Source organism: Phasianus colchicus, chromosome 33 (genome assembly GCF_987193195.1).
Source record: "Phasianus colchicus chromosome 33, bPhaCol1.hap1.1, whole genome shotgun sequence".
NCBI lineage: Eukaryota > Metazoa > Chordata > Aves > Galliformes > Phasianidae > Phasianus > Phasianus colchicus.
In genome coordinates this window covers 474012-534959 of record NC_143468.1, presented here as the reverse complement: position 1 = coordinate 534959, position 60948 = coordinate 474012, and the positions used below count along the sequence as shown (strand labels likewise).

Sequence of the window (60948 nt, the reverse complement as noted above, 5' to 3'; positions counted from 1 at the left end):
TCTGGCCAACCTGAAGAGGTGTCTGTTAATACCAGCATATACCTATACCCCCCTTTTCTTGGGAGTTCAGGGAAATCAATTCACCATTGTTGCCCAGGATAAATTCCCTTCCCTGTTTGTCCCAGGGCACCCTGGGGCCTGTTCTAGGATTACTCTGTAAACAGATCTCACATTGCTGTGTTACCTGCTTAGTGGTGGTGTATAAATTCCAAGCCACAACCCGTTGGCTCAAGTATTTATACAGGGTCTCGGTTCCCCAGTGAGTTTTCCTGTGCTCAGCCATGATTATGGCCCGTAATAGTGAGGTGGGAACTATTATCTTGTTTTGAAGCCTGCACCTCTGTGTCCTCTGTTTCTGAATGCTCTCCAAGCCCCCTCGATTAGTTTATCCAGGTCCTGTATTTTGCTTCCTTTACTCTGTGTATTGCCGGGAGAAAAGAAGGACATTCTTGCTCTGATTAGCAAAAGACCTTGGGAGATGTAAACAAGTTCAGCAGAATGAAGGGAGAAAGCCGAAAGATTGTAACTATCTGTGCCAGACCGAGCCTCTCGATGTGATCACGAGGCGTCCAGGAGTGAGCAGATGCTATCAAGGTCAAGCTGACCAGTGGCAAACCTGAGGTGGCTGACAGAGGTGAGTGGCCTGTGTGCCACGGGATGGCACAAGAGGGACGAGCCCAGCTCTAGTGCCATCTCCTTCAGGGCAGGATGGAAGATCCAGCACTGCCGCATGCAGCAAAAGGGTCACAATTCATAAGACACTTGACCAAGAGCATATTGTTCAAGTTCACTGTACACAATAAAAGTTTTTGTTCTGCACGAACAACAGAGTCTGTGTCTAATTGCCACAGGTAAACCTTAGTCTGCTTTGCCCTCCTCAACCTGAATGAGGACCTCTGGATAGGATTTAAAAAGGGCATAGAGAGTTTTTACCAGTATTCCATAGTTGTATATCCATATGCAACACCACCTCGTCATCCCTAGGAAAGTCCGGAGCGCCTTTGCTGCTTGAGGTTCCACAGTCTGGCAAATCGCTTCCTTCCTTGTAGTTCTCTAGGGTTTGGAATCCAGCAGCAATTTCGTAACCCAAATAGGTTACTTGTGGCCACACCATCTGGGCTTTCTGTGGAGAAACTCAATAGCCATCAAGTCCGAGAAAGCTATGCATACCTCCTTTGTTGTGGTAGCTATCAGAAGGTCATCCATGTGCTGTGACAGGGTTCCTTGTCCTGGGGCCGTACCCATTGCTCCAGTCTTTGGCAAGTTGGTTCCTGAAAAGAGTGGGACTTTGTTTGTTTGTTTGTTTGTTTTAACCTCTGGAAAAGTGCTGTGCATGTAAGTTGTGTTGTTCTTCCTGAATCAGGATTCTCCCACTCAAAGGTAAACATGAGCTGATTCTCTGGACTCAATGGTGGACAAAAAATGGCATCTTCTAGGTCCAGAACGGCAAACCATGCCAATTCACCTGATAATTTTGGAAGCAGCGTGTATGGGTATGCTACCAATGGGTATAAATCCTACACTATTCTATTGATGGCCCTTAAATCTTGTGCTCACACTCCAGTAACAACCCGAATTTCTGAAAACTGTCAATTATTGGCTGGATTCCTTTCCCATCTCCGAATTTGAGGGGGTACAGTTTAATCCGAACCGGCCGAGCTCCCTGCTTTATTCCGATTGCTAGTGGTGCTGCATTCTTAGCTCTTCCTGGGGTCTCTACTACCCACACCCCAGGATAGACTTGATCACTTCCTTTGTCTGGGATCCTGGTCCCAGCAGGGGTAGTGATCAATGCTAAACTAAGCACCTCCATTAACTGTTCTTCTTGTACCTTACATTCCAATTTTCCTTTCAACTTGATTTCAAGATTCCAGTTGTTCTAATAAATCTCGCCCTAGTAAAGGCTTTGGTGAATTTGGCACCTACAAACATTTGTGTATCCCTACCTGTTTACCTACACTAAGTTGTCAAGGCTTAAGAAAGTAAACCTCCTCACTTTTGCCAGTGTCTTCCCTTACGGTTACAAATTCACCACTCACTGGAGTATTTAACACCCAATTAGATGCTCCAGTTACTACAAATTCCACACTTTGCTGCAATTCCTTCCTCAGCTTAATCTTCTCTACCCTTGACTGTTACTGCATCTGTTACCAAATCCAGCACCTCTTTTTGCACTAACTGCTTTCCCGTTCAACGGGGGCAGAACCCTCCTGGGCTCTTCCAGCTCTCCCCCTTCAGCTCTTCCTGAAGAGATCTCTGGGTCCTAGAGCCCTGCTCTCAGCTCCTCCCTTCCTAAGGCTTCCCGTGCTAACACTGGGATATCAAGTTTCCCAGGTCTCTGCAGATGAAGGCTATTCGCTCCCAGCATCTCATCTCCTGCCTTCGCAAAAACAATATTAACTGCTAAATGGTCATCGCCTTCCAACCACCACTGATTACAATTTTTAATTAAAGTTTTCTTGCTCACGGGGCCCCCAGGCTCTCCAGCAATATCTCAGGTGGAATTTGCCTGGGAACTTCCTTTCCCTGTGTTCCTCCATACTAAATTTCATTGATTCTTTATTGTTCCCCAAAGTCCACACCTTATAGCTAGTAAGTTACTGTGACCAAATACATACTCCTCTTTAAACCCCAGTCCACAACGCCAACCAAAATGCCAGTTTCCTCTATTCCACTGTAATTCCTGGGCAGTACTACAGGTCAAGGCTCTGATAACAAATACAGGGTTAAACAAATATCCAACTAAACTCGATTCCCACGTTCACACCACTCACACCTGGGATCCAAAGGTTAGCATTCACACTAGATAGCAGCCGCTTATAAAGTCTCGTTGCTGGGTAATGGAGTCTGCCTACTTCCCCAGGGCACAAGAACACCAAATTCCCTGGGCACGAGCTATAACCAATGTCTCCCAGCAACAAGAGCACTTGTATTGTAAATGGAATTCCACAAGCAATAATTTTATAACAGAAACACTTAACAATCACAAAGATAACAACAATGAAAAACCAGTTTGGACATTTACTCGTTACATGATCCTACCAGGCCCCTTCCTGGCAGCTAACTGCAAATGCCCCCCAGCGCATTTTTGTTGCGATGATTTCTCCAAAGTATTACAAAGCTTACATTCCCGAGTGCATTATAGCCTCAATCTCAGGGTGCCTTGCAAGATTTCACCTCAGAGATACCTCCCCAAGTGGGACCCTGCTCTCAAGGGTTGTGCTCCCACACCGATCTGCATCACACAGCCTATAGCTGTGGATCCACCCTCTGGGGGAGCACCCTCGCTCCTTCACCCAAATGGAGGACATCTCCTTAAGACATACGGGTCCCTGTACCTGTAACGTACCTGGTGCATACCAGGGCTCTTTCTCTGCCCCACAGTGGATGATGTGTGGGCCTCTCTCCTCCTCAAAATTAAGACACTTGCACTTAAGCCTTTGCAGGACAGATCTTTCCAGGTACAATCCCTTCCTGGTTTTGTGCAATTATCACCAGCCTCTGTTTTCAAAAGACAGGTGCCTGTGACAGATAGGTGAATATCTCCAAGAACCAAACTGAAACAATAGAAGCTAGGCACTTAATAAAAAATAATCCCTCACAAAGCCCACCTAAATTGTTCAGTATCTAAATATTTTACAAATCTGGGTCATGGATCCCTAAGTTCATTTGGGGAGATGCCTATGTGGTCATCCTCACAGCGGTATGTGTCCCTTTTTAAAGCCGGCGGGGCAGGAAGCCTCCTCTGCATCTCCCAGCATCTCTGGCCTTTGGTTACTACTAAAAGGTTTCTCTTTAGCTCCTGTTTCATCTTCCATCATCACAAGACAGCTGCTGTAAGGTCTTCTTCCCATTTGGCCTCTGACTAATCACATCTATCCTGATGTCTGATAGAGAGAATGCCTCTTTGCGGTCTAATGGGAGCAGTGAGGGATTCAACAAAGGACCTTCCTTCCACTTTTAGAAAGAACTTTCATCAAAACGTAACTAAGCTAAGAAAACAGCTAGAGAACTGCTTACCATCTCCTTCAATCACATGACTGCAGGGGGAACAAAACAGCTGAAGAGGAAGGAGAAACAACAAAGTTTTCAAGCAATGATTTTATTGACGGTAATTTCTCAAATGTATCTCAATAGCTTTCCTGTTTTATTTAAAATGAAATAAAAGGAGAAGGATGGCAAGTCTGATTTGGGTTTCCAATTGAATCTTGCGTCATCTAATTACAAATGTCTTCATGATATTAAAAATGAAAATATTTCTTTACATCTGCTCCACCCTCTACAAATATGGTTTTATTTTGCTGCTTCCCTAATCCTGAACATCTGAGCATTTGAAATCCAGCAACGAAGAGTCACATACACATTTTTAGTAAACATCCAGCTGAACATCTGTACATCCACTCAACACACAACTCTTCCCTGGTGTATGTTCTTGCTCTATCCTGACTGCAATACTGTTGCTAATCATGTCATGGCATTTATTGTCTGCAGGGATGCCAGCATATTTCAATCACCTGCCCTTCATCGCTGACAAATTTAGGATCCACCTGCAAATTTGCAGAATTCCCAAATGTAATCCTCCTTTATTTATCCAAGCAGAGATGTGTACACAACACCTTGCACCTGGCTTCCAAAGAATAAAGGTCTATCCATTATGGTGCTGGACTGCACAGTCAAGGGAGTCTGGAGGGAAACGGTACAACTACATATACCTCTTCTTTAAATGCTAGGTGCTGTCCTCTGACAAATTTAGTCTTTGTTAGTCTTCAGCAACCGGATGAAAGAGCTGCTTGATGCAGCTGATCTTAACACACGGTCATCTTAGAACTGCAGCTGTAAGGAAGACCACGCCATTCAAAAGCTTTGTGTTAAACCACTACTCCTGAGTGGCAAGTCGTCTTTATGTTCTTGGGGAAAACTGGGTGTCATTAGCTGCTCTCATTTAAACATCTGTAAAAGCTTGAAACAGCTCAACATAAGCAACACTAAGCTTGAAGAGCAACTAGATTCTGATTAGCCCAGCTATCGTGAAAATAAGAATTACAACTATTGTTTTGTACTTTTAGATCACTAAAATAACATTCCTTTTACTGTCTTTAACATTTCAACCCAAAAGTTACAAAAAAAAATGCACTGAAGTGATTCTGATACGTTATTAATGACAAAGATTACATTTTCAGCACCACTGCATCTTGTGAAGAAAGTACATGCTACAGGATATTTTCACAACAAAAGGACTAGACTGCTTATCTTTATAACTTAAATGGAAGATAAAGAAGTAAATCTTGTACAGAGACTTGAAATATGAACTGTCACCTAAACTGCTTTAGAGATACTTACGTGGCAAGTAACTGGAAGCCACAGAAATGTTATAATGCCCACTAGCACTACGTTTGTCACAGAACTTTACTGCCTTTCCATATATCCTGCTTCTCACTTGGTGACATTTTCTTCTGCAAGGACCTCGCAATGCTTCCTGGGACATCTCCTGATTTTAGCTCCGCAGGCAGAGGTCTCTTCTCAGTGGAAGATCAGGCACATCAAGGTTGAAAATGGGATTAGGAGATGCATTTGCTGATCACTGCTGCACACTTTTCTAACCCTTTCATGGAAGCTGATCAGCGATATTCCAGGTAAGTACGTTAACCTTTACACTTGTGAAAGACAACGTGTCAGCTGATGCTTACCTCCACGTGCCACTGTTTGCCCATAGCGTTCACCACACGTCCTTCAACTGGTCTTCTATGTGCTCCACAGATGGGGACGCCCATTTTGTCACGGCAGGTAAACCATGTAATTATTCTCTCTTTGGTTTGTGAGCATCAGCAGTGAGTTCCTTCCTGTTCAAAAATTCATTAATTGAGAGCATGAATAGAACAATTTCAACTTCAGAGCTTCTGTAGAGATCATTTAATTTTTAGCACTTGTTTCAGTAACAGGATTTATACTATGTCTTTAGCAGCATCAAATACGACAGTTCAATATGATTATTTTTTTTAAACAAGCTTGATTGATTCTGAGAAAAGCCTGCTAAGTAGGATGCATCAAATCTGTATGAAAATAGCTACGGAGCTTGTCTCAAACAGGTTAGAAAGCTGTAGTCATGCCTGGCTTACATTCTGGCTCTCTTAGCACAGGCTTCTTTTAGATTTACTTAAATGTAATTGAAGGAAAGAAAAATGCACTCCTCTGCATTTTCCCCGTGATATCAAACATCAGAGAAAGAAAAATATAAGCTGACAATACCGCTGACAACACTACAGGTTGTTCTTCAAATCAGCCTCTGCCATGATAATGAAATGATAGCTTCCTTTGTACTAAAAAGCAAACAACTAGTAACGTGTGTTGTATCCTACAATGCCCCCTCATCCATGCATCACTGGGGGATGTAAAAACATGCAGCTATGTATTCTGCAGCTGCAGAAGCTGATGAAACGAGATGAAGGAAATCTGAAAAGAAAAACACACTTTGTGCAACTCAACAGCAAAGAACATAGGCAAGATAATGACTGAAGCAGCCAAAGACAACCAATTTTCTGCCCTTTGTATTAGAAAAATAATGTCAATCATTTTGCTGCTATAAGCAAGTTTGCACCCAGATTTCCTATTTCCTATGGTACCACCCTGTGCTGCAAATTGCAGTCTTTCATCCCGCCCCACTCCCATGCTTTACCCTCAGACTCTTCAGAAATTTAGATTGGAAGCTGGATGGCAAAACGGGCCCTAACTCTCTACATAACCACGTCTATTGCATTAAAAGCATGAAATCAATGGCTACACAGTTTACCTAAAAAAAAAAAAAAAACGTGAAGGATCCCACTGAAATGAGCGCATTTATTAGTGAAAAAGGTGATAAACTGGACTCAAATTGGGGAACCCCTGTTGGGAAAATAAAAATCTATTTAAAAATGACAAAACTTCTGCATCTGATTTGTTTTTAAGTGTCTACCACAGTGTATCCTACTGATCTTGAAACATCACTAGGTACAAAACACACTTGACAGGAAATCCGGTGTCGAAGTAGACAAGTAGTTAATATTTTATGCACACATTTTAAGATATCCACTCTCAGTTTTGTGATGCATTCTTAGACCTTTTTCTCATAAAAGACACTTTGGTTACTCCATCTCAGCAGGAAAGCCTTAGGAACCATAACCTCTACATCCCTCCCAACTTTCATTCCATTTTCATCATTATCAGTGATAGAAGGAAGGGTGAAGACCCACCTGCCGTCATTCTTGACGAATCCAACTCCTGCCAATACTTGTTGGCAGATATCACAGCAGAAGCACTTCCAGTGGTTGTTCATAGCTTTAGTAACGCAACCAATAACGAACTCACCTGTAGGAAACATAGTAACAGGATGTAAAATGCAATGCTACACAAAGTTAAAAGAAGCCTGCAACTGAATCGCTAGAATTACATCACCTTGCTCCTCTTCTAGAAAAGGACACTTTTCAACTGTTGTTCACACAGTGTTGGCTTCTACTCCACTAGGCCTAGAATCAAGGCTTGAAAGAGCTCCATACTCAAAGCACAACAGAACTGAGTTTGGATGGCCCTGACCCTCCTGCGAGAAAACTCCTGCAGTCAAAGTACAGTAGAATACAAAGACACACAGAGATACAGCAGGAGAATGCACTTGCTAAACAGCAAATCCAACACGCACACCGATTTCTGATCTACCACAGAGTCCTGTGCTGGGAGGCACTGAGGAAGTGAGAAAACTACCGTTTCATATTCTCTGCTGCACAGCCATGCCAAACACTCACGCTGTTCTCTGCACGCACGCTGCAGCCAAGGCCCTGAGCAGCGCAAACGCTGCCTGCAATACGTCGGGAGCTCCGCCTCCTGCTGCTGCCAAAGGCTGACACCCGGCTCTGAAGAGCCTACAGATCAAACAGCTGCCAAAGAGAAGTGATCAGGCAGATAACAGGTATGAACGAAACGAAGTCTAACATGCAAGTCTGTGGCATTCCCATGAAGTCATAGCTTTCCAAGAATAAAATGCGATGGTCTCTAGAAGTGTCGGGAAAGCTTGAGGCATCGCTGCTGACTGCAGCCCTGCTGATTTCGGCTACTCTAACCACATTCAAGAACTGGAAAAGCCCACTTTCAGGCAGGATTCATGGAGTGCTGCAGCCCAGATGGGTTTTTTCTCTCAATGAAAAGCCTTCACATTAAGCTTACCTGACATCGAAGTCACTAACTATTCTGTGAAATGTGGTATTCTTGAACCCACAAGCCTTTCTCCCTTGTGCACAAGGCCCTGAAATTTTCAGCTGTTCGAGGGACAATATTTGAAAGCAGCTCCGTGGTTGTGTGTCCTACAGGTTCGTCACTGGCAGAAACAAAATACACAACAACAGGGTTGGTGTCCTTTGACAGCTCCGCTGCCAGAGAGAGGTGGCCCTTCTGCAGCTCTGACAAGCTTTGCTGGCATTCTCCAAATCTCCTCTCAAAAGAATTAGCCAGTTCTTGAACTTTAGCTCTAACCCCAAATTGCTCTACTTTCACTTCACCATCTAAAAACAAATCCAAGATTTCCTTAGCTGTAGTCACTGCAGCCAGAGATCAGCAGCTTTTGTTCTGTATAATCTCCAGGGTAAAACAAAGCCAAACAAACTACAGAAGATACTGAAAAGAACTGTAAAAACCACTCAACCGACTAACCAGCATCACCTGTAGCTGTCCAAATTAAAACACTGTTTGATGTTTCAGAGGGCACTAAGTTCATTTCTTTAGCGATGACATGCTTTGCACACACCTCAAGAACTTGGTCCCTTCTCATAAGGATCCTGTAACACTTCTTCTGTGTATGGAAGAGGACCCTGAGCTCTCCAACACCGCGCTCCTTCCACTGAGCAGCATCTCTGGCCCAACTGTAAAATTTCGCCCTCTCTTTGAAGGGAATTCCTTCATCTTCTTCTCCAGACTACCTCCACCTAAAACACAGCACAGTAATGCGTGATTTCCCCAGAAGTTGTTGTCACCAACAACACTGTTACAATTCTGACATCATAATCCAAAATCATTCGATGTTTTCCTTTCTTCAGTGGCTTTGTACCCACAGCTCTATACTCATCATGCACTGAAGTGACCGAACAGCCCTGCCTTCTCAAAAGGAGAGAGCCCAACAGATTTCAGCCTTTGAAATTCATTTTTAAGCTATCAAGCGTGCCGGCATATTTCCCAGTGAAATTTCAGGTCTGCTGAATGATGTGCTGAGTGATAACCCAGCACTGTTAGCATTCCAGGTGTTCCCCTTATGAAGGCTGCTAAGTAACTTAATACTGGCATTTGATCAGAATAAGAATCAACTGAAAATAATAAATGGAGGCCTCACAGCTGCGTATCCTCCTCACTTTATATGTGCACATTACTGCCTTTTAACATCCTTCAATTAACACATCTTCCACAGTTAAAGAAAAGCTTGAAAGAACTGGAGAAACATGTGACAGACAAGCATTTCTGAAGGAGAAAAAGAGCAGGCAAGGCAAGACAAGAAAGAAAACAACAGACGTCATAATATGATTAACGGATGAGGAAAGGCAGACAAGATATTGCAGAAAGAGGAAGACAACATTTTGCAGACTTCATCAGATTAACTGTTCCAATTAAAGGACACTACATACTGTTTTTTTGTGCTCTATCAGTCTTGCTTAGTCATTATACTAACCTGCAATTAAGTTCTATTCTTTACAGGAAGCCAAACTAGAAGACTACAGTCATTGCAAGCTTCTCCTCTTATTAGGCATACTAAGGTTAAACACGAAATCCAGACATGAACAACTGAGTTAAGCCTTACAAAGCTACATCAGGCTTCTTCAAGCAAGTTGTTCTACTTCCTAAAAAGCTGTGTCACCACCTCCTGGTAAATTCTCTGACACGCGAGCAGTTTCTGTGGATTCTGCTTCTCCGCTGCTGGCAGCTGACTGCACAAATACTGTTGCTGTTGCTTCACTGGTTGATGGAGTATGTAATTCTTCCTTACTTGTAGAGACTGAGTCGGTACGATTAATAAAACAGTAAGCAAATAAGCCATAAGAGCCTAAGATACAAACTTCAAACTACATTAAGTCTGGACACTAAGAATAACGACTCCCTCCAAAAAAGCCACATTTTCTCTCTCCCCTCCCTCCCTCCCAGAAATTGATAAATTTCTTCATTTATTTACAACAGCAGTACAGTAAAAACATGATAGTAAGTTCTCAGTCTCCAACTTTCCTATAGTGCTACTAATGTTTCAGAACAGCTAACTAACAGGGATTAAGGGAAGTGAACAACTGGGGAAAAACAAAAAAACAAACAAGAATTGTTGTTGGAAGGTTTCAGACATTCTTCATCACTCTTAAAACACACACAGCTTTGACTCAACAAGAGACTGAAGTACCTTTGAAGCAGTACGATTCCAAAACAAGCACCATTTCCCTTGGAAACTGCTCTGAAATCACTTAACTCTTACATACCTGCTAGGAGGAATTCTACTAGCCAAAGCTGTTTCTACTTTAGGAGGCAAAGCTGTTTCCTTTCTCTCCCGGAGAAAGTTAAGTTCTTAGTAGTACCATAGTTCCAGTGCCAGAACAGACTTGAGACACAGTCAAACAAGCCAAGTAGTTTTTAATCTGCCGGACGCTTTATTTCTCACTAAGTGAAAATAGTCTAAGAATAATACTGCAAATTTATTGCCTAAACTTTCGTAAAGACTTGACTCGTACTTTGAGTTTTTACTTCTTTCTGAGAGCCTTCTGGACTGGCATCCTCCGCACTGCTACTAAAGCCACAGACAGACGTAGAAGGGACCTGTGGAGTTTCTCCTTTAGCCTTCTGCTCAGAAGATTTAGTTTCCCAAGCAGTAACACATTCACGTTTGACTGGGGGGCCTGCTGCAAAGCACAAAAATTAGTGGAAAACAGCTGTTAAGACAGCTAAATACCGTGATCATTTTTGGCACATACATTATAAAGTAACCTAACGATACTCAGAACATCTTAAATGTAGAGCTATTGAAATAACATCATTATGTAAAAAGACACTCATTCAGGATAACCAAGGAACTGTAAATCCGTCATACTTGGGTTTTCTGCTGCTATCAAAGAACCTCCATGCAATAATGAAGACTTCAATCTTGCAACTGCCACTACAAATACTAGCTTCCTTTGACATTTACTTATATTTCTGGAAGCTCAATACATGCCACCTTTTATTAGTACACAGACACTCACAGCCTCAGAAAGAGTGACTGGCCAAATGGAAGATGACAGTTTTTCTCAATTTAAATATTGTAAACATATTGTAAATGTTGTCTGTTGGTTCTAGTAGCACTATACACTTTCCTTTTGAAATTCAAGTCACAGACCAAGAACAGGTCAGCATTTTCATATTGTTACAAGAATTATTGATGGCCATACACCAAACAAAATACAACCACAGAGAAGAGCCATATGGGTATCATCTACAGAGGAAAAGCAAAACCAAGGACTGAAAAAGAAAGTAAGAAACGGAAAGCAGTCAGCAGCAGCGCGTGCTACCGATGAACTTTGAGCATTTGGAACTCCAGATGATATTAACCAGAGACTGAATAGAGCTTATTTCACAACACTTCTGGGAAGTACAAGAAGAAAAACCACGACAAACAAAGGCTCAAGCGACAGATATGAAGTTACTGGAAAGGAATGGAAGCAGACAAGGAGGATGCCTCCTAGTTGAAGGGATAATTCGAGTTGAAGCTTAAGCACAACTGCTGTTCTTGTAGGTTACCAGTCAGAGCGAGGCCTTGAACACAATAACTGCCAGCTCAACACAAAAAATGCACTGTCAGCACTTCACCCTGACATTTTAAACAACGCCTCGTTGTTTAAACAATATTAGCATCTCCTGGTTCTAGCAGTACCAAACTCCTTCCCTACAAAAAAAGCAACACTAAGATCAACTCTGACGCCTCGGACAGATTCCAAAATCCTACCCGCAACTCCCTTTCTCACTACAGACTTGCACTGAGTCCTGCATAAGGCATGCTTCTGTTCTTACGTGCGAAGAACTACAATTTCATATTTACTCAAGTTGAAAGTCTAGGATTTGAAGATTCACAGACGTGCATTAGAACTGAAAGAAACGACATACTATTAAGACAGAAGAAGTAATACACAATGACCAGCATTAACAAGTGATTGACTAATGAGCTGCACACTTGAATAAATTACTGGTTCAATTAACACTCACCTTTCTCCAAGATTTTGAACGAGAAGTTGGAGGGCCCACCCTGTGCCGAAGGAGCCGGCTGGGATGCCTCGCTCTCCCAAGGTTTCTGAGCAGCACTACAGCTTTTGGGTGGTTCAGCTACTCCCGCTTTTTCCTGCTCTGCTTTCCGAGATGCTGAAGTTCCTTCATCTCTCTTTCTTGGACGATTCAAGCTGAATCCAAAGAGGGAGCCGGGGGCTGAAGTATTCCCAAACGGGAATGTCTCTTTGTTACTGAAAACGCTCCTGACAGATTCAGATCTAAATACAAACTTTGGAGCAGAAACCTCCGTTTTTGCTGGCGTTTCAGAGGTGCTTGATACCTCTAAAGCTTCTACGGTGGCATCAGAAGCATCACCACCATGGCCGAGGTCGCTTCTCTCCCTGGTAGCTTCCTCCAGCACAGCTACAGCGTTGTTACCACAAGGAGATGCTTTGGCTGCATTCGTATGAGAAACATGAGATGTTACCAACGTGCCTTTCTCACGGGTGTGCTCACTCTTGTCCCTGTCTGCTGTTTCTTCAGACTGGAATGTAACTCCACTACTTGAAGGCAGTTCGTTTTTGTCTTTTTCATCCATGTTTGTCAAGTCAGTTGTACACTCTTTGGATGGATCATCTTTCTTAGCGGTATTTTTACTGGACTCCTGTATACCAAATTTAAATCCACCTAGAGGCATCCACATTGAAAAATTACATCCTTCCTCTGCAGGCTTTGCTTCACCATCTGCAAGATTCTGAGAGGTACATGCTGGTGTTTTCCCTTCAAATTTCAAGGAAAATTCTTGTAGAGATATTTCTGAATTAGTTTTGCTTGTATTCTGGCAAGTAACACATTTTGGGGCAGTGAGTTCATTTCTTACTAAACAGATGTCACAGTTCCACTGGCCTCCCTTTTTAGCAAAGGCAGATCCTAATTTGTCCTGTGCGGCACTAACACTGGATTCTAGAGGTTTTAAAACCACACGTTTTGTGAAATAGCCTGGTTCAGGCAGTGGTGGATTTGTGCTTGCCTGTGGAAGGCTGTAGTTGTAGCGATCATCACCACCACGAGGCGAAATGATTCCAGCAGATGGAGCATCAAAATGCAAAGGTGCACCATACGTGTCTTGAGGAAACACAGCAGCACAAGTGTTTCGCAGAGGTGGTGTGCGGATTGCTTGTTGATGAGCGTATCTACGCTGCTGAGGTGCAAGTCCATCCATGCCACAGACAGGTGCCTGTCATGGTTTTGGTTTTTGCTTATTTGATTTTCAATATTCCACATCAAAACATCATGTACTGGAAGTGTTAATGCTCTAATTCTACGTACCTATCCCTATACATTACGGAAGTCATGGGATCTGACCCTTCCGGGGGGGGGGCTGTCTCTTACTGCCTGGCAGTGGGTGCTGGAGGTGCTTTCCTATCCGTTCCAAGCTTTTTCAGGTTTGACTCGGTCTTGGGAACTCTCTCTCATATCTTATTTGATTTATTAGTCTCAATTTCAACTAGATTGTATTATATTGTATTATTTTGTATTCCGATATCATAGTTAGTAAAATAAGTTTACCTCCATAGATCGTTGCCGCTGTTTTTTTTTTCCTTTTCCCCCTTCCTTCCCATTTTGTGGGCCCAGGTGGGGGGTGGGGGGGGGCAGGGGCCTACTGCCCCCTGTCACGGGCATAAACTGATCTAGTTAATTCCGTGACAGTGCCTAAAGAAAAAGCACCGTTACTTCCTTGTGGAAAAGGAGGAAAAGGGATTAGGGTGCTAAAGCCCATGCAACATGTACTCTTAATAGCAAGGCGTACCGTAAAATTACATTTCAACTCTAATCAGTTTAAACTAAAATCATACGTTCAAAACTTGAGTGGTATCTGAAAACACAGACTGGGGAGAAGCATAAGCTGAATAGACTCATTTTTCTTTAGTATTTAAAAAAAAAAAAAAAAAAAAAATCAAGCCCCCATACTATTTTGGAGAAAAGAACATTGCAGACAATGAGCAGAGGACATATGTTAGCAGGCTAAAAACATGCTTTGCTGGCTGTTTCTCCCAAACCCAATATCCCAAAGCTTAGCTGATTACGGAACTTTCTGCCTGTCTCCAGCAGACCTCAAGTTTAGTAAACGCTCTCTAGGGAATCGCAGTTATATCCTGCTACACACAGAATCAAAACCAGTTCAACACATCAGTAGAAATGGCTTGAGCGGATTCGTACGTCCTCACCTTTGTTGGTGTTACACTGGTTGCAGCAGTTCTTTGAAGATACTGCGAGTTACAAGCAGGTGACTGGCTACAGTGAACAGATGGGCCAGAGGTAGCAACTGAAAAGGAACACCAAGAAAGGAGCTTATATCCAGTTTTTGTGATTACTGACTTGAGTGAACTTTCCCAGGGGACCAGTTTTACTCATTCATCTCAGAACACTGCAGAAACATTTTCAGAAATCTTACTCCGTTTAGCTAAGTGTTCAATTAAAAATTCAGCATCAACTTACCCCTTAAAGGAGCTTCATGAAGATTTTGTGCTCTCCGATAACCATCTGACACTGTATCTGTTTCATAGCTTCCAGCAGGCCAGCAGTGAGATGATACATTTACACTGGAACTATTACGTTTCATTTCCCGTATTTCATTCTATTAAAGACAGTGTTTCAATTAAGAGCATGTAAACGTATTACATCGGTATTTGGAGAAAACCTAAGGAACGATCCCTACGCTCCTCTGCTATTTAAAAGCATGTTCAAGGTCTGAGACACACACACAAAAAAGATGAGTTAAGTGCTGCAATAATCTATGATCTTCCCATGCTTTATGAAACTGAGACTGTTCCCTGAAGCTAGAAATAAACCCAGAACAAAGATGACAGTAGCTAAGCTGAAGAAAGCACAACTTTCTGCATGCACAATCCTCAGGATTACTTCCCATATCTGAGTACCAAATCAGAGTTTGTAGGCAACAAAGTTTTACTCTTGAACTCACTTTAAGCAGATGTTTATAGCAGTTCTCTTCACTGAGTTTTAAGAGGTAGCCTGGTAAGGGAAGTTCAATGCTTGGGTCACAAAGTACTTACCAGAACAAAAAGATCAACCATTCTGCATCGAATATAGTGACTCAAGTTGCTTACCGTTAAAGCTTCCACGTGCTGACACAGCTTTTGAAGTAAGGACTTGTGATCTTCTGCCCACTGAGAGAGAGTCTTAGGAGAAAACTGGAAAGAAAAGAAAAAAACTAATTGAACTTGGATTTTTTTATACAAATGTAACACTTCCCTAGAAGAGTAACCGGCTAATATACCTGGTAGGTATTTGTTGGCAAGAAAGAGAACTTCTTAGGTGATGGAATTGAATATTTTACTTCCACGTGTGCAGCTGGTGAGATATTTCTGGAGGCAAGACTTCCCTCTTCACCATTCTCTCCAAGCTCCTGGATCACTGCATTCAGCATTTCCGTTACAGCTTTAACAGATACCAGCAGCTAGAAATGTATTTGAAATGCAAGTCATGATCGCAATTCTTCCTCAGAGCAAGAGGCTGTGCTCTGATCTACGGCTGAACAGTTTGCAAGGCTTTCTGCACAGAAATTCTGGGTGTTTTTTGTTGTTTTTGTTCCCCCAGGAAAGCCCTATATCTGTTAACATTAACGTAAGACGACAACTCACACAAGCATTAATTCTTTTACTTACTTTGTCAGCTACTGACGGGTCAGAGGAGCTTTCGTCAATGATCTTCATCAGGTAATGCTTTCTTTTAACAAGATAGGCTTTGCGTTCTTCTGGTAACGTATCATCACTCTCAACCTCTTCTGCCTTTCTTTGGTAAAGCTAAGTAACAGCATATGGATTAGGAATAATCGGTCGGAACGTAAGTAATAGAAAAGGTAATGCAATTTACAAACTTACAGTGGCAAGATTCCAGTACGAAACCACATTCTTAATAGCTTCAAACGCTAATAAAGCATCATCAGTTTTGCCTTCAGCTGCATCCAGCATTGCAAAAACTACACGTGCCTCTTCTTCATAGGCTGCAACCTGGAAGACCTACAACCAAAGCAAAAGACAAGTCACATGACACAGTGAGGACACTTGGAACAGCCAGTGACTGTAAGCATCTAGTAAGTAGTTGTAGTGACTCAGCAGTTCCCATACAGTAGTCAAATAGGAGGTGGTATTAAGGCAGTTCAGTATCTTCCAATCAGAGTGTTTTAAAACTCAGAAGTTCAACAGAAAGATACTACCAAATCTGAGTATTAGCAGTACAGCGACAAAAAAAACCAAAAAAAACAAAACCAACCACCACCCATCAACACACAAAGCCAACCGAAACAAAAAACAAACCAACCAGCTAACAATTCATATGTAAGCCTGTGACATACAACCCCTCTTACTCTCATCTTTGAATAATCCCTCAGTACCTGGATGTCCACACTATGGAAATGTCTGAAGAGAGGATATGCAGGTTCAGGAATACTTCTGTGCTTTTTGATAGTTCTCAAGCTAAGCAAAGTTTTCTTCCAGTAGTAGACGCTTCTTCCAATATATTCTTTCTGGTCGTGGGAGTTAAGGCTAACGCCCTGTTGAAGAAGAGAAATTCAAACTATCACAGAAAATTTAAGTAGAGTGTTATTCATACTTATTCTTCCCTGATGCAGTTGTTTTCTTGACAAGTTCCAAGAATTTTTCTCTCTCTCTCTCTCTCTCTCTCTCTCTCCCCGGAAGATCCACTCCACTGGAGTTTCCTGAGCAAGCCCATGACCCAGGTAAGCCTCCTATTTATTCTCTTTGTCTCGCTGTGCCTAACTCTCTTGCTTATTTCATTATTATAACATCTTAATATTATTAAATTATATAATATTCCTTTATATAATTTTCATTGATTATACAATGTCAAACAAAAGGAACTAGTTTTACACAACCTATGGGAATCAATCCAGAAGCCATCTAGAAGGTTGGTTCCAATATTTCCAAACTGAAGCAGCCTTACGTTGTTTTTTTCTGCATAAGAGCACAAACAGCATCCCACCAGGATCTTTGCTTCTCAGTACAGAACTGTTTGCACAGCAGCAACGGTAAGAACAGAGGTTGATGTGTGCCACGCTGAGTATTAAACTTCTCTTGCAGTTCTAAGTTGCTAGTGAACACCATCCCGAGTAAAAAAACCTGTTTTGGTGAAAATAAACAAACAGAAGGTATTAGGTAGCAAAAAACAGGCATTTAAATGCATTTAAGAACTTAGGAAGCTTGCTTACTTCAAGGTCCAACAGGCAAATGGACTCAGGAGCATCTGTTTCCAGTCTCGATGTCTCTTGGGGCAAGTGGAAAAGTTGTTGTAATGATCTGCGCAGTGGGAATAACACTGACATGGAATTCCACTGCAAGCCAAGCCATGCAAGGTGCTGGAGACTACCACTGTGCATCTGAACAGCACCTATGCAAAAACAAGGGTTGCAAGAAGCTAGGATCTGCGTCCTCGTTAGGAAAGGTATCATTCTACTCCTGTTACACTCGAATTCAAAGCCAGACTTCATCATCAAGTTAAGCCTAAAAAATGGGAAGATATCATTAGTTCACAATTCATCCTGGAATTATTTCATTTTCATGCCTGTCACCTGTGTTCATAGATTACACATAACAATGTGGGCCTTCCTATCAGCACTCATCAGCATACAAGCACTTTCCAGCTTCAATTGGAAATGAGTCAGAACAGACCAGAAGACAACAGTGTGGAAGCAAGAAGTATGTGAGAAATTCTTCAGAACCTGGCATGATGATACTGCCCTTCAGCTACAGCTGAAAGTGAAACTTCTTGCAAAGCACCCTCTGAGTAGGGCAACCACGAGCAGCTATTACAGACATTGTCTTTTGTGGCAAATGAAGCACTTGTAGAGGAACCTCTAATACAGAGTCATGCTTATGTTGAGTTTAAGTAGCATCTCTTACCAATATCATATTTACTCAGTTCTCCCTGCTCTGGTGCTTGGGGACTGACATCTCCCATATCATCTGTGCCGAGAAAAGACCTCTCTTTAGAAGCTCCACTCCCAAACAGGCTTTCAAACAATGTAAATAAACCACTTCTGTTTGCAAGTTTCCACAATCTCTTTCAAGAAGTCTTCCTTGCTGTGGCTTAAGTTCAGCAACATATGACCTAGAAAAACGTAATGTCACATAAGAACACTCAACTTAAACAAGGACAACAATATTTGATGCAGTGGGTTGTTCCTGCTGCTTTAGGCTGGGAATCCAGACTTCCCCTTATGATATTTACAAATTTCTAACTTACACTCTCCCTATAATTAAGTCACCCTTTTAGCATATGGGCTGACAGCAGTCCCAAGGCATTTTCAAATCCAGTTCTCCAGAATTACTGTGTATTTTTATTACAATGACACTGCAATTGTCTTCAAAATAAGTAGCTGTCAGTCTCCTCTATTCAGGAACAATTCAGCCTGATGCTCGGTGTTTTCTTCGTTTTCACCTAGAGCCCACAGGATAATGAAGACTGAAAACAACTACCTCGGCTTCATCAAAAAAATGAAAAAAAAAAATGCACCAAACCTGTTGGAACAAAGAAGGGAACAAAAGCGACAGGAAAGGAGCAATATTTTCTTTTATACTTGGGACTAGCAATGCTTACAAATAGTATATTAGTAGGCAGAAACCAGCAGGCTCGGAGACACTGAAAGTTAAATTCTATCTTAATGTCCTGGAAATAAAAAGAAAAAGCCCATTACGTGTCAGGATCAAACCGCTTTTTTGTATTTCATACGTAGCCAAAATACAGAACGTTTGATAGCATGTTCCAAGACGCCAAGTGTGCTCTTTAACAAGCCATTAACTCTGACATTAACTGCTCATAAAATGGAACTATGGAACATTTATAATGCTTAGTTTTTATTACCAGACTGGCTTTTTCGGTCACAGGCCAACATTTCCAGCGCATCTTGCCCAGCACAATCTCCTCTTATTAGTTTTGACTTTGGTTTAGGAATCTGGCAAAGAAAGAAAAGAACTGCTACAGCTTCTTCTCAACAAAAAACAACTCACCCTCATTTAGTCTTAAAAGTTAGGAAACAAGCTTGTTTCTTTCCTGAAAAGGACACAAGGTGAGTAACTGAACAATTGCAAATAGCTGTAAGAGCGCACAAGAGAAAGCGATGTTTTGAACCCAAGAACTTGTGCAAAAGGGAAAGCTGATTTTATTCCATAAAGCAAAGAATTAAGCTTGATCAAGCTCTGCTGCTTATGCAATTAGTATGTGAGAGCTACTCAGGTCATTCCCCTCCCCCCCATACCACTAACCTTAATATTAGTTATTTTAGCTGCATTACAGAGAAGGGAATAGCCTATAGGAAACACACTCATTAGCCCTTAGTCACTTTACTTCTGACAAGTGAAACAGATGAGATTTTCTTCACACTACTTGAAATCTTTTAAACAAGTATGGAAGGGTAAGATTTGGCCAGGAGACAGCCTCAAAAACAGTAGTTAGTTTTTGGAATGCAGGCGTTCAGTGCGCGTACAGTGAGAGCATTCAAGAACTGCAACAATTACAGGCACAATCTGAAGAGTGACTTACGTGGAAACTTCTCAGATAACACAATGCTGCGAGTTCACATGCATCTCTCCATTGTGCCTCGTTGTTCTGGGCCGTTTTCAGCAGGAAAGTTCCAGCGTGCATGTAGAAGTGTCCTTTCATTTCAAGGAAGGTACGAGACAGCTCATCAGGTCCATTCGCACACGGCTTCACAGAGTGAAGCACACGATCAAAACTGGAACATAGAAAAGATTCATTTTCAACCAAGTCCTGGTCTCCCAGGATTTATACTAGACCCCTATCACTGAGTCTTCTCTGAGGCCTTTAGCTCAGACACAGCTTGCAGATCAAGCCTAGCAACATTTGCTCTTTGCAGTTAGTACAGAGGAACTCCTCTTCCATCCATAAAACAGCTACTCACTGAAAATGATGCCTGCTAGAAGTTCGGTGACCCAGAAAAAATATTCATTTTTTTTCTTTTTTTTTTCTTTTTTTAAATAAGCAGAACAGTTAAAAGAGTACCTTTCAAGGGCCCCTCTGCTTTCTCAAACATCTCTAGAAGCAAGCGTCATTTTAACCAAGCTAGAATAGGCCAGCAGATGACCCTTCTTGACAGCTCTCCAATTATTTTTATCAGCCTCCAAGTCTCGTACTGATTCAAGATATTCCTAAAGAATAAAGTTCATCACAGAATGAGGAACCGCCATCCTTCTATGAAGGCAAGAGTTTCTCCAGAACTTCTTGCTACATAATCCAGTTTCCCAGGTGAGATGTTAACGTATTCTTCAGCAGCAATGTTCCAGGAACTATTTGCCTCAGCAATTCCCTCCCTGATGGAGCTGCTGTATCTAACTTAATACCTCAGCTAGAAACTAAACAACTCTTTAAGGCTTAAGAAAATCCTAAATAAATCATTGTTTCCACAGACATTACATTTAAAGGAGTTAAGCCACTTGAGAATTAGCTGCCATTGTAACGATACTAAGAGAATAACACCAGTTTCAAGGACATGGGAGATTATGACAGGATCAAAACATGATTAAATACCTCAAATGTCTTTATGACGCACAAACACCACTCCAAGCTGGAGTCTACAGGTATTTTCTTCTCCGCCTCCTGACAATGAAGCACAGCATCTCTTAATCCATTATTTGAACGGTAGAGAGCAACCAGTCTGATGTTAAGGTAGGGATCGTCTGGTCTCGCATAGAGCTCGGTTTGAGTCATATCAAAGAGCTGATTCCAGCCATCTTCGCCTTTACGCTCCAGTAACTGCTCCTATCACATATGAAGGCAACACGTTAAAATTTCATTCTCTACGAGAGCCTCTTCAGTAACTATGTTACCTGACTGTTTTCTCATTGCCACGTTACAGGCTACGTTACTCAAACTGCTCTGGAAAGCTGGTAGGTGCTACAGAGAGTTTGACAAACATTTTAGAAGTGAGGGAAAAAAAAAAACAAAACACACAAAACCCAAAGCTTTAGAGTTTGCATCTTGTAGATGCTAAGTTAGATGCTAAGTTAAGACTGTCAAACCACCTGGTTCAAAGATGCCACACATCAATACAGAACAGCTTGTCTAAAAAAATAAAATAACATAACCACACAAAAAATCCCAAAGCACAAGCCTCTCAAGACTTTGATTTCATTGCAGTTGTGCTCCAGAAAACTAACACCTGTACAAAAGTGAGATTGTATGACTGAAAGCATTTACACAGTATTAGGGAATAACAGCATCTCCTACACTTGACAGTTTTCAACTCAAATTAAAAAAAACTAGAAAGCAGTGTAGTCATGTAATAGAGACAATACTTAACCTATCTAATCTTGACCTCTTGGATAATATTACTACCATGGTTTTCCCATCGCTTGACGCAACTAAAGTTTCTTCTAGGCACAGAACAGAGATCAGAAGCTGGAATTTACCTTCAATCTGTAAGCAGCAGGATTCCCAGGGAAGAGCCTGGCAGCTTTCTCAACCCAGTACTCTGCTCTTCCATCAGCGATGTCGTTACTGCATAGTAACTCTGCAATCTTCAGTACAAGATCTTTCTGCATTGGATTCAGCTCCACAGAACGCTGGTTTTCCCCATGCATACACATAAGAAAAAAGGTTACTAGTAACTTGATCTTGCAGTCCACGTAGAACAAGAAAGAAAACATGTCAAACATGTCCCCCATTAAACAGACCCAGCAAGTCAAATTAGAACTATCAATAAATACTTTCTCACTACTTTAAGAAAAGCCTCCCTTTCAAGAAGGCCACCATTGGTTTGTAACACCCAGACAACTGCTGGAATTCAGAACACCGTAAGAGAAACAATGTCAAAACCAGCTCCTCTACCACCCGCTGCTGCTCTACTCAGACAGCCAGACCAGGGGTATCTCTAGCCTAACCTAATACGGAGGCTTCCGGAAAACAGAATTAAGTCACAAAGGCTGATGGCACTCAGTCACTGTGCTGGCAACAAGACTTTTGTGTGTATCCTCTCCCTCCCCGGTGCCCGAACAATGAAACACAGACTGTGAAGTTCACATTTATATGCTTACCTAATCGGAACTGTATTTGCCCCATTCCCTCTACCTCTGAGGAAACAAACAAACAAAAAGCCCACCGCTAACAAGAAAACAAACAATGCAACTGAAAAACACTCTCAGCCCAGTCTTTCAGCAGCAGCCTACTGCAGAATTCTACAGGGCTCAAAGATTCTTAGTCCAAAGGGCAGCGGGAAGAAGACTATCTTACCTTGTAACACCCAAAAGCTTTTTCCGTGTTATCCTGAGCCTCGTAGATCTGTCCCAGAAACCTGTGCGCTTTGGGATCTCTCTCTCGGACACTGAGATAAATAGATGTGTATCTACAGAGTAAATAAATAAAGAAAGAAAAACCAGAAGGATCAGTATTCCTCAGTATTACAAGTCCCCCCACACCTTGCAGCTAACGTGGGACTTTAATCTGTCACACAGGACAGTTAGCTGTATTTAGTTCAAGGGGCTTGATCTAGATCTTCAAGTAAGGCACAACATTATTGCTACACGTACAGATGTTGCATATTTGCCTGCAAGCACTGGCCTTCATTAAATAAAGCAGTAGCTCACAGGAACTGTAAGAAGGACGTAGCACGATGGCATAAAAGACATTTCTACCGGATGGGTTTTTACAGCACCACGTAACTACCCATGCTTTAAGTTGCCGTTTTAGGAAGATTTAAATGGCACCACATTTCCCATTTGCTGCTACCTTAAAACAGCATGACAACGGTCTTCATTTCTCCACTCTACTTCATTTAGCTTTCCCATCACACTTTAAAGAACAGAACAACATACGTAACGTTTATTACCTCTTAGCAAGTTCGTATTCTTTTATCTCAAAGTACAGCTTAGCAAAAAAGAATCCTCTTAACGACCTCTGAAGAAAAAAAAACCAAAAGGTACATTTTAAATATACAGTACTTTTGAAGTAATTGAGTAGGGAGACCCTTCTTTCCAGGGGTGCATAACACTTCCGAAAGTGTCTTCACAGCTATCAGCTCCAGTTCACTCCTTGTACTCTGGGCTTTGTTTTTGAAAGACACAGGAGTAAGAAAATAACATTTCTTCCCAGTAACTGGCAAAGGCTACCAAAGCGAAACTGAGGTTAGTAGCAAAGCAAGTCCTCACACTTGTTACTTTTCACAAGCACACTTCCGACTAAAGAGAGGAGAATGGGGTCAGCTACATACAAGCTGTTTCTCTTGCAACCTATCCACGTTGCAGAAGAAAACAAATGCCACAAATCAAGCTCCTCCTGTCCATGCTTCTGTCACCTTCCTCTCTCGCCTGCCCCGCCTCCTCGTAAACGGGGCTGGAAAGGAATTTCAAAAGAAACGCCGGCAGCCTCGCACAACCCTCCTCTCCAAAATCAACGCAACAGGAAGACCAGCAGCTACTTCCATCACCGACCGCGCTCCACAGCCAGTCGTTCCAGAGAGCAGGGGATCACCCGGCTGCCCAGCCACCAACGCAGGCAGCAGAGCTATTTCCCCCCGCCTCTCCCTCTCTTCCTGCCGGCGTTTCACAACGCCGTCGCACCCACGGCAACAGCAGCCGCACAGCGGCCAAACGAGCCCAAAGCCGAACGGCACGCGTTCCCTATTCCGGCTCCTCGAGAGAGGGAAGGCCGGAAGCCCGGGGACCGTGCCCACGGAACGGGAGGGAGCCGAACTCCGCCCCGCCGCCGGGCTCCTTCCGAAGCCGCCGAGGGCTCAGCGGCTTTCCGAGGCGCGCAGCTGCGGCGAACCGCGTTTCCGAGGAGGCGACTCCGCGCCCGCCCGCCGGCAGCCTCCCTCGGCTTCGACTCCCCGCCGGAGGAGCCCGCCCTCGGGCCCGGCACCCGCGGGAGGGGCGGAGGGACGGGGCGGGCGGGGAGCGGCCCCCACCGCGGCCCGGGGAAGGCCGAGGGAGCGCCGCCGGCGGCGCCGGCCGGGCCGCAGCACTCACCGCTCTGGGAGAGGAGGCGGCGGCCTGCACGGAGGCGACGTACCGCTCCACCTCGGGACTCGTGCGCCGTGCCATGGCCGGGAGAGAGAGCGAGCGAGAGGGAGGGAGCGGCGGAAGGCCGGCACTCGCGCGCCGCTAAGGGAGCTCCCCGCCGCACGCGGCGGAACGCCCTCCCTGCCGACCGCGGCGACGCGCGACGTCACAGCGCGGGGCGGGGCGGCGCATGCGCGGCGCCGAGCGGCCGGTTCGCGCTTCGCGCGGCGGCGCTTTGAGCCGCGGGACGTCGGGCCGCTCGGCGCGGGCTGCCGGGCGCCGCGAGGGGCTGCGCGCGCCGCCGGTCCCGTCCTCGGCCGGCCTGCCCTCGCGCGTCTTACGGAGCTCGGCGCGGTGAGGCGTACCGAGCCGCTCTCCTCACCCGTAGCGACGCGCCGCGGAGAGCGGAAGCGTCGTTTCTGCGTCGGGTATTGGAAAGGGCGGTTGATCTGAAGAAGCGCGCTGTGGCGCATCCTTAGAAACAGCTGATGTGAAAAGTAGAAGTTCCGTGCGCACATTAGTAACGTGTTTTAGAAACGCAGTTACCGAGTTACGTGAGAAATCCTTTCTCACAAAGCTGCGGTAGGCTCTAGATGTCCTAAGCGATGTGGGTGTAGTGTTCTGAGCTGGGAAACCCGCTGTGAGGTGGTTCGTTAGGCCAGCAGAAGTGAAACACATTGAACACGCTTTCAAGGAGCCAGGGCCTTTGCACGAAGCAGAGCTGTCCCACTCTGTGGGAACCTCAGGGTGCCGCAGGCGGGCTCCAAGACACTCCCCTCTGTCCTCCTTCCCAGCTTATCTCTGTGCGAGGACAGAGGGATGACCAGAACAGTGACCAGTGTAAAGGGCACAAATGCTAGGGGTAATTAAACAACTAAGAGCTTATGTTTCTGTGCTATCTTGGTGCCTGCCTGTCACGTCCCAACTCCTCACGGAGTGAGACAGTCCGGCCTTGTGTAGAGGCCCTGGCTTCTCTGATGTTTGCTACATCTGTTTTTCTCTTGCTGGCAGTTTCTTATCTAACAGAACAACTCTACAGTATGTTTTCTAATCCCTAACACACTATACTCGCATTGTTTGGACCATTTAACAACTATTCAGTTTTGCAAGAAAGAATTAATCACATAATTCAGTAATAATGTTTTAAAACATACCGCTAACATATACGGTATTTTACTTCTTAGATCACTATTTCTAAGGATAAGTTACAGAATACAAATGCATGATGTTCTACTTCTTCAAACCAGCTGCTCTTGTTAATGTCAAATGCAGAAACAACATTCCATTCCCACAATTCCCCCCTCTTTTTCTTTCAAAGTGTTGATTTCTGCAATTCCTTTTTTTCTTTTTTCTTTTTTTCTTTTTTTAAAGGTACGATTCTAAAAACTTCTTCATTTTCTTCATTCTCCATTTCGTCTAATATCATCATTTTATCCGAGTGCGGTGGTGGTTCCACTGCTGTTTGCTTAGGCAGCGCAGTTTCTCTTAATCGCTGCACCAATCCCCCCACGCAGGGGATAATACAGCAACCGACGGCCGTCAGGACTCCTGCTGCCACAGTCAAAGAAGTAAATAAGGACACAATCATCCCTTTCCATTTGCCAAACCAGGACTCCAAACACCCAGTGAGGGAATTACCTATTCCTGAGTTTTCTGCTAATTCACTGGCAAGAGTAGTAAGCCCCCGTAATGCTCTAGTTATTGTGCTAGCTGGGGCTGTGTTATTTGCGATAAAGGTACAGCATTGGGTGCCCAACATCACACACACACACCCTTTTTCAGCTAATATCATGTCTAGGGCGATCCTATTCTCCCAGGCCATCCTGCTTGTAGCATTCAATTGTTCTGCAATTCCCTTTATTGCCTCCTTTGTATAGTTTATAAATCTCTGCTGATTGTAATAGATGTAGTTTATACAATCTACATTTTTGTTAATTGTCACCCACCAGAATAGAGATTCAAATCCTGCAGCAATTGATTTCTAGCCTTAAATTCATCAGGGACACCTCTGGGCACCCCAATTGAGTCTTTATATATTGTATCATCATCAAATGGGGCCCCTAGGCTCCTTCTGTTCCTTTTGCGAATGTGTGATAGATCCTTCTCAAATGCCAGAGTGAACGGTATAGCCAGTTGAACAAGTGCACAGGTACCTCCCCAATGAGATGGGAGAGTGGACCGTAAGATCTTCCCACCGCAATGCCACCAGAGATCCGCTCTGGGGATTCCCAGCCTTGAATAGTTCCCTGCCAAATCCTTCGTAACATCCAAGGTTCCACTGCACAGTGAGAAATTCCCGATAGGCCTGATAGCCCTCACACTCTGCCTTGAGAGACAAGCTGTATGGTTACCTGTGGCCATGGAGAATGCAGGAGGGATTTTGGCATCTATCTCTGATATCCGGGGAAACAACAGGGAGAGTGATTTTCAGGCTTCATTTTCCCAGGCTGTTTTCTCCTGGTACAGGGCAACCATACATTGCATCCCTTGGGAATCCTTGGTCCACCCCGGAGGAAGGGGTACAACCTGAGCTACATGCCATCCCAATGCACAAGCATTGTCGGAGCTCGGCGGGAGACAAACACACGACCACAGAATTGATCAGAAAGTCTCAACTTTAATCAGAAGGTTGCGTGCATTTATGTTGGCGCTAATGAAGCTCATACACATTGCAAAGCCCGAGCTCCTGATAGGCTCTTCAGCTACTTGTTGCCCCAGCCCTTCTTTGTACTTTTTGTGATTAGACCATGCCATTCATCTTTCTTATTTCTACATTCTCCTACCTTCCTACACATCCTGTTACTTTGCTCAAGGACTCTCTCCTCGTTAGCCTTGTTTACATCCTGTTACATTGCTCAAGGACTCTCGTCTCACTAGCCAAATACTGTCTGTGTGGCCTTTCTCAGCCAGCCAGGTCTCAATCACGCTCTCCACACTTCCCCTGTTTTCTTTTTGGACACCTAGGCTAGCTCCTACTAGCTTATCAATTGCTCGGTGTATTAAGCGCTGTAGACAAGAGAACACACATGGCACCACCAACAGTAACACAATTAACACCCCCAGTATCATAAGCATGAATTGTATGATGTCTCGAAACCAGGGACCAATTCCTAGCCCACGGAGCCAGTCCTCTAACCCCAAACCCTCTTCTTCCTGCAAATGGCTGGTGAGGGTCTGTAGCTTAGCTATTTGTTGGTGTATTGATGACGAGTGTTCCGTGAGGTTCATGCAGCACATTCCATCAAAGTCCTCACATCCGTGCCCATGAGCCAGCAGTAAAAAGTCTATAGTGGCGCGATTTTGCAGCGTGGCATGTCTGACTGAATCTGTATCTACCAACAATTCCTCTCATACCCTTGAAGTGGCATTTGTCTGCTTAGCCAATCAGAGCTGTGAGATGTTCTTTCTTCTTCTGAAGGTGTCCTTGGTTCTCATGCCACTTATCTTGCTCCGCAGCTGCTGCTCCATGCAGTTTTTTCTTACGTTCCCACATTTCCCCCTTTTTTGTTTATTAGCAAACTTCTACCGTACTATAAAATAATAACACTAATTATATTAATAATACAATCAGTATAACTCAATCAAGGCCTCGATTGACAATACTATAAGTGTGAGAAAGGAAACAAGGCAAACATAACATCATGACAAGAAATACTGTTAACCTACTAAAAAGAACAAACACGTGTTTGGTCTGCAGCCCAACTTTCTGCAACCTGGAAATAAATCCCCAAGGGCCCCATTCTGTGCTAATCTCTAACTGCTTTGAAAGAAGTCTTCAACTTTTATATATTCTGATATATTGATTTTGAAAAATCACTAAGATTTGTACAACAGATGCTTTTAGAGTGCTCATGATTGTGCCTTTGGGCTAATAGAAAATTAATAGTTGAGGAACTTTGCATGCCAGATAGAACTAGGGGCATTATTACTTACTGACCCTCGAGAAACAACAACCTGCAGAAAAAGGGTGGTGAATGCGATAGGCAGTGCCAGCAGGGTGTCCCCTGCTTCAAGGTGCACTTTTCCTCTCTCACCCACCACAGATTCTCTCTTTCTTTTGTTCTTCTCAGGGTCCAAAGAGTATTTTCCATTTGTACACTGCATCCGCATGGCCAGTGCGTGATACAGAGGCCAAATGGAACATCTGCTTGCAGAATAAACTATCAAGGTTAACTCTCTTAGCGTGTGCCTTTGTCTCAGGTGCTTCATGATCATATTTTAAATTCCCGAATAGTGGGATGAAAGAGAGTTAATCATTCTATAATATAAGGTCATCCCTTTGCTTGGGATTCCTTTCCAGGTTTTGTCTTAGCACTACTAATACATTAAAATAGCTATCTCCATAGATTTCAGCATTAGTAACATTAAATCCTGTTAATTCACATTCAATCTATTACTAAAAAAAAATTAAAAAAAAATAAAAACCACACAACAACGGTTACTACTCTGCTGTTTGAAATACAACAAGTTACAAAGCAAAACCAAATAATAATAAGAAGCACACAATCCCAATCACTATGAGTTCATGGTCGTTTCAAGCCTGGTTTCAGTCTTTCTCATCGTTTCACATCCTGACACCGTTCTTTTTGTGGGTTCCGTGAGCTGCAGTGGCAGTACGCACAACCATTCCCCCTTCTTCCTTTTGCGCAAGCAAGACAGTAGTGGACAGTTTGTTAAGTAAGCATTTTACAATACGGATAACTATACTAATGGTTATAACGCCTATTCCTAGCAACAGCTCCTGGTATAAGGACAGCTAAATGCTACCCGTGCGCTATGTTTAGAGTGGATATCACGCATGTCCTGGAAAGTGAGAGAAAATATAGTGAATTTACCAATGTAACATGGACCCCCAAAAACATTTCCTGGTATTTCCAAACATAAAACATGTTTTCTTCCATCCCTTAGATGTGTTACCGACCTTTTGAGTTCCAAGAAGATTTAACTCCTGTGAGTCCCAGGGTATTGTGGTATTGAGACTCCTAAGAAGTTTAAAAAAGAACAATCATCTGGAGTATCCAGTACATTGCAACTACCTGTGGAGTAAGCAGAAAAGTCAGAATCATTGAGAAACAACATCCCTATAAAACAAGTTTGGAAGGGATCAGTGGCAGAAGCAAGTATTAAGCAGAAGTTGGTCCAGCCTGTTGATTTAGTCCAGGTGACCCACATATTTTGCCACGAGTTGATTTGGTGCGGTTCAGGTAGTGCTTCTGCACCAAGGGCAAACACTGCGAGCAGGAATCCAAATAGGGCCATCATCTGTGAAAAGGCAAAAATAACCTCTTTCTACAAGTATGGTAGTACTTGGGCCCTTCCAATCTCCAGTCAATGGATCTTTGTAAGATACTTTTGCAGTCTCAGATAGCATTCTCATACCAGTGCCTGAATGATGCACGGTTATAGCATGTATGAGCTATATGAGCCTCCTCGTACAAAAGGGAAGTTAAGGGAGAAAAGAACGCTCATGAGGCGATCTGGCACATCACGTGTATCGCTCATTCGGTTTAGTTGTGTTTTTAGTGTAGCATGTGTGCGCTCTATAATAGCCTGACCTGGAGGAGCATGTGGGATCCCGAACTTATGTTGAACTCCCCACTTTTGCAAAAAGGACGGTACTGACTGCAACTTTTAGGTTGGCCCATTATCCATTTTAATTTGTTTTGGAAGTCCCAAGATAGCAAGACATGCAATCCAATGTTTAATGACGTATCTAGCAGATTCACCCGCTAAGGGAGAAACCCATATAAATCCAGAGTAAGTGTCGATAGCAACATGAACACATCGCAATCAACCAAAACTCTGCAATATGGGTGACATCCGTTTGCCACACTTCCAATGCTTTCAATCCTCGGGGATTAGTCCCCAGCCCAAGGCCACTGTTATGGTAACTGCACTGTGGACATGTCTGAACTATCAACCTTGCATCATTCACACCAATATTAAACTGTCTATGTAAACCACGGGCATTTTGATGAAACATCTCATGAGAGATACGAGCAGCATCGAACAGATTAACAGGAGTTACAACAACCAATTTATCAGCAAACAGCATTACCCTGCCCTAAACCAACAGTGTTTAGGTGACTGCGAATGTGGATGACACAATATGGTTCCTTTCTTCGCCGTAATGTGTGTTTAAGACGTAAAAACAGAGAGATAAGGCACACATTCTTGTTGTCTCTAATGTGGGCATCCTCAATTCTTTGACATATGCCAGCCGCGTAGAGGGAATCAGTTACAACATTTAGAGGTTCATTTGGCCACACACTAAAGGCCCATAAAACTGCTTTTAGTTCCATAGTTTGTAAACTGTCTTGCAGCTCCATTGGCACAAACTGATGCTTCCAGCTATTGTCCCACCACACACAGACAGCTTTGTGGCTCCAGCATCCAGTGTCAGTATATACTGTGCGACCATCCACCGATCATTTCGAATACCGAGGTATTCCAATCCAGTCAGTTTTTTTCCAGAAACAACGCTACTCGCTGATCAGGGCGTTCTAAATGAAAATGACCAGGGTACCCTTCTGAAGCAAACTGTAAGGAGAGGGAGTGACAGTACGCCCACTCTGCCCACAGCAAGGTAAAAGGTAAACTAATATCGTCAGGTTCTTGCCCCGCTATGCAGAGAACTCTCTCTCTGCCCACATGAATCAGTTCAGCTACTATATTGATACGAGTCATCAAGGACGACCGAGGCTGAGCAGGGGGAAACAGCCATTTCAGCAAAAAAAAAAAAAACAAAAACACAGAAGGAGAAGCAGAAGATTGTTTAGTAGGCCTGTTTTGAGGAGAAGTGTGGGTTTTTTTGTTTGTTTGTTTGTTTTTGTTTTCATTGACAAATGACTGTGACAGCATGCTTCTCCTGGACATACAAGACAAGGGAGATGTTGTGATGTAAGGACTGACAGTAGCTAGCTGCTGATTGAATCTGGGCGGTAATCTGAATTAGAGCCTGCTTAGCCTCAGGCGTCAATAGGATAGCATCATTAGCACATCTCCCTCTTGACAACAACAGTTCTAATTGAACATTGGAAATGCCAACCGTTGGCCGTAGCCATTGTAAGCGACCTAAAAGAGTTTGTAAGTCAGTGAGTGTGGAAATGTCAATTTTCAATTCTACAGTCTGAGGGCATATCATAGCATCTGATAATTTCCAACCCAAATTTAACATAGGAAAGGTGCGTTTCACTTTCCCCGGTGCCACTGTAAGGCCAAATTGAGAGAGATGGGAGATTAATTGCATTTCCCAGCTATTATCAAAAGGCTGTTCCTGAACAGCACAGTATGCCATCCATGTAATAATAAATAATCATATGAGGGTTTGCTTTACAAATAGGTTGCAAGGTGTGGCTACGAATATCTGACACATAATTGGAGAATTCTTCATGCCTTGAGGCAGTACAACCCATTGATACCGAGAGGCTGGCTCCACTTTATTGACAGATGGCACAGAGAAAGCAAAACACTTACAGTCTTTCTTGTGGTGTGTCTCCCATATTCCCCCTTTTTTGTTTATTAAGAATGGATTTCAATGTTAGATGAGTATGATGAATGATAGCTTGTCCAGTGGGAGAATGAGGAATGCCTGTAATATATCTAACACCCTATTCTTGGAGGGAAGTTCGAATGCCTTTAGAAATATAAGCAGGTCCGTTATTGGCTCTAAGTTACACGCAGGCTGCAGAGACGCAGCGTGAGGGGACGTAGGCGGGGTAGAGGAAAGCAGCGTCACCCCGAGCAACGGGGGTGGGGCGGAGGGTGGGAGCGGGATGAGCGCCAGGGACGGAGCCGAGGGCAGCAGCGATGGGGGGTGGGGGGGTGAGGGAAGGGAGGGAGTCGCGATTTCTTTTCCCCGCGGTCAGGGGTGGGGTCGGAGCTGCGGACCGAATGCGGAATGCGGACCAGGGCTGCTTTCTGCACCGAGGGGTAGCGACGGGGGTGGGAGGGAGGGCGATGGGGAATAGACGGAAGAAATTCTTCCTTGTTGAATTTGTTTAAGCCCTTCCATTACTTGGTTCCAAACAGATAAAAGTTTAGCAGCCGTGCTGTCATAGTAACAAAAACCTCCCGGAGCTTTGCGCCAACCCTGCCCCAAAACTCTCCATAGAAAGAGAATCCAGTTTTTGGAAATTCAGGAACATTTTTGCTTTACCATTTGAGAAAAGTAACCAATGCTAAGGTAACTACAGGCTGATTCTGAAACGTCAACTAACTGTAACGCTGCAAGATTTACCGGCTGCTCCCTCACCAGTGAACTCCGCACAGATCCCGACCGCTCAGCCCCTGTCCCGCAGAACGGTGCGGGCGCGCGCGAAACGAGCTCTCCGTAGTTCAGTCGGGCGGCGCTGCCGGATGAGTCGGTGGAGCAAAAGGCACTGTCGGTAGGTCAGGACCCGTAGAAGGCACTAGTTGAGAGCCTCCGTCAGGCCCCGTATCTTTTTTTTTGCCACATACAGATTTCCAGATTACATAATCGCTTTGTTAATATTTTAACCTTGCAATCCAGTTTTTCTAATCCCTCACCCTCACCGACGCTCTCTGATTCGGCAGGAGGCTGCTCCTGGCAGTGTCCATCAGGGGTGATGTCAGATATAGTCCTTTTTTCCTGCTGCACTACTGCAGATGACTCAGTAGCAGTGTCATTTGAAAGATCAGGAGCTGCAGCCCCTACCAATGCTTTTATTTGACCCGCCGAGGAACACACAGGGTGTGTGATACCCCGAACAGGCACGTCAAACTCTGAAGCCAAATTAGTTGTTGTACCAGCCAGTGCCTGCATAGCTGCAGCGGCTGCCTGTCGCTTGGCTTGCATAGCTTTCAAAGAGTTAATAACAGACCTCCACAAGGGGTCAAGGGGCCGCAGTAGTTTTTCTTCCTTTCCACCATTAATGACTGATTCCCACATGCAGTCCCCAGTATCACACCATTTGTCGACGCTGAATATCAGCGCCACTTCTGACAAATGTCCCTTCTTCCGAGCCCAGTGCACCAGGGTCTCGGCCATGCCTTTAGGAGATGACTGCTCCCCTCTCTTAGAATATTTAACGGCAGTTTCTCCGCAGCTTCCCACTCCATCGTGGATACAGAGGGCGGGTCGCGACCCCGCTTCCAGCTAACCGCAGCACTTACGTCGGCGCCTAACCCAGCTACCGCAACACGGTGCCAACCTCTGTCGCGACCGTCCTGCCGTTGTCCACTTCCCCGAATCGTCCCACGAAGGGTCCCTGTTCGGGCGCCAAATGTGGGGAAGTCTCTGGACTCTCAGGACGCGCTAGAGACATAACAGCACACCAATGTGGTTAAAGGCTATTAGTCTGCTTTATTGTTAAGCACTACTCTATTTATACATGTTAACAGAGCATTCTGCAAAACACTCCTCAACCGTTCACACAGGTGCTTAGCCAGTCAGAGCTGTGAGATGTTCTTTCTTCTTCTGAAGGTGTCCTTGGTTCTCATGCCACTTATCTTGCTCCGCAGCTGCTGCTCCGTGCAGTTTTTTCTTACGTTCCCACATTTCCCCCTTTTTTGTTTATTAGCAAACTTCTACCGTACTATAAAATAATAACACTAATTATATTAATAATACAATCAGTATAACTCAATCAAGGCCTCGATTGACAATACTATAAGTGTGAGAAAGGAAACAAGGCAAACATAACATCATGACAAGAAATACTGTTAACCTACTAAAAAGAACAAACACGTGTTTGGTCTGCAGCCCAACTTTCTGCAACCTGGAAATAAATCCCCAAGGGCCCCATTCTGTGCTAATCTCTAACTGCTTTGAAAGAAGTCTTCAACTTTTATATATTCTGATATATTGATTTTGAAAAATCACTAAGATTTGTACAACAGATGCTTTTAGAGTGCTCATGATTGTGCCTTTGGGCTAATAGAAAATTAATAGTTGAGGAACTTTGCATGCCAGATAGAACTAGGGGCATTATTACTTACTGACCCTCGAGAAACAACAACCTGCAGAAAAAGGGTGGTGAATGCGATAGGCAGTGCCAGCAGGGTGTCCCCTGCTTCAAGGTGCACTTTTCCTCTCTCACCCACCACAGATTCTCTCTTTCTTTTGTTCTTCTCAGGGTCCAAAGAGTATTTTCCATTTGTACACTGCATCCGCATGGCCAGTGCGTGATACAGAGGCCAAATGGAACATCTGCTTGCAGAATAAACTATCAAGGTTAACTCTCTTAGCGTGTGCCTTTGTCTCAGGTGCTTCATGATCATATTTTAAATTCCCGAATAGTGGGATGAAAGAGAGTTAATCATTCTATAATATAAGGTCATCCCTTTGCTTGGGATTCCTTTCCAGGTTTTGTCTTAGCACTACTAATACATTAAAATAGCTATCTCCATAGATTTCAGCATTAGTAACATTAAATCCTGTTAATTCACATTCAATCTATTACTAAAAAAAAATTAAAAAAAAATAAAAACCACACAACAACGGTTACTACTCTGCTGTTTGAAATACAACAAGTTACAAAGCAAAACCAAATAATAATAAGAAGCACACAATCCCAATCACTATGAGTTCATGGTCGTTTCAAGCCTGGTTTCAGTCTTTCTCATCGTTTCACATCCTGACACCGTTCTTTTTGTGGGTTCCGTGAGCTGCAGTGGCAGTACGCACAACCATTCCCCCTTCTTCCTTTTGCGCAAGCAAGACAGTAGTGGACAGTTTGTTAAGTAAGCATTTTACAATACGGATAACTATACTAATGGTTATAACGCCTATTCCTAGCAACAGCTCCTGGTATAAGGACAGCTAAATGCTACCCGTGCGCTATGTTTAGAGTGGATATCACGCATGTCCTGGAAAGTGAGAGAAAATATAGTGAATTTACCAATGTAACATGGACCCCCAAAAACATTTCCTGGTATTTCCAAACATAAAACATGTTTTCTTCCATCCCTTAGATGTGTTACCGACCTTTTGAGTTCCAAGAAGATTTAACTCCTGTGAGTCCCAGGGTATTGTGGTATTGAGACTCCTAAGAAGTTTAAAAAAGAACAATCATCTGGAGTATCCAGTACATTGCAACTACCTGTGGAGTAAGCAGAAAAGTCAGAATCATTGAGAAACAACATCCCTATAAAACAAGTTTGGAAGGGATCAGTGGCAGAAGCAAGTATTAAGCAGAAGTTGGTCCAGCCTGTTGATTTAGTCCAGGTGACCCACATATTTTGCCACGAGTTGATTTGGTGCGGTTCAGGTAGTGCTTCTGCACCAAGGGCAAACACTGCGAGCAGGAATCCAAATAGGGCCATCATCTGTGAAAAGGCAAAAATAACCTCTTTCTACAAGTATGGTAGTACTTGGGCCCTTCCAATCTCCAGTCAATGGATCTTTGCAAGATACTTTTGCAGTCTCAGATAGCATTCTCATACCAGTGCCTGAATGATGCACGGTTATAGCATGTATGAGCTATATGAGCCTCCTCGTACAAAAGGGAAGTTAAGGGAGAAAAGAACGCTCATGAGGCGATCTGGCACATCACGTGTATCGCTCATTCGGTTTAGTTGTGTTTTTAGTGTAGCATGTGTGCGCTCTATAATAGCCTGACCTGGAGGAGCATGTGGGATCCCGAACTTATGTTGAACTCCCCACTTTTGCAAAAAGGACGGTACTGACTGCAACTTTTAGGTTGGCCCATTATCCATTTTAATTTGTTTTGGAAGTCCCAAGATAGCAAGACATGCAATCCAATGTTTAATGACGTATCTAGCAGATTCACCCGCTAAGGGAGAAACCCATATAAATCCAGAGTAAGTGTCGATAGCAACATGAACACATCGCAATCAACCAAAACTCTGCAATATGGGTGACATCCGTTTGCCACACTTCCAATGCTTTCAATCCTCGGGGATTAGTCCCCAGCCCAAGGCCACTGTTATGGTAACTGCACTGTGGACATGTCTGAACTATCAACCTTGCATCATTCACACCAATATTAAACTGTCTATGTAAACCACGGGCATTTTGATGAAACATCTCATGAGAGATACGAGCAGCATCGAACAGATTAACAGGAGTTACAACAACCAATTTATCAGCAAACAGCATTACCCTGCCCTAAACCAACAGTGTTTAGGTGACTGCGAATGTGGATGACACAATATGGTTCCTTTCTTCGCCGTAATGTGTGTTTAAGACGTAAAAACAGAGAGATAAGGCACACATTCTTGTTGTCTCTAATGTGGGCATCCTCAATTCTTTGACATATGCCAGCCGCGTAGAGGGAATCAGTTACAACATTTAGAGGTTCATTTGGCCACACACTAAAGGCCCATAAAACTGCTTTTAGTTCCATAGTTTGTAAACTGTCTTGCAGCTCCATTGGCACAAACTGATGCTTCCAGCTATTGTCCCACCACACACAGACAGCTTTGTGGCTCCAGCATCCAGTGTCAGTATATACTGTGCGACCATCCACCGATCATTTCGAATACCGAGGTATTCCAATCCAGTCAGTTTTTTTCCAGAAACAACGCTACTCGCTGATCAGGGCGTTCTAAATGAAAATGACCAGGGTACCCTTCTGAAGCAAACTGTAAGGAGAGGGAGTGACAGTACGCCGACTCTGCCCACAGCAAGGTAAAAGGTAAACTAATATCGTCAGGTTCTTGCCCCGCTATGCAGAGAACTCTCTCTCTGCCCACATGAATCAGTTCAGCTACTATATTGATACGAGTCATCAAGGACGACCGAGGCTGAGCAGGGGGAAACAGCCATTTCAGCAAAAAAAAAAAAACAAAAACACAGAAGGAGAAGCAGAAGATTGTTTAGTAGGCCTGTTTTGAGGAGAAGTGTGGGTTTTTTTGTTTGTTTGTTTGTTTTTGTTTTCATTGACAAATGACTGTGACAGCATGCTTCTCCTGGACATACAAGACAAGGGAGATGTTGTGATGTAAGGACTGACAGTAGCTAGCTGCTGATTGAATCTGGGCGGTAATCTGAATTAGAGCCTGCTTAGCCTCAGGCGTCAATAGGATAGCATCATTAGCACATCTCCCTCTTGACAACAACAGTTCTAATTGAACATTGGAAATGCCAACCGTTGGCCGTAGCCATTGTAAGCGACCTAAAAGAGTTTGTAAGTCAGTGAGTGTGGAAATGTCAATTTTCAATTCTACAGTCTGAGGGCATATCATAGCATCTGATAATTTCCAACCCAAATTTAACATAGGAAAGGTGCGTTTCACTTTCCCCGGTGCCACTGTAAGGCCAAATTGAGAGAGATGGGAGATTAATTGCATTTCCCAGCTATTATCAAAAGGCTGTTCCTGAACAGCACAGTATGCCATCCATGTAATAATAAATAATCATATGAGGGTTTGCTTTACAAATAGGTTGCAAGGTGTGGCTACGAATATCTGACACATAATTGGAGAATTCTTCATGCCTTGAGGCAGTACAACCCATTGATACCGAGAGGCTGGCTCCACTTTATTGACAGATGGCACAGAGAAAGCAAAACACTTACAGTCTTTCTTGTGGTGTGTCTCCCATATTCCCCCTTTTTTGTTTATTAAGAATGGATTTCAATGTTAGATGAGTATGATGAATGATAGCTTGTCCAGTGGGAGAATGAGGAATGCCTGTAATATATCTAACACCCTATTCTTGGAGGGAAGTTCGAATGCCTTTAGAAATATAAGCAGGTCCGTTATTGGCTCTAAGTTACACGCAGGCTGCAGAGACGCAGCGTGAGGGGACGTAGGCGGGGTAGAGGAAAGCAGCGTCACCCCGAGCAACGGGGGTGGGGCGGAGGGTGGGAGCGGGATGAGCGCCAGGGACGGAGCCGAGGGCAGCAGCGATGGGGGGTGGGGGGGTGAGGGAAGGGAGGGAGTCGCGATTTCTTTTCCCCGCGGTCAGGGGTGGGGTCGGAGCTGCGGACCGAATGCGGAATGCGGACCAGGGCTGCTTTCTGCACCGAGGGGTAGCGACGGGGGTGGGAGGGAGGGCGATGGGGAATAGACGGAAGAAATTCTTCCTTGTTGAATTTGTTTAAGCCCTTCCATTACTTGGTTCCAAACAGATAAAAGTTTAGCAGCCGTGCTGTCATAGTAACAAAAACCTCCCGGAGCTTTGCGCCAACCCTGCCCCAAAACTCTCCATAGAAAGAGAATCCAGTTTTTGGAAATTCAGGAACATTTTTGCTTTACCATTTGAGAAAAGTAACCAATGCTAAGGTAACTACAGGCTGATTCTGAAACGTCAACTAACTGTAACGCTGCAAGATTTACCGGCTGCTCCCTCACCAGTGAACTCCGCACAGATCCCGACCGCTCAGCCCCTGTCCCGCAGAACGGTGCGGGCGCGCGCGAAACGAGCTCTCCGTAGTTCAGTCGGGCGGCGCTGCCGGATGAGTCGGTGGAGCAAAAGGCACTGTCGGTAGGTCAGGACCCGTAGAAGGCACTAGTTGAGAGCCTCCGTCAGGCCCCGTATCTTTTTTTTTGCCACATACAGATTTCCAGATTACATAATCGCTTTGTTAATATTTTAACCTTGCAATCCAGTTTTTCTAATCCCTCACCCTCACCGACGCTCTCTGATTCGGCAGGAGGCTGCTCCTGGCAGTGTCCATCAGGGGTGATGTCAGATATAGTCCTTTTTTCCTGCTGCACTACTGCAGATGACTCAGTAGCAGTGTCATTTGAAAGATCAGGAGCTGCAGCCCCTACCAATGCTTTTATTTGACCCGCCGAGGAACACACAGGGTGTGTGATACCCCGAACAGGCACGTCAAACTCTGAAGCCAAATTAGTTGTTGTACCAGCCAGTGCCTGCATAGCTGCAGCGGCTGCCTGTCGCTTGGCTTGCATAGCTTTCAAAGAGTTAATAACAGACCTCCACAAGGGGTCAAGGGGCCGCAGTAGTTTTTCTTCCTTTCCACCATTAATGACTGATTCCCACATGCAGTCCCCAATATCACACCATTTGTCGACGCTGAATATCAGCGCCACTTCTGACAAATGTCCCTTCTTCCGAGCCCAGTGCACCAGGGTCTCGGCCATGCCTTTAGGAGATGACTGCTCCCCTCTCTTAGAGAGAATATTTAATGGCAGTTTCTCCGCAGCTTCCCACTCCATCGTGGATACAGAGGGCGGGTCGCGACCCCGCTTCCAGCTAACCGCAGCACTTACGTCGGCGCCTAACCCAGCTACCGCAACACGGTGCCAACCTCTGTCGCGACCGTCCTGCCGTTGTCCACTTCCCCGAATCGTCCCACGAAGGGTCCCTGTTCGGGCGCCAAATGTGGGGAAGTCTCTGGACTCTCAGGACGCGCTAGAGACATAACAGCACACCAATGTGGTTAAAGGCTATTAGTCTGCTTTATTGTTAAGCACTACTCTATTTATACATGTTAACAGAGCATTCTGCAAAACACTCCTCAACCGTTCACACAGGTGCTTAGCCAGTCAGAGCTGTGAGATGTTCTTTCTTCTTCTGAAGGTGTCCTTGGTTCTCATGCCACTTATCTTGCTCCGCAGCTGCTGCTCCGTGCAGTTTTTTCTTACGTTCCCACATTTCCCCCTTTTTTGTTTATTAGCAAACTTCTACCGTACTATAAAATAATAACACTAATTATATTAATAATACAATCAGTATAACTCAATCAAGGCCTCGATTGACAATACTATAAGTGTGAGAAAGGAAACAAGGCAAACATAACATCATGACAAGAAATACTGTTAACCTACTAAAAAGAACAAACACGTGTTTGGTCTGCAGCCCAACTTTCTGCAACCTGGAAATAAATCCCCAAGGGCCCCATTCTGTGCTAATCTCTAACTGCTTTGAAAGAAGTCTTCAACTTTTATATATTCTGATATATTGATTTTGAAAAATCACTAAGATTTGTACAACAGATGCTTTTAGAGTGCTCATGATTGTGCCTTTGGGCTAATAGAAAATTAATAGTTGAGGAACTTTGCATGCCAGATAGAACTAGGGGCATTATTACTTACTGACCCTCGAGAAACAACAACCTGCAGAAAAAGGGTGGTGAATGCGATAGGCAGTGCCAGCAGGGTGTCCCCTGCTTCAAGGTGCACTTTTCCTCTCTCACCCACCACAGATTCTCTCTTTCTTTTGTTCTTCTCAGGGTCCAAAGAGTATTTTCCATTTGTACACTGCATCCGCATGGCCAGTGCGTGATACAGAGGCCAAATGGAACATCTGCTTGCAGAATAAACTATCAAGGTTAACTCTCTTAGCGTGTGCCTTTGTCTCAGGTGCTTCATGATCATATTTTAAATTCCCGAATAGTGGGATGAAAGAGAGTTAATCATTCTATAATATAAGGTCATCCCTTTGCTTGGGATTCCTTTCCAGGTTTTGTCTTAGCACTACTAATACATTAAAATAGCTATCTCCATAGATTTCAGCATTAGTAACATTAAATCCTGTTAATTCACATTCAATCTATTACTAAAAAAAAATTAAAAAAAAATAAAAACCACACAACAACGGTTACTACTCTGCTGTTTGAAATACAACAAGTTACAAAGCAAAACCAAATAATAATAAGAAGCACACAATCCCAATCACTATGAGTTCATGGTCGTTTCAAGCCTGGTTTCAGTCTTTCTCATCGTTTCACATCCTGACACCGTTCTTTTTGTGGGTTCCGTGAGCTGCAGTGGCAGTACGCACAACCATTCCCCCTTCTTCCTTTTGCGCAAGCAAGACAGTAGTGGACAGTTTGTTAAGTAAGCATTTTACAATACGGATAACTATACTAATGGTTATAACGCCTATTCCTAGCAACAGCTCCTGGTATAAGGACAGCTAAATGCTACCCGTGCGCTATGTTTAGAGTGGATATCACGCATGTCCTGGAAAGTGAGAGAAAATATAGTGAATTTACCAATGTAACATGGACCCCCAAAAACATTTCCTGGTATTTCCAAACATAAAACATGTTTTCTTCCATCCCTTAGATGTGTTACCGACCTTTTGAGTTCCAAGAAGATTTAACTCCTGTGAGTCCCAGGGTATTGTGGTATTGAGACTCCTAAGAAGTTTAAAAAAGAACAATCATCTGGAGTATCCAGTACATTGCAACTACCTGTGGAGTAAGCAGAAAAGTCAGAATCATTGAGAAACAACATCCCTATAAAACAAGTTTGGAAGGGATCAGTGGCAGAAGCAAGTATTAAGCAGAAGTTGGTCCAGCCTGTTGATTTAGTCCAGGTGACCCACATATTTTGCCACGAGTTGATTTGGTGCGGTTCAGGTAGTGCTTCTGCACCAAGGGCAAACACTGCGAGCAGGAATCCAAATAGGGCCATCATCTGTGAAAAGGCAAAAATAACCTCTTTCTACAAGTATGGTAGTACTTGGGCCCTTCCAATCTCCAGTCAATGGATCTTTGCAAGATACTTTTGCAGTCTCAGATAGCATTCTCATACCAGTGCCTGAATGATGCACGGTTATAGCATGTATGAGCTATATGAGCCTCCTCGTACAAAAGGGAAGTTAAGGGAGAAAAGAACGCTCATGAGGCGATCTGGCACATCACGTGTATCGCTCATTCGGTTTAGTTGTGTTTTTAGTGTAGCATGTGTGCGCTCTATAATAGCCTGACCTGGAGGAGCATGTGGGATCCCGAACTTATGTTGAACTCCCCACTTTTGCAAAAAGGACGGTACTGACTGCAACTTTTAGGTTGGCCCATTATCCATTTTAATTTGTTTTGGAAGTCCCAAGATAGCAAGACATGCAATCCAATGTTTAATGACGTATCTAGCAGATTCACCCGCTAAGGGAGAAACCCATATAAATCCAGAGTAAGTGTCGATAGCAACATGAACACATCGCAATCAACCAAAACTCTGCAATATGGGTGACATCCGTTTGCCACACTTCCAATGCTTTCAATCCTCGGGGATTAGTCCCCAGCCCAAGGCCACTGTTATGGTAACTGCACTGTGGACATGTCTGAACTATCAACCTTGCATCATTCACACCAATATTAAACTGTCTATGTAAACCACGGGCATTTTGATGAAACATCTCATGAGAGATACGAGCAGCATCGAACAGATTAACAGGAGTTACAACAACCAATTTATCAGCAAACAGCATTACCCTGCCCTAAACCAACAGTGTTTAGGTGACTGCGAATGTGGATGACACAATATGGTTCCTTTCTTCGCCGTAATGTGTGTTTAAGACGTAAAAACAGAGAGATAAGGCACACATTCTTGTTGTCTCTAATGTGGGCATCCTCAATTCTTTGACATATGCCAGCCGCGTAGAGGGAATCAGTTACAACATTTAGAGGTTCATTTGGCCACACACTAAAGGCCCATAAAACTGCTTTTAGTTCCATAGTTTGTAAACTGTCTTGCAGCTCCATTGGCACAAACTGATGCTTCCAGCTATTGTCCCACCACACACAGACAGCTTTGTGGCTCCAGCATCCAGTGTCAGTATATACTGTGCGACCATCCACCGATCATTTCGAATACCGAGGTATTCCAATCCAGTCAGTTTTTTTCCAGAAACAACGCTACTCGCTGATCAGGGCGTTCTAAATGAAAATGACCAGGGTACCCTTCTGAAGCAAACTGTAAGGAGAGGGAGTGACAGTACGCCCACTCTGCCCACAGCAAGGTAAAAGGTAAACTAATATCGTCAGGTTCTTGCCCCGCTATGCAGAGAACTCTCTCTCTGCCCACATGAATCAGTTCAGCTACTATATTGATACGAGTCATCAAGGACGACCGAGGCTGAGCAGGGGGAAACAGCCATTTCAGCAAAAAAAAAAAAACAAAAACACAGAAGGAGAAGCAGAAGATTGTTTAGTAGGCCTGTTTTGAGGAGAAGTGTGGGTTTTTTTGTTTGTTTGTTTGTTTTTGTTTTCATTGACAAATGACTGTGACAGCATGCTTCTCCTGGACATACAAGACAAGGGAGATGTTGTGATGTAAGGACTGACAGTAGCTAGCTGCTGATTGAATCTGGGCGGTAATCTGAATTAGAGCCTGCTTAGCCTCAGGCGTCAATAGGATAGCATCATTAGCACATCTCCCTCTTGACAACAACAGTTCTAATTGAACATTGGAAATGCCAACCGTTGGCCGTAGCCATTGTAAGCGACCTAAAAGAGTTTGTAAGTCAGTGAGTGTGGAAATGTCAATTTTCAATTCTACAGTCTGAGGGCATATCATAGCATCTGATAATTTCCAACCCAAATTTAACATAGGAAAGGTGCGTTTCACTTTCCCCGGTGCCACTGTAAGGCCAAATTGAGAGAGATGGGAGATTAATTGCATTTCCCAGCTATTATCAAAAGGCTGTTCCTGAACAGCACAGTATGCCATCCATGTAATAATAAATAATCATATGAGGGTTTGCTTTACAAATAGGTTGCAAGGTGTGGCTACGAATATCTGACACATAATTGGAGAATTCTTCATGCCTTGAGGCAGTACAACCCATTGATACCGAGAGGCTGGCTCCACTTTATTGACAGATGGCACAGAGAAAGCAAAACACTTACAGTCTTTCTTGTGGTGTGTCTCCCATATTCCCCCTTTTTTGTTTATTAAGAATGGATTTCAATGTTAGATGAGTATGATGAATGATAGCTTGTCCAGTGGGAGAATGAGGAATGCCTGTAATATATCTAACACCCTATTCTTGGAGGGAAGTTCGAATGCCTTTAGAAATATAAGCAGGTCCGTTATTGGCTCTAAGTTACACGCAGGCTGCAGAGACGCAGCGTGAGGGGACGTAGGCGGGGTAGAGGAAAGCAGCGTCACCCCGAGCAACGGGGGTGGGGCGGAGGGTGGGAGCGGGATGAGCGCCAGGGACGGAGCCGAGGGCAGCAGCGATGGGGGGTGGGGGGGTGAGGGAAGGGAGGGAGTCGCGATTTCTTTTCCCCGCGGTCAGGGGTGGGGTCGGAGCTGCGGACCGAATGCGGAATGCGGACCAGGGCTGCTTTCTGCACCGAGGGGTAGCGACGGGGGTGGGAGGGAGGGCGATGGGGAATAGACGGAAGAAATTCTTCCTTGTTGAATTTGTTTAAGCCCTTCCATTACTTGGTTCCAAACAGATAAAAGTTTAGCAGCCGTGCTGTCATAGTAACAAAAACCTCCCGGAGCTTTGCGCCAACCCTGCCCCAAAACTCTCCATAGAAAGAGAATCCAGTTTTTGGAAATTCAGGAACATTTTTGCTTTACCATTTGAGAAAAGTAACCAATGCTAAGGTAACTACAGGCTGATTCTGAAACGTCAACTAACTGTAACGCTGCAAGATTTACCGGCTGCTCCCTCACCAGTGAACTCCGCACAGATCCCGACCGCTCAGCCCCTGTCCCGCAGAACGGTGCGGGCGCGCGCGAAACGAGCTCTCCGTAGTTCAGTCGGGCGGCGCTGCCGGATGAGTCGGTGGAGCAAAAGGCACTGTCGGTAGGTCAGGACCCGTAGAAGGCACTAGTTGAGAGCCTCCGTCAGGCCCCGTATCTTTTTTTTGCCACATACAGATTTCCAGATTACATAATCGCTTTGTTAATATTTTAACCTTGCAATCCAGTTTTTCTAATCCCTCACCCTCACCGACGCTCTCTGATTCGGCAGGAGGCTGCTCCTGGCAGTGTCCATCAGGGGTGATGTCAGATATAGTCCTTTTTTCCTGCTGCACTACTGCAGATGACTCAGTAGCAGTGTCATTTGAAAGATCAGGAGCTGCAGCCCCTACCAATGCTTTTATTTGACCCGCCGAGGAACACACAGGGTGTGTGATACCCCGAACAGGCACGTCAAACTCTGAAGCCAAATTAGTTGTTGTACCAGCCAGTGCCTGCATAGCTGCAGCGGCTGCCTGTCGCTTGGCTTGCATAGCTTTCAAAGAGTTAATAACAGACCTCCACAAGGGGTCAAGGGGCCGCAGTAGTTTTTCTTCCTTTCCACCATTAATGACTGATTCCCACATGCAGTCCCCAATATCACACCATTTGTCGACGCTGAATATCAGCGCCACTTCTGACAAATGTCCCTTCTTCCGAGCCCAGTGCACCAGGGTCTCGGCCATGCCTTTAGGAGATGACTGCTCCCCTCTCTTAGAATATTTAACGGCAGTTTCTCCGCAGCTTCCCACTCCATCGTGGATACAGAGGGCGGGTCGCGACCCCGCTTCCAGCTAACCGCAGCACTTACGTCGGCGCCTAACCCAGCTACCGCAACACGGTGCCAACCTCTGTCGCGACCGTCCTGCCGTTGTCCACTTCCCCGAATCGTCCCACGAAGGGTCCCTGTTCGGGCGCCAAATGTGGGGAAGTCTCTGGACTCTCAGGACGCGCTAGAGACATAACAGCACACCAATGTGGTTAAAGGCTATTAGTCTGCTTTATTGTTAAGCACTACTCTATTTATACATGTTAACAGAGCATTCTGCAAAACACTCCTCAACCGTTCACACAGGTGCTTAGCCAGTCAGAGCTGTGAGATGTTCTTTCTTCTTCTGAAGGTGTCCTTGGTTCTCATGCCACTTATCTTGCTCCGCAGCTGCTGCTCCGTGCAGTTTTTTCTTACGTTCCCACATTTCCCCCTTTTTTGTTTATTAGCAAACTTCTACCGTACTATAAAATAATAACACTAATTATATTAATAATACAATCAGTATAACTCAATCAAGGCCTCGATTGACAATACTATAAGTGTGAGAAAGGAAACAAGGCAAACATAACATCATGACAAGAAATACTGTTAACCTACTAAAAAGAACAAACACGTGTTTGGTCTGCAGCCCAACTTTCTGCAACCTGGAAATAAATCCCCAAGGGCCCCATTCTGTGCTAATCTCTAACTGCTTTGAAAGAAGTCTTCAACTTTTATATATTCTGATATATTGATTTTGAAAAATCACTAAGATTTGTACAACAGATGCTTTTAGAGTGCTCATGATTGTGCCTTTGGGCTAATAGAAAATTAATAGTTGAGGAACTTTGCATGCCAGATAGAACTAGGGGCATTATTACTTACTGACCCTCGAGAAACAACAACCTGCAGAAAAAGGGTGGTGAATGCGATAGGCAGTGCCAGCAGGGTGTCCCCTGCTTCAAGGTGCACTTTTCCTCTCTCACCCACCACAGATTCTCTCTTTCTTTTGTTCTTCTCAGGGTCCAAAGAGTATTTTCCATTTGTACACTGCATCCGCATGGCCAGTGCGTGATACAGAGGCCAAATGGAACATCTGCTTGCAGAATAAACTATCAAGGTTAACTCTCTTAGCGTGTGCCTTTGTCTCAGGTGCTTCATGATCATATTTTAAATTCCCGAATAGTGGGATGAAAGAGAGTTAATCATTCTATAATATAAGGTCATCCCTTTGCTTGGGATTCCTTTCCAGGTTTTGTCTTAGCACTACTAATACATTAAAATAGCTATCTCCATAGATTTCAGCATTAGTAACATTAAATCCTGTTAATTCACATTCAATCTATTACTAAAAAAAAATTAAAAAAAAATAAAAACCACACAACAACGGTTACTACTCTGCTGTTTGAAATACAACAAGTTACAAAGCAAAACCAAATAATAATAAGAAGCACACAATCCCAATCACTATGAGTTCATGGTCGTTTCAAGCCTGGTTTCAGTCTTTCTCATCGTTTCACATCCTGACACCGTTCTTTTTGTGGGTTCCGTGAGCTGCAGTGGCAGTACGCACAACCATTCCCCCTTCTTCCTTTTGCGCAAGCAAGACAGTAGTGGACAGTTTGTTAAGTAAGCATTTTACAATACGGATAACTATACTAATGGTTATAACGCCTATTCCTAGCAACAGCTCCTGGTATAAGGACAGCTAAATGCTACCCGTGCGCTATGTTTAGAGTGGATATCACGCATGTCCTGGAAAGTGAGAGAAAATATAGTGAATTTACCAATGTAACATGGACCCCCAAAAACATTTCCTGGTATTTCCAAACATAAAACATGTTTTCTTCCATCCCTTAGATGTGTTACCGACCTTTTGAGTTCCAAGAAGATTTAACTCCTGTGAGTCCCAGGGTATTGTGGTATTGAGACTCCTAAGAAGTTTAAAAAAGAACAATCATCTGGAGTATCCAGTACATTGCAACTACCTGTGGAGTAAGCAGAAAAGTCAGAATCATTGAGAAACAACATCCCTATAAAACAAGTTTGGAAGGGATCAGTGGCAGAAGCAAGTATTAAGCAGAAGTTGGTCCAGCCTGTTGATTTAGTCCAGGTGACCCACATATTTTGCCACGAGTTGATTTGGTGCGGTTCAGGTAGTGCTTCTGCACCAAGGGCAAACACTGCGAGCAGGAATCCAAATAGGGCCATCATCTGTGAAAAGGCAAAAATAACCTCTTTCTACAAGTATGGTAGTACTTGGGCCCTTCCAATCTCCAGTCAGTGGATCTTTGTAAGATACTTTTGCAGTCTCAGATAGCATTCTCATACCAGTGCCTGAATGATGCACGGTTATAGCATGTATGAGCTATATGAGCCTCCTCGTACAAAAGGGAAGTTAAGGGAGAAAAGAACGCTCATGAGGCGATCTGGCACATCACGTGTATCGCTCATTCGGTTTAGTTGTGTTTTTAGTGTAGCATGTGTGCGCTCTATAATAGCCTGACCTGGAGGAGCATGTGGGATCCCGAACTTATGTTGAACTCCCCACTTTTGCAAAAAGGACGGTACTGACTGCAACTTTTAGGTTGGCCCATTATCCATTTTAATTTGTTTTGGAAGTCCCAAGATAGCAAGACATGCAATCCAATGTTTAATGACGTATCTAGCAGATTCACCCGCTAAGGGAGAAACCCATATAAATCCAGAGTAAGTGTCGATAGCAACATGAACACATCGCAATCAACCAAAACTCTGCAATATGGGTGACATCCGTTTGCCACACTTCCAATGCTTTCAATCCTCGGGGATTAGTCCCCAGCCCAAGGCCACTGTTATGGTAACTGCACTGTGGACATGTCTGAACTATCAACCTTGCATCATTCACACCAATATTAAACTGTCTATGTAAACCACGGGCATTTTGATGAAACATCTCATGAGAGATACGAGCAGCATCGAACAGATTAACAGGAGTTACAACAACCAATTTATCAGCAAACAGCATTACCCTGCCCTAAACCAACAGTGTTTAGGTGACTGCGAATGTGGATGACACAATATGGTTCCTTTCTTCGCCGTAATGTGTGTTTAAGACGTAAAAACAGAGAGATAAGGCACACATTCTTGTTGTCTCTAATGTGGGCATCCTCAATTCTTTGACATATGCCAGCCGCATAGAGGGAATCAGTTACAACATTTAGAGGTTCATTTGGCCACACACTAAAGGCCCATAAAACTGCTTTTAGTTCCATAGTTTGTAAACTGTCTTGCAGCTCCATTGGCACAAACTGATGCTTCCAGCTATTGTCCCACCACACACAGACAGCTTTGTGGCTCCAGCATCCAGTGTCAGTATATACTGTGCGACCATCCACCGATCATTTCGAATACCGAGGTATTCCAATCCAGTCAGTTTTTTTCCAGAAACAACGCTACTCGCTGATCAGGGCGTTCTAAATGAAAATGACCAGGGTACCCTTCTGAAGCAAACTGTAAGGAGAGGGAGTGACAGTACGCCCACTCTGCCCACAGCAAGGTAAAAGGTAAACTAATATCGTCAGGTTCTTGCCCCGCTATGCAGAGAACTCTCTCTCTGCCCACATGAATCAGTTCAGCTACTATATTGATACGAGTCATCAAGGACGACCGAGGCTGAGCAGGGGGAAACAGCCATTTCAGCAAAAAAAAAAAAACAAAAACACAGAAGGAGAAGCAGAAGATTGTTTAGTAGGCCTGTTTTGAGGAGAAGTGTGGGTTTTTTTGTTTGTTTGTTTGTTTTTGTTTTCATTGACAAATGACTGTGACAGCATGCTTCTCCTGGACATACAAGACAAGGGAGATGTTGTGATGTAAGGACTGACAGTAGCTAGCTGCTGATTGAATCTGGGCGGTAATCTGAATTAGAGCCTGCTTAGCCTCAGGCGTCAATAGGATAGCATCATTAGCACATCTCCCTCTTGACAACAACAGTTCTAATTGAACATTGGAAATGCCAACCGTTGGCCGTAGCCATTGTAAGCGACCTAAAAGAGTTTGTAAGTCAGTGAGTGTGGAAATGTCAATTTTCAATTCTACAGTCTGAGGGCATATCATAGCATCTGATAATTTCCAACCCAAATTTAACATAGGAAAGGTGCGTTTCACTTTCCCCGGTGCCACTGTAAGGCCAAATTGAGAGAGATGGGAGATTAATTGCATTTCCCAGCTATTATCAAAAGGCTGTTCCTGAACAGCACAGTATGCCATCCATGTAATAATAAATAATCATATGAGGGTTTGCTTTACAAATAGGTTGCAAGGTGTGGCTACGAATATCTGACACATAATTGGAGAATTCTTCATGCCTTGAGGCAGTACAACCCATTGATACCGAGAGGCTGGCTCCACTTTATTGACAGATGGCACAGAGAAAGCAAAACACTTACAGTCTTTCTTGTGGTGTGTCTCCCATATTCCCCCTTTTTTGTTTATTAAGAATGGATTTCAATGTTAGATGAGTATGATGAATGATAGCTTGTCCAGTGGGAGAATGAGGAATGCCTGTAATATATCTAACACCCTATTCTTGGAGGGAAGTTCGAATGCCTTTAGAAATATAAGCAGGTCCGTTATTGGCTCTAAGTTACACGCAGGCTGCAGAGACGCAGCGTGAGGGGACGTAGGCGGGGTAGAGGAAAGCAGCGTCACCCCGAGCAACGGGGGTGGGGCGGAGGGTGGGAGCGGGATGAGCGCCAGGGACGGAGCCGAGGGCAGCAGCGATGGGGGGTGGGGGGGTGAGGGAAGGGAGGGAGTCGCGATTTCTTTTCCCCGCGGTCAGGGGTGGGGTCGGAGCTGCGGACCGAATGCGGAATGCGGACCAGGGCTGCTTTCTGCACCGAGGGGTAGCGACGGGGGTGGGAGGGAGGGCGATGGGGAATAGACGGAAGAAATTCTTCCTTGTTGAATTTGTTTAAGCCCTTCCATTACTTGGTTCCAAACAGATAAAAGTTTAGCAGCCGTGCTGTCATAGTAACAAAAACCTCCCGGAGCTTTGCGCCAACCCTGCCCCAAAACTCTCCATAGAAAGAGAATCCAGTTTTTGGAAATTCAGGAACATTTTTGCTTTACCATTTGAGAAAAGTAACCAATGCTAAGGTAACTACAGGCTGATTCTGAAACGTCAACTAACTGTAACGCTGCAAGATTTACCGGCTGCTCCCTCACCAGTGAACTCCGCACAGATCCCGACCGCTCAGCCCCTGTCCCGCAGAACGGTGCGTGCGCGCGCGAAACGAGCTCTCCGTAGTTCAGTCGGGCGGCGCTGCCGGATGAGTCGGTGGAGCAAAAGGCACTGTCGGTAGGTCAGGACCCGTAGAAGGCACTAGTTGAGAGCCTCCGTCAGGCCCCGTATCTTTTTTTTGCCACATACAGATTTCCAGATTACATAATCGCTTTGTTAATATTTTAACCTTGCAATCCAGTTTTTCTAATCCCTCACCCTCACCGACGCTCTCTGATTCGGCAGGAGGCTGCTCCTGGCAGTGTCCATCAGGGGTGATGTCAGATATAGTCCTTTTTTCCTGCTGCACTACTGCAGATGACTCAGTAGCAGTGTCATTTGAAAGATCAGGAGCTGCAGCCCCTACCAATGCTTTTATTTGACCCGCCGAGGAACACACAGGGTGTGTGATACCCCGAACAGGCACGTCAAACTCTGAAGCCAAATTAGTTGTTGTACCAGCCAGTGCCTGCATAGCTGCAGCGGCTGCCTGTCGCTTGGCTTGCATAGCTTTCAAAGAGTTAATAACAGACCTCCACAAGGGGTCAAGGGGCCGCAGTAGTTTTTCTTCCTTTCCACCATTAATGACTGATTCCCACATGCAGTCCCCAATATCACACCATTTGTCGACGCTGAATATCAGCGCCACTTCTGACAAATGTCCCTTCTTCCGAGCCCAGTGCACCAGGGTCTCGGCCATGCCTTTAGGAGATGACTGCTCCCCTCTCTTAGAATATTTAACGGCAGTTTCTCCGCAGCTTCCCACTCCATCGTGGATACAGAGGGCGGGTCGCGACCCCGCTTCCAGCTAACCGCAGCACTTACGTCGGCGCCTAACCCAGCTACCGCAACACGGTGCCAACCTCTGTCGCGACCGTCCTGCCGTTGTCCACTTCCCCGAATCGTCCCACGAAGGGTCCCTGTTCGGGCGCCAAATGTGGGGAAGTCTCTGGACTCTCAGGACGCGCTAGAGACATAACAGCACACCAATGTGGTTAAAGGCTATTAGTCTGCTTTATTGTTAAGCACTACTCTATTTATACATGTTAACAGAGCATTCTGCAAAACACTCCTCAGCCGTTCACACAGGTGCTTAGCCAGTCAGAGCTGTGAGATGTTCTTTCTTCTTCTGAAGGTGTCCTTGGTTCTCATGCCACTTATCTTGCTCCGCAGCTGCTGCTCCGTGCAGTTTTTTCTTACGTTCCCACATTTCCCCCTTTTTTGTTTATTAGCAAACTTCTACCGTACTATAAAATAACAACACTAATTATATTAATAATACAATCAGTATAACTCAATCAAGGCCTCGATTGACAATACTATAAGTGTGAGAAAGGAAACAAGGCAAACATAACATCATGACAAGAAATACTGTTAACCTACTAAAAAGAACAAACACGTGTTTGGTCTGCAGCCCAACTTTCTGCAACCTGGAAATAAATCCCCAAGGGCCCCATTCTGTGCTAATCTCTAACTGCTTTGAAAGAAGTCTTCAACTTTTATATATTCTGATATATTGATTTTGAAAAATCACTAAGATTTGTACAACAGATGCTTTTAGAGTGCTCATGATTGTGCCTTTGGGCTAATAGAAAATTAATAGTTGAGGAACTTTGCATGCCAGATAGAACTAGGGGCATTATTACTTACTGACCCTCGAGAAACAACAACCTGCAGAAAAAGGGTGGTGAATGCGATAGGCAGTGCCAGCAGGGTGTCCCCTGCTTCAAGGTGCACTTTTCCTCTCTCACCCACCACAGATTCTCTCTTTCTTTTGTTCTTCTCAGGGTCCAAAGAGTATTTTCCATTTGTACACTGCATCCGCATGGCCAGTGCGTGATACAGAGGCCAAATGGAACATCTGCTTGCAGAATAAACTATCAAGGTTAACTCTCTTAGCGTGTGCCTTTGTCTCAGGTGCTTCATGATCATATTTTAAATTCCCGAATAGTGGGATGAAAGAGAGTTAATCATTCTATAATATAAGGTCATCCCTTTGCTTGGGATTCCTTTCCAGGTTTTGTCTTAGCACTACTAATACATTAAAATAGCTATCTCCATAGATTTCAGCATTAGTAACATTAAATCCTGTTAATTCACATTCAATCTATTACTAAAAAAAAATTAAAAAAAAATAAAAACCACACAACAACGGTTACTACTCTGCTGTTTGAAATACAACAAGTTACAAAGCAAAACCAAATAATAATAAGAAGCACACAATCCCAATCACTATGAGTTCATGGTCGTTTCAAGCCTGGTTTCAGTCTTTCTCATCGTTTCACATCCTGACACCGTTCTTTTTGTGGGTTCCGTGAGCTGCAGTGGCAGTACGCACAACCATTCCCCCTTCTTCCTTTTGCGCAAGCAAGACAGTAGTGGACAGTTTGTTAAGTAAGCATTTTACAATACGGATAACTATACTAATGGTTATAACGCCTATTCCTAGCAACAGCTCCTGGTATAAGGACAGCTAAATGCTACCCGTGCGCTATGTTTAGAGTGGATATCACGCATGTCCTGGAAAGTGAGAGAAAATATAGTGAATTTACCAATGTAACATGGACCCCCAAAAACATTTCCTGGTATTTCCAAACATAAAACATGTTTTCTTCCATCCCTTAGATGTGTTACCGACCTTTTGAGTTCCAAGAAGATTTAACTCCTGTGAGTCCCAGGGTATTGTGGTATTGAGACTCCTAAGAAGTTTAAAAAAGAACAATCATCTGGAGTATCCAGTACATTGCAACTACCTGTGGAGTAAGCAGAAAAGTCAGAATCATTGAGAAACAACATCCCTATAAAACAAGTTTGGAAGGGATCAGTGGCAGAAGCAAGTATTAAGCAGAAGTTGGTCCAGCCTGTTGATTTAGTCCAGGTGACCCACATATTTTGCCACGAGTTGATTTGGTGCGGTTCAGGTAGTGCTTCTGCACCAAGGGCAAACACTGCGAGCAGGAATCCAAATAGGGCCATCATCTGTGAAAAGGCAAAAATAACCTCTTTCTACAAGTATGGTAGTACTTGGGCCCTTCCAATCTCCAGTCAATGGATCTTTGTAAGATACTTTTGCAGTCTCAGATAGCATTCTCATACCAGTGCCTGAATGATGCACGGTTATAGCATGTATGAGCTATATGAGCCTCCTCGTACAAAAGGGAAGTTAAGGGAGAAAAGAACGCTCATGAGGCGATCTGGCACATCACGTGTATCGCTCATTCGGTTTAGTTGTGTTTTTAGTGTAGCATGTGTGCGCTCTATAATAGCCTGACCTGGAGGAGCATGTGGGATCCCGAACTTATGTTGAACTCCCCACTTTTGCAAAAAGGACGGTACTGACTGCAACTTTTAGGTTGGCCCATTATCCATTTTAATTTGTTTTGGAAGTCCCAAGATAGCAAGACATGCAATCCAATGTTTAATGACGTATCTAGCAGATTCACCCGCTAAGGGAGAAACCCATATAAATCCAGAGTAAGTGTCGATAGCAACATGAACACATCGCAATCAACCAAAACTCTGCAATATGGGTGACATCCGTTTGCCACACTTCCAATGCTTTCAATCCTCGGGGATTAGTCCCCAGCCCAAGGCCACTGTTATGGTAACTGCACTGTGGACATGTCTGAACTATCAACCTTGCATCATTCACACCAATATTAAACTGTCTATGTAAACCACGGGCATTTTGATGAAACATCTCATGAGAGATACGAGCAGCATCGAACAGATTAACAGGAGTTACAACAACCAATTTATCAGCAAACAGCATTACCCTGCCCTAAACCAACAGTGTTTAGGTGACTGCGAATGTGGATGACACAATATGGTTCCTTTCTTCGCCGTAATGTGTGTTTAAGACGTAAAAACAGAGAGATAAGGCACACATTCTTGTTGTCTCTAATGTGGGCATCCTCAATTCTTTGACATATGCCAGCCGCGTAGAGGGAATCAGTTACAACATTTAGAGGTTCATTTGGCCACACACTAAAGGCCCATAAAACTGCTTTTAGTTCCATAGTTTGTAAACTGTCTTGCAGCTCCATTGGCACAAACTGATGTTTCCAGCTATTGTCCCACCACACACAGACAGCTTTGTGGCTCCAGCATCCAGTGTCAGTATATACTGTGCGACCATCCACCGATCATTTCGAATACCGAGGTATTCCAATCCAGTCAGTTTTTTTCCAGAAACAACGCTACTCGCTGATCAGGGCGTTCTAAATGAAAATGACCAGGGTACCCTTCTGAAGCAAACTGTAAGGAGAGGGAGTGACAGTACGCCCACTCTGCCCACAGCAAGGTAAAAGGTAAACTAATATCGTCAGGTTCTTGCCCCGCTATGCAGAGAACTCTCTCTCTGCCCACATGAATCAGTTCAGCTACTATATTGATACGAGTCATCAAGGACGACCGAGGCTGAGCAGGGGGAAACAGCCATTTCAGCAAAAAAAAAAAAACAAAAACACAGAAGGAGAAGCAGAAGATTGTTTAGTAGGCCTGTTTTGAGGAGAAGTGTGGGTTTTTTTGTTTGTTTGTTTGTTTTTGTTTTCATTGACAAATGACTGTGACAGCATGCTTCTCCTGGACATACAAGACAAGGGAGATGTTGTGATGTAAGGACTGACAGTAGCTAGCTGCTGATTGAATCTGGGCGGTAATCTGAATTAGAGCCTGCTTAGCCTCAGGCGTCAATAGGATAGCATCATTAGCACATCTCCCTCTTGACAACAACAGTTCTAATTGAACATTGGAAATGCCAACCGTTGGCCGTAGCCATTGTAAGCGACCTAAAAGAGTTTGTAAGTCAGTGAGTGTGGAAATGTCAATTTTCAATTCTACAGTCTGAGGGCATATCATAGCATCTGATAATTTCCAACCCAAATTTAACATAGGAAAGGTGCGTTTCACTTTCCCCGGTGCCACTGTAAGGCCAAATTGAGAGAGATGGGAGATTAATTGCATTTCCCAGCTATTATCAAAAGGCTGTTCCTGAACAGCACAGTATGCCATCCATGTAATAATAAATAATCATATGAGGGTTTGCTTTACAAATAGGTTGCAAGGTGTGGCTACGAATATCTGACACATAATTGGAGAATTCTTCATGCCTTGAGGCAGTACAACCCATTGATACCGAGAGGCTGGCTCCACTTTATTGACAGATGGCACAGAGAAAGCAAAACACTTACAGTCTTTCTTGTGGTGTGTCTCCCATATTCCCCCTTTTTTGTTTATTAAGAATGGATTTCAATGTTAGATGAGTATGATGAATGATAGCTTGTCCAGTGGGAGAATGAGGAATGCCTGTAATATATCTAACACCCTATTCTTGGAGGGAAGTTCGAATGCCTTTAGAAATATAAGCAGGTCCGTTATTGGCTCTAAGTTACACGCAGGCTGCAGAGACGCAGCGTGAGGGGACGTAGGCGGGGTAGAGGAAAGCAGCGTCACCCCGAGCAACGGGGGTGGGGCGGAGGGTGGGAGCGGGATGAGCGCCAGGGACGGAGCCGAGGGCAGCAGCGATGGGGGGTGGGGGGGTGAGGGAAGGGAGGGAGTCGCGATTTCTTTTCCCCGCGGTCAGGGGTGGGGTCGGAGCTGCGGACCGAATGCGGAATGCGGACCAGGGCTGCTTTCTGCACCGAGGGGTAGCGACGGGGGTGGGAGGGAGGGCGATGGGGAATAGACGGAAGAAATTCTTCCTTGTTGAATTTGTTTAAGCCCTTCCATTACTTGGTTCCAAACAGATAAAAGTTTAGCAGCCGTGCTGTCATAGTAACAAAAACCTCCCGGAGCTTTGCGCCAACCCTGCCCCAAAACTCTCCATAGAAAGAGAATCCAGTTTTTGGAAATTCAGGAACATTTTTGCTTTACCATTTGAGAAAAGTAACCAATGCTAAGGTAACTACAGGCTGATTCTGAAACGTCAACTAACTGTAACGCTGCAAGATTTACCGGCTGCTCCCTCACCAGTGAACTCCGCACAGATCCCGACCGCTCAGCCCCTGTCCTGCAGAACGGTGCGGGCGCGCGCGAAACGAGCTCTCCGTAGTTCAGTCGGGCGGCGCTGCCGGATGAGTCGGTGGAGCAAAAGGCACTGTCGGTAGGTCAGGACCCGTAGAAGGCACTAGTTGAGAGCCTCCGTCAGGCCCCGTATCTTTTTTTTTGCCACATACAGATTTCCAGATTACATAATCGCTTTGTTAATATTTTAACCTTGCAATCCAGTTTTTCTAATCCCTCACCCTCACCGACGCTCTCTGATTCGGCAGGAGGCTGCTCCTGGCAGTGTCCATCAGGGGTGATGTCAGATATAGTCCTTTTTTCCTGCTGCACTACTGCAGATGACTCAGTAGCAGTGTCATTTGAAAGATCAGGAGCTGCAGCCCCTACCAATGCTTTTATTTGACCCGCCGAGGAACACACAGGGTGTGTGATACCCCGAACAGGCACGTCAAACTCTGAAGCCAAATTAGTTGTTGTACCAGCCAGTGCCTGCATAGCTGCAGCGGCTGCCTGTCGCTTGGCTTGCATAGCTTTCAAAGAGTTAATAACAGACCTCCACAAGGGGTCAAGGGGCCGCAGTAGTTTTTCTTCCTTTCCACCATTAATGACTGATTCCCACATGCAGTCCCCAATATCACACCATTTGTCGACGCTGAATATCAGCGCCACTTCTGACAAATGTCCCTTCTTCCGAGCCCAGTGCACCAGGGTCTCGGCCATGCCTTTAGGAGATGACTGCTCCCCTCTCTTAGAATATTTAACGGCAGTTTCTCCGCAGCTTCCCACTCCATCGTGGATACAGAGGGCGGGTCGCGACCCCGCTTCCAGCTAACCGCAGCACTTACGTCGGCGCCTAACCCAGCTACCGCAACACGGTGCCAACCTCTGTCGCGACCGTCCTGCCGTTGTCCACTTCCCCGAATCGTCCCACGAAGGGTCCCTGTTCGGGCGCCAAATGTGGGGAAGTCTCTGGACTCTCAGGACGCGCTAGAGACATAACAGCACACCAATGTGGTTAAAGGCTATTAGTCTGCTTTATTGTTAAGCACTACTCTATTTATACATGTTAACAGAGCATTCTGCAAAACACTCCTCAGCCGTTCACACAGGTGCTTAGCCAGTCAGAGCTGTGAGATGTTCTTTCTTCTTCTTCTGGTGTCCTTGGTTCTCATGCCACTTATCTTGCTCCGCAGCTGCTGCTCCGTGCAGTTTTTTCTTACGTTCCCACATTTCCCCCTTTTTTGTTTATTAGCAAACTTCTACCGTACTATAAAATAACAACACTAATTATATTAATAATACAATCAGTATAACTCAATCAAGGCCTCGATTGACAATACTATAAGTGTGAGAAAGGAAACAAGGCAAACATAACATCATGACAAGAAATACTGTTAACCTACTAAAAAGAACAAACACGTGTTTGGTCTGCAGCCCAACTTTCTGCAACCTGGAAATAAATCCCCAAGGGCCCCATTCTGTGCTAATCTCTAACTGCTTTGAAAGAAGTCTTCAACTTTTATATATTCTGATATATTGATTTTGAAAAATCACTAAGATTTGTACAACAGATGCTTTTAGAGTGCTCATGATTGTGCCTTTGGGCTAATAGAAAATTAATAGTTGAGGAACTTTGCATGCCAGATAGAACTAGGGGCATTATTACTTACTGACCCTCGAGAAACAACAACCTGCAGAAAAAGGGTGGTGAATGCGATAGGCAGTGCCAGCAGGGTGTCCCCTGCTTCAAGGTGCACTTTTCCTCTCTCACCCACCACAGATTCTCTCTTTCTTTTGTTCTTCTCAGGGTCCAAAGAGTATTTTCCATTTGTACACTGCATCCGCATGGCCAGTGCGTGATACAGAGGCCAAATGGAACATCTGCTTGCAGAATAAACTATCAAGGTTAACTCTCTTAGCGTGTGCCTTTGTCTCAGGTGCTTCATGATCATATTTTAAATTCCCGAATAGTGGGATGAAAGAGAGTTAATCATTCTATAATATAAGGTCATCCCTTTGCTTGGGATTCCTTTCCAGGTTTTGTCTTAGCACTACTAATACATTAAAATAGCTATCTCCATAGATTTCAGCATTAGTAACATTAAATCCTGTTAATTCACATTCAATCTATTACTAAAAAAAAATTAAAAAAAAATAAAAACCACACAACAACGGTTACTACTCTGCTGTTTGAAATACAACAAGTTACAAAGCAAAACCAAATAATAATAAGAAGCACACAATCCCAATCACTATGAGTTCATGGTCGTTTCAAGCCTGGTTTCAGTCTTTCTCATCGTTTCACATCCTGACACCGTTCTTTTTGTGGGTTCCGTGAGCTGCAGTGGCAGTACGCACAACCATTCCCCCTTCTTCCTTTTGCGCAAGCAAGACAGTAGTGGACAGTTTGTTAAGTAAGCATTTTACAATACGGATAACTATACTAATGGTTATAACGCCTATTCCTAGCAACAGCTCCTGGTATAAGGACAGCTAAATGCTACCCGTGCGCTATGTTTAGAGTGGATATCACGCATGTCCTGGAAAGTGAGAGAAAATATAGTGAATTTACCAATGTAACATGGACCCCCAAAAACATTTCCTGGTATTTCCAAACATAAAACATGTTTTCTTCCATCCCTTAGATGTGTTACCGACCTTTTGAGTTCCAAGAAGATTTAACTCCTGTGAGTCCCAGGGTATTGTGGTATTGAGACTCCTAAGAAGTTTAAAAAAGAACAATCATCTGGAGTATCCAGTACATTGCAACTACCTGTGGAGTAAGCAGAAAAGTCAGAATCATTGAGAAACAACATCCCTATAAAACAAGTTTGGAAGGGATCAGTGGCAGAAGCAAGTATTAAGCAGAAGTTGGTCCAGCCTGTTGATTTAGTCCAGGTGACCCACATATTTTGCCACGAGTTGATTTGGTGCGGTTCAGGTAGTGCTTCTGCACCAAGGGCAAACACTGCGAGCAGGAATCCAAATAGGGCCATCATCTGTGAAAAGGCAAAAATAACCTCTTTCTACAAGTATGGTAGTACTTGGGCCCTTCCAATCTCCAGTCAATGGATCTTTGTAAGATACTTTTGCAGTCTCAGATAGCATTCTCATACCAGTGCCTGAATGATGCACGGTTATAGCATGTATGAGCTATATGAGCCTCCTCGTACAAAAGGGAAGTTAAGGGAGAAAAGAACGCTCATGAGGCGATCTGGCACATCACGTGTATCGCTCATTCGGTTTAGTTGTGTTTTTAGTGTAGCATGTGTGCGCTCTATAATAGCCTGACCTGGAGGAGCATGTGGGATCCCGAACTTATGTTGAACTCCCCACTTTTGCAAAAAGGACGGTACTGACTGCAACTTTTAGGTTGGCCCATTATCCATTTTAATTTGTTTTGGAAGTCCCAAGATAGCAAGACATGCAATCCAATGTTTAATGACGTATCTAGCAGATTCACCCGCTAAGGGAGAAACCCATATAAATCCAGAGTAAGTGTCGATAGCAACATGAACACATCGCAATCAACCAAAACTCTGCAATATGGGTGACATCCGTTTGCCACACTTCCAATGCTTTCAATCCTCGGGGATTAGTCCCCAGCCCAAGGCCACTGTTATGGTAACTGCACTGTGGACATGTCTGAACTATCAACCTTGCATCATTCACACCAATATTAAACTGTCTATGTAAACCACGGGCATTTTGATGAAACATCTCATGAGAGATACGAGCAGCATCGAACAGATTAACAGGAGTTACAACAACCAATTTATCAGCAAACAGCATTACCCTGCCCTAAACCAACAGTGTTTAGGTGACTGCGAATGTGGATGACACAATATGGTTCCTTTCTTCGCCGTAATGTGTGTTTAAGACGTAAAAACAGAGAGATAAGGCACACATTCTTGTTGTCTCTAATGTGGGCATCCTCAATTCTTTGACATATGCCAGCCGCGTAGAGGGAATCAGTTACAACATTTAGAGGTTCATTTGGCCACACACTAAAGGCCCATAAAACTGCTTTTAGTTCCATAGTTTGTAAACTGTCTTGCAGCTCCATTGGCACAAACTGATGTTTCCAGCTATTGTCCCACCACACACAGACAGCTTTGTGGCTCCAGCATCCAGTGTCAGTATATACTGTGCGACCATCCACCGATCATTTCGAATACCGAGGTATTCCAATCCAGTCAGTTTTTTTCCAGAAACAACGCTACTCGCTGATCAGGGCGTTCTAAATGAAAATGACCAGGGTACCCTTCTGAAGCAAACTG

The 60948-nt window shown here is 44.2% G+C and overlaps 1 long non-coding RNA gene and 1 pseudogene across 1 annotated transcript; both read right to left on the bottom strand.

Moving 5' to 3' along the window:
* Positions 1–6180: 6180 nt before the first annotated feature.
* On the bottom strand, positions 6181–24427 carry LOC149913915 (E3 SUMO-protein ligase RanBP2-like; annotated as a pseudogene).
* Positions 24428–27182: 2755 nt separating this feature from the next.
* Positions 27183–33149, bottom strand: LOC149913914 (uncharacterized). The gene is made up of 2 exons (XR_016460818.1): positions 32527–33149; positions 27183–29254 (listed from the first exon to the last, which is right to left on the bottom strand). It is a non-coding gene; the product is annotated as an uncharacterized LOC149913914 (long non-coding RNA).
* Between the last annotated feature and the right edge of the window lie 27799 nt (positions 33150–60948).